The sequence below is a fragment of the Siphateles boraxobius genome, unplaced genomic scaffold, assembly GCF_051911475.1.
Source record: "Siphateles boraxobius isolate OS27281-9 unplaced genomic scaffold, OSU_SipBor_1 66, whole genome shotgun sequence".
In the NCBI taxonomy this organism is placed as follows: Eukaryota; Metazoa; Chordata; class Actinopteri; order Cypriniformes; family Leuciscidae; genus Siphateles; species Siphateles boraxobius.
Genome location: NW_027509193.1, coordinates 27,338,080 through 27,410,168, shown reverse-complemented (window position 1 = coordinate 27,410,168; position 72,089 = coordinate 27,338,080). Strand labels below are relative to the sequence as shown.

The 72,089-nt window shown below is 38.7% G+C and overlaps 3 protein-coding genes across 12 annotated transcripts in view; 1 reads left to right on the top strand and 2 right to left on the bottom strand.

Annotated features, from left to right (window-relative positions):
• mafk (v-maf avian musculoaponeurotic fibrosarcoma oncogene homolog K) overlaps window positions 1-9,739 on the top strand; it is a 15,039-nt gene extending 5,300 nt beyond the window's left edge. Inside the window, exons 1-3 of one of the 2 annotated variants that reach the window (XM_077213352.1) lie at window positions 7,029-7,385; window positions 7,559-7,633; window positions 8,695-9,739. In XM_077213352.1, the coding sequence (XP_077069467.1) occupies window positions 7,589-7,633; window positions 8,695-9,129 (480 nt within the window). In that variant the 5' untranslated portion in view covers window positions 7,029-7,385; window positions 7,559-7,588 and the 3' untranslated portion in view covers window positions 9,130-9,739. Of the gene's footprint in view, window positions 1-7,028; window positions 7,386-7,558; window positions 7,634-8,694 lie in introns of those variants that run through there. The other variant, XM_077213351.1, reaches the window with a different exon arrangement.
• A 13,485-nt stretch (window positions 9,740-23,224) lies between these two features.
• Window positions 23,225-48,060, bottom strand: tmem184a (transmembrane protein 184a). Of its 9 annotated transcripts, none has more exons than XR_013196833.1 (10): window positions 47,611-48,060; window positions 46,278-46,532; window positions 35,793-35,958; window positions 34,612-34,702; window positions 33,116-33,191; window positions 32,015-32,106; window positions 31,740-31,909; window positions 28,972-29,169; window positions 23,633-25,450; window positions 23,225-23,565 (listed from the first exon to the last, which is right to left on the bottom strand). XR_013196833.1 is itself a non-coding variant. In XM_077213349.1 (9 exons), exons 2-9 carry the CDS (start codon window positions 46,530-46,532, stop codon window positions 25,218-25,220), a joined length of 1,281 nt encoding a protein of 426 aa, XP_077069464.1. In that variant the 5' UTR covers window positions 47,611-48,060; the 3' UTR covers window positions 23,225-25,217. The 9 variants fall into 9 exon arrangements, 1 of the variants encoding a protein (XP_077069464.1); XR_013196831.1 differs by having other exon boundaries at window positions 23,637-25,450; XR_013196835.1 differs by having other exon boundaries at window positions 23,225-23,544; window positions 23,649-25,450.
• A 1,112-nt stretch (window positions 48,061-49,172) lies between these two features.
• psmg3 (proteasome (prosome, macropain) assembly chaperone 3) lies at window positions 49,173-50,434 on the bottom strand. Its single transcript, XM_077213348.1, has 3 exons — window positions 50,288-50,434; window positions 49,667-49,905; window positions 49,173-49,593 (listed from the first exon to the last, which is right to left on the bottom strand). The coding sequence occupies exons 2-3, from the start codon at window positions 49,880-49,882 to the stop codon at window positions 49,441-49,443; spliced, it is 369 nt and encodes a 122-aa protein (XP_077069463.1). The 5' UTR covers window positions 49,883-49,905; window positions 50,288-50,434; the 3' UTR covers window positions 49,173-49,440.
• Window positions 50,435-72,089: the final 21,655 nt, after the last annotated feature.

Below are 72,089 nucleotides of genomic sequence, written 5' to 3'. Positions count from 1 at the left end.
GACTCTAGAAATGCCATTTTAAAAGGTTAAAAGTAGTCATGTATATCGCTTACATCTAGAAAACATTAGTGTACCCATCTTAATCATTATTTTAAAAACAGTTAAAAAGTTTTTTAAGTCATTAGCGGTCTTTTCTGTGATATCATTTCCTATTTTGTTTCCACTGCATGTTTCTGCATATTGGTCCCACCACATGACTTTTATATGACGGACCAAGATTATTCAAGATTTTCATATATATACATGTATATTTAAATATCTTAACATTATTATACATATTGTATATAATAAATCATTATGCTTTGTAAGAAAAAAAAAAAGATCTTAATCCAAATTAAGATCTTCTTTTCAGTAATTTTATTCTTTCATTAGGCTTTTTCCCCATTTATATCAGGAATCCTGATTGTTTTTTCCCCACAATTATCTAAATACATTTTATTTCAGAAAGTAAATGGATTGTATGAATTTGAATTTCATGAATTTCATGTTTAATGTTTTTATTACTTTTTTAAGTTGTATGGAAGCAATGGCTGCCCACATTTTTTATTTATTGTTGAATAAATTAACAAACCCTGACAAAAAATAAATAAAATAGGGTCATGTTATTGATCCATGAATTACAGAATCAGACTTTATTGGCCTATGGGATGTCTGGACCACGAAGAAACACCCTGCCCTTTTCGTGGTGCCCTTTACCAGTTTCTGGTTCTTACAGGACTGGCCTCACCACCACACTGTGGTCAGGTCTGTGGAAGAGCTGTCTGGGACTTATTTCTCAAAAGCTTGAGTAACTGGATGTTCATATGTCTATGAAGTGTTGATGCCACGTTGTGCAATCCTCGAGCCTGTCCTAATTGCTGAAGACCATTAGTTAAGCATACTGGAGAACTGATGTTACGTCATATACGTGTTCGGATCAGTGTTGTCGGTTATAACCGATCATTAATTTGATTATGTCATGATTTTCCAATGAAGAATTGTGCTTCTTGTTCGATTTACTTATTAACCACGTTGCACTGGCTTCTCTGTTGTACATACTGGGGCGGGTTTGTCTTTGGTTAGTGCATACTTGACATTCCTTGGAATTCCTGTGTCCCCAGTTGGAAAGGAGCTTTGCGCTCACTACCTCTCCTCCCAATCCGCTGAAAGTTCCGGCGGTCCCGCCAACCTTTTCGAAGGTTCCACGCACTTTTCCTTCCACCCCTGTGAAACAACAGGATTTTCCAGGAAACGTCAGTTCAGGAGGGTGTGATTCCCTGCCGATCGTCCTCGCTCTTACCAGTAAACAGCATGACTAACGGCTCTGCTATGCTCTCCATTTCCTTTACATAATATCCCTGTGAACGCGCCGCTGCGCTGTGGAAACGAGTGGGCCGGGACCAAAGGAGTCAGAGCTCTCTACCAAAACAGAGACTCGGAGCAAAGCCTTCTCCGGCTCACTCGCGCAGGAACGTAGCAGCTGGCTATTCGCTGCTTAACTAGTGGAGCAATAATTCACAAAAAAAGGAAAAACAAACGGCAAGGACAAGCCAGGCCTCCATTTACCACGGGAACACAAGCACATGTCTTTGAAGTAGTGTTTGGTTTAGCCTAAGGCCTTGTCTCAATTCTTTACCTTTCATAAGTGTTCAAAACAAGAGAATCTCAGATTCTCATATGCGTTCACATGGCAACACTGGCGTCAAATTCCATATGAGGGGAGGTCCTTTGTGGGTTGTTTCTGAGAAAGTTCACAATCTCAAGACTCAAATATGCGGTTACCCAGCCATATTACTCAGGGAGCCTAGAAAGAACGTCATCGCTGTAACAGCCAAAGCATGCAATACTCTAGCAGATATTGTACATGCGGGCCAGAGGTTTAGTCAGTTATAATCCGCCTCGTTTGGTTTATTGGGATCAGATGTCATGTAAGCAATTCATTGAAACATAAGTTATGTGACGCAGAGGCCCATTGTAGTTCACATCATGGTTTGTAATTCATGGAAAATGATTGCGCTATTTGGCGGAGGTCCTTGACGCAGGCAATCCTTTCCATTGTCACGGAGAGTTGAGTTAACATTATATATAGTGGAGGAGGCTGACCCTTGAAGTTCGTCAGAAAGGTTGTTGATGGGCTTAATACTGTGACCAGCATCCACATGATGCCTGTGACATGTCTGAACAGCTTCAACTTGTGATTACTGAATAGTTTCAGTTCTGCTTGTGCTTGTATATTACATAGCGCAATGCACATCAGGCACGTCATTATGTGAGGCAAGCCAAGCCGTATTCATTTGATAAAACGTTATATGGGTGATGTGAAATAATAAGACAGCCTCTGTCAGAGATGTCTGCAGGTTTTCGCACAGTATTGTTATTGTTGATTCTTAGTTTGACTCACTAAAGGATGTGGATGTTGGGGCTTCCAGTTCTGTCCCTTACATCCATCTGATGAGGTAATCGTAGCTTTACCACCACACTGCAACAAGCTACTTTATAAATGCTATGCTTGCAGAAATATGGTAAACTTGCTCAAGTATTATTTAGTAGTCAATTTAGTCAAACATGACATGAATAGACCTTGTTTTACACAATTTTAGTGCACTGTCAGAACAAAAATATGTAAATGAAAAAAACTGACACAATTGGAGATCGTTCTATCTTATTTACCCCTAAAAAGTTAATAATACCTCATGGGTACATAGCACTCAAAGGTACAAATATAAAGGTGCTTTCCTGATAGTGTGTTTACTCATTTATTTATTTAGATTCGTTTTACTTTATTTTGTAGAGTTGCACTATTATGAATGCTCATGTTTTGGCGATGAGTGCTAAATATTGAAATATTGCACACAAAAAAACAACAGCAAAAAAACAAATGATATATTCTGAGTTGACAGTACTCAACGATTGTACAAGTTTCAAAATGAATCGCATGCATTTATATGACATTTCAATTTATTACAGTATTTCTGTGTCGTTGCAGTGAGTACACTAGCAAGTAAAACTAAATATAATGTGGAGTAAATCTGGTTATATTTAGATGACTGTAGTCATGTAGTAAGATCATTATGCATAGTATTAAGTATGCGGTTCTCTGAATGGAAAGTGGGGCCCCTTTGCTTTTCTCAATGTCAGTGTGTGAGAAAAGTTATTCGGTTATCTGCACTTCACACTCTTTTTGTGGCTTCCTTCACTGGGCTTTGTGCAACATGGATATTTTTTTCCCCACTGGCTTCAGAATGATAAGAAGACTAGTGTTCAGATGGACCATCAAATGTTCAGCATCAAAGGCGGTGTTCAGACCTGTAATTTATGTCCAGGAAACTATGAAAACCCGGCTCTGGCCTTGGGACATTAGGGCTTTTCCTCTCTGTGAGGGCTGAGCAGGAAAGAGGGGCCCCCTGTCAGTTCACCCCAGTTCTCAGCACAAATGGAAAGGGGGACCATGTGCTAAAGGAATTTTCTGGGAAATTTGTGTGTGTGTTTGAGAAAGACCTGAAAGGCTGGAGGCCCCATGAATAGAGAGAAGCATTTTAAAAAAAAGTGATTCCACGGTCCTCGTTGGAAAGAAAGGCAGGACCTCCCTTGTCAGAGACATTTTAAAATCAGCCATCCTGAGCCAACTTGCTGTCTAGGAAAGCTCTTCTTGTCAGAGCTGATCTTGTTTGTCACAGTTTTAGATGTGTACGCACGGGACAGTGTGGATTTAATATTCAATTAATTCTGATTCCATTCATACTTTAAAGGGTGCAATTGCAATTTCACTTTTTAAATATAAAAAAGGAATATTGCATAGTTTTCTTGTTGCCAGTTTGACTGGAGCAAAATGACTTGAGGGGCCCTTAATGTAGCCCTCACATCAAGGGCCAGATGGTATGAATCAAGCCTTGAGTTAATTTTTTTTTTCATGGTATTTGGTTTCAACTGCTCAGTTCATACCCAATCTATATACTTTTGTTCTGTCATAACGAAAAAATTTAAACTTGCAACTAATGCACGTCTGGTGTGGTTTACTAAGACCAAATCAAAAGAATGACTCAGAATATACCAAACATGCCAAAGGCAGTGAATCTGCTCACTGGTCAAAGATACTTATTGTAACAATTACTAAAGAATTAATGATTCACTTTTGGTTGAGGTATAGAGGGTTGAAGGCCAGATGACTGGACCGGAGAAATAAAGTGCGGAAGTGGGAACATGGGCAATCTGTGCTCCAAAGAAATGCATTCTGAATGGAATGCACGTTTTATCTTGGAATAATAGAGTAATAGCCCAAAGGAATAATCATTCTCATGAAAGTGTTGCAGGAGAAAGTTATAGCTTTAGGATTCCAAAAGTATTTCACTTCTTAATGATTTGTTTATAATATTTCCACTCAGAATTGTGTCACTGGCAACTGGAGTTTTGTGTCAGCATGCTGGGCTAAATATAACAAGCACAGTTAAATAAGGACATGAAACAGGCCAGGAAAGCCCAGTGTAACAGGATCCAGTCTTTCAGCCACAGTTCTAAACCTGATAAAGAACATTGTCTAAAAGCACAAATATAACATGTGACTGATGGCCTCCTGGAATGTTCCATTTACTGAAGAGCAAAGGACTGACTTAACTTGATTAAAACTCAACATTACAAAAAGGTTTCCATTCATGGTCTTTACCACTTTTTATATTTAAAAGGAATCATAATAATTGGACAGACAGACAGATGATGGATAGATAGATAGACAGACAGACAGACAGACCGACCGACCGACATACTGATAGATTGATAAATAGAGATGCATACACTGTAAAAAAAAAAATATATATATATATACAGGTGCTGGTCATATAATTAGAATATCATCAAAAAGTTGATTTATTTCAGTAATTCCATTCAAAAAGTGAAATTTGGATATAATATTCATTCATTACACACAGACTGATATATTTCAAATGTTTATTTCGTTTAATTGTGATGATTAAAACTGACAACTAATGAAAATCCCAAATTCAGTATCTCCGAAAATTAGAATATTATTTAAAGTAACACCAGGTAACTTTTCAACCTTCATAATATATTTCCAAGTCTCTTGTGATGGTACATCGACTTACAATATGTCGAATGACACGTCTGCCATAGCCTGACGGGGTCTGTAGCGCTTTTAATCATACTTTTAAACTTCAGGTTTCGGGTAGTAACCGGCTAACATAGAGAACTACAAAACTCGACTGCTTTACGGCATATACGTCACTTCCACCACCACCCCCACTTCCTTAAAATCGCAGGGCTGTCAAGTGTCACGCATTGAGCGTGACAGTCACTCATTTCGGTCTTTTGTCACGCTCTCCCGCCACACATTGTATTTCTCACGCCTGAAAACTATTTGTAATATATTTAATATGCCGCCCAAAACTCTGGCCGCGCCGCTATCACTGTGGAAGAGGCATGAATTCAAGCGCGTCTCCTCTGGTGTTGTTCGTCTGGTGTTGTTAGCCAATCAGAAAATAGCACTATTGTATCTGGGTAACATTTAACGCAACAACCAATGACACCCCGTAGTCTGGGGTGTTTTTTGTCTGCCTGACTATGTTACGGAAGCTATCTTATCCTCCGTTTATCTTCATGAATCAGGTAATGATTATTTGTCTTGCCTCAAGCTATAATGCAAATCGATTTGTAAAATTTGCAGATTTATTTATGGTAGCTTGATATTATAATATTGACGATATAGGTGATTATTATCTACCACTCAAACATTGCATTGAAGTATCATATAGATTCAGTAAAACGGTAACCAATAGACTAGGTTACTATAATGACACTGGCTTGTAAACGTGATCATCGCGATCATTTGTCGTTAGAAAAAAAATAAAACCCATGAAATTATATTCATATGACATGCTGAAATATATGCCACTGTACCTGGGATGAAGACATTTCACACGCGACGCAAGCAGAACACCTGCATGTGACCTCCTCCTACAGTGTTCAGGGCTATATTGGTTGTCAACAAATGCACGATGACAGAGTTTACGACAGTAGTAGAGGACAATACTGTTTCCCAACTGTAGGGGGACCCCGAGAGGAAAAGTTACCTGGTGTTACTTTAAGACCAAAAAAGGATTTTTAGAAATGTTGGCCCACTGAAAAGTATGAACATGAAAAGTATGAGCATGTAACAGCACTCAATACTTATTTGGGTCTCCTTTTGCCTGAATTACTGCAGCAATGCAGCGTGTGTATCTGTGTGTATTTCACTTTTTGAATGGAATTACTGAAATAAATCTTTTTGATGTTATTCTAATTATATGACCAGTATCTGTATATGGCCAGCAAGTTATAACAACATATTTTTACATTGCCTTAACTCATCAAAATAAGTTAAGCAATTTTCAACTTTTTTTATAACCGACCTTCTCATCTGAGCTTCTTCAGCACTCAAACACCGCTCGTCAATGTCAAAATACAGTATTTGAGAAGACCAATCACAGCAAGCCGGCTTTATGATCACTGAAGCACAAGCCGCGAAGGGGAGATTTACAGATTAAATTTAATTTAGCCTAATTGATATGAATGTTATAATGCTCTTCATATCTTATAATGATTTGTAATCATTTAGAACAGTATATGTGAAACATTTGTATCTACTGTATTATGTCATATAATTTTGCAAAAAAAGAGAAAGATTAGGGCTACAGATTAAAGGGACAGAGAGAAGAGGAAAGAAAGAAGGCTACTGTGCCCATAATGAGATTGCAAAAAGACAGTAGAAAATATAAGCTCAATTTAACAACACAAGCACCTATTAAATATATTGCCATTGTATAAATATATTTGTATAGGCTACCTCGAATGTGTTAGAATATTTCACCAGCAGCCGATCAGCACTGGGACTTTTCACTGTTTGTATTACTCGTCTGTGTTTGCGCAACTTGCATCATTAAGCCAGAAAGTGGTGACAAGTGACTGTCTTTATGAGTGAGCAATTGAAACCATTAATTGAACAGATTATTCCAAAAACATTGATTAATTTAAGAAAGAAAAAGTAGCCTAGCTGAAAGATCACTTTTGGGACCTCGGTATTTATGAAACCCTGCGTACGGCCCTGTCCATGGCATCAGTCTTGAACTGAGTCGCATTCTGACGCTGCTGAAATGGAACCTGTTGAGCGCGTGTCTCACGCGGGCTTTTTTTCTTTTTCTTTTCTAATTTGGTTGTGGTGGGTGTCTCGAGGCCGTGAGCTCGACTCACAGAGTGGCCTTTTTAAAAATAGCTCAGTGGCCAAAATAGTCTCGCATGAACGGCTAAGCAGAGAGATCAGACAAAGCCTCATGCTGAGAGCTGACCTGCTTCTATTATTGCACTCTTGCAACGCTCTAGTGAGCTACATCGTGAGAACGCGAGATCAGCAAGTAAACAGGGTAACCCTTGTCTGAATGATATTACAACACTGTTCTACTGACCTCTGCTGCTCGCTCCTGGTAACTTCATTTAACTCGGCAGTTAAATGACAGGTGCCCTGTGTTGTGACTGAAAAATAATATTCAACCTTTCATGTATTATATTTGTAATTTTTTTCGTGGTTTTCTTTTAGATTTTTGAGGAGTTCTGATTAGCTGCTTGTATGCAGGGCATGACGACTCATTTTACAGAGGGCAAAGCTTTAAAGGTAAGAACATTTCCCTGTGGTTCATAGGTTTAATGATATCTATAGGACATTATTTCAACTATTATTATCTGGATGGTTGTTATCTAAACATTTAAGATGTAAGAAATATTTCTTCTCATCATCCTTATATGGATGCCCCATGTATTGCACATCTGTCACACCATATTTTTCAGTAGTCACTTCAATAATCATATTTATTTCTAGTCACTATATCATTAACCGAATTGTGTGGAATTAATTTAATAAATGTTGAATGATGTAAAATATTTGCATGGTGATTTAAATTGCTTTAACAAAATAAATAATTATAGCGCAAACAAAAAACAATAATTATATATTGTTATATTTTTAATTGTGTACGTTATACGTTATATTTTTGTTTCTCTATATTGTTTATTGGTTCTGTGTGGGGGATTTCTGAAAATATACATATACAGTAAAAACGGTAATATTGTGAAGTATTATTACAATTTAAAATGACCGTTTTCGATTTGAATATGTTTTAAAATGTAATTTATTCCTGTGATGTCAAAGCTGAATTTTCAGCATCATAACTCCAGTCTTCAGTGTCACATGATCCTTCAGAAATCATTCTAATATGATTTACTGCTCAACACACAGACACAGACACAGACACAGACACACACACACAGACACACACACACACACACACACACACACACACACACACACACACACACACACACACACACACACACACACACACACACACACACACACATTTGGAAACTGTGGTGCGTTTTGTTTTCAGGATTCATTAATGAAGATAGTTCAAAAGAACAGGATTTATTTGAAATCTTTTGTAGCATTATACATGTCTTTACTGTCACTTTTGTTCAATTTAATGCATCCTTGATGAATACAAGTATTCATTTCTTAATTTAAAAGAAAAACAACTCTTACATTGCCCAACATTTTGAACAGTAGGCTAGTATATTTACCGATGCATTTTTTCTCTATTGACTTGCAAGATGAAAACTGACAGCAAAAAAGATTGACTTGGCTTAAACTTTCTGTTGTCTCTCCGTTCTGTGATCCAGGTAAAGAAGGAAGTGGGTGAGAATGCCCCGGTTCTCAGTGATGACGAGCTGGTGGGCATGTCGGTGCGGGAGCTCAACCAGCACCTGCGCGGGCTGACCAAGGAAGACATGATCCGGCTGAAGCAGCGGCGGCGCACGCTAAAGAACCGCGGCTATGCTGCCAGCTGCCGCATCAAGCGCGTCACACAGAAGGAGGAGCTTGAACGGCAAAAAACAGAGTTGCAACAAGAAGTGGACAAGCTGGCCCGTGAAAACGCCAGTATGCGACTGGAGCTGGACGCGCTTCGTGCTAAGTACGAAGCCCTGCAGTGCTTCGCCCGGACTGTCACCCGCGGGCCTCACGGTAAGGTGGCCACCACCAGCGTCATCACAATTGTCAAGTCAACCAATCACAGCCCCAGCTCCGCCCCCTTTTCGGCACCCTCGCAGTGCTGATTGACAGCTCCTGCCCAGCTCCTTTTGGTCCAATCCGGCTCTGAACCTTGACTGACCGGCCGGCCACCGATCGACCCACACTGAGAGGAAGCTCAGTGGTAAGACTGAGGGGAGGGTGGAGGCCTTAATCTGCGTGACTATAACAGGCTGCATCTATTTTCATATCTCTCTTTTACACACTCACTGAACACACATACATACAAAAACGTTTATTTTTTTGTCTGTGCACTGTGCTATAAACTCCGGCACCGGCAGGGCACACCGGCCGCTCTTTCCACTTCAACACAGGCTGAGATTTAGCAGAGATGAGCACTTGTTAAAGTGTGAGATAGTACTTGACTTAACCTGCATTGGCAGCACTGATGCCCGTGACTATTGCATATGCATCAGAAACTAAAATAAATATTTAGTATCATTATAAGATATATATTTTTTTCTTTTTAAGAAATTAATACTTTTATTCAGCAAGGATGCATTCAATTGATGGGAAGTAACAGTAAAGACGTCCATAATGTTACAAAATATTTTTATTTCAAATAAATGCCGTTCTTTTGAACTTTATATTCTAGATCCTGAAAAAAAATCAATTTCCACCAAAAAATAAAAAAAATTAAAATAGAATATATATATATATATATATATATATATATATATATATATATATATATATATATATATATAGAACCAGCACAACTGTTTCCAACATTGATAATAATAAGAAATTATTTCTTGACCAGGAAAATCAGCGCATTAGAATATTTTTTTAAAGCATCATGTGACACTGAAGAGTGGAGTAATTATGCTGAAAATTCAGCTATGACATCACAGGAATAAATTACATTTTACAGTATATTACAGTAGAAGACAGTTATTTTAAATGTTAAGAACATTTCGCAATATTACAGTTTTTACTGTATTTTTGATCAAATAAATGCAGCCTTGGTGAGCAGAAGAGACTTCTTCGAAAAACAAAAAAATCATACCGACCACAATTTTTTTGAGAAAGTTTATGTGATGTCATCTTGCATCATGAAATACATGGTCATAACCTCATAATACATTACTATGGAATGAAATCAGTCATGTGAAAGAGCAGTGTTTCTGATCCTGGAAAAAATTCAGGTGTGACCAGCACAGTCCTAAGCTTAGAATGATGTTATCGACATCAAGGGCAAATCCTTATCCTGAAGTGTTACATTACTGATAAACAGAGAACATTATCCTCTCCTAGTCAGCAGTTTAAACATACAAATCCCAAATGGGAAAACTGCACTTATTGTTACTGTTGAATTACAGTCTAATACTATGAAGCACTTGCAAAGCAGACTAACACATGTAAATATTCAAGACTGAAATTACAGATTAACTGAGTTTCTAGAAAAGGGCACTTCATGGTGGGTTTAAAAAATATAAATTATATTTGTTTTATGTTAGTTAGTATAATGTTGATTATCCGGCACATCTAAGTTGTCCGTTATCTCAAAGATACACCGTTTCCCCTGACCTGTCTCTATACGACACCATAAAATGGTAGGTAATCCATATTGGATATAGATAACAGGAGCTGTCTTGCAAAAAAAAAAAAAAAAGTTTAACAATAACCTGTATATTACAGAACTGAGTTAACATCAAATTTAAGCACCCAACTGTGTATATACAATTCCGTCCGCTCCGAAAGCATTCCTCACGAAAGGTGCCACTGCCGGTGTTGGTAACCCTGATGAAATGTATACAAAATGCAAATTATTTGTTATTTCGACGCAGACTCTTGGGTAAGGAGAATCCTGGTGTCCTTAAACCAGTTCAAAAGAAATTAACTTAGCATTCATATTCAGTAAAACTGATCTGTCGCAAATGTACGGCTGAAATCAGGATTGTCTCTTACCTAAGTGGCTATGACTGTTCTTGTGAGCCCTTCCACCACTGCAAGACGCATTAGTGGGATGTTGTGCTCTTAGCATTTTTTATATCTGTCTCTCTATGCCCAAACATGATCTAGATCTGATGTTTCCCATTTTCTCTCTAGTTTAAACTTTTCCAGGACACGAAATCCCTTCAGAGTGGTGTGATTGTCGTAATTGTCTTTCATTTCAGTGGTTTGTTTAACTGATTTTAGTTCAGACATCCACAATTTGCCTTGCAGAAAGCCATGCGTTAGCCTTAAACTCCTTAAGTTCCTTTTTCTGTACACAATGTCAGTTTATAAACTCAACACACTATTCGTTTTTATGGTGAATGGAATTTTTATTTTGAGAGTGCATATTTTAGGAACATGTAATTTCAGTATTCATCATTTATTTGCCATTGTTTGGTGATTTTGTCCTGTTTTAAATGTGACCACAGTTCCGGTTGGCAGGTCCTCTTTTCTGGCCGTATGGTTTTATTTTAATTTTAAATCGCCGTCTCTGCTTTTCCTTCAGGCCACAAATCCGTTTAGAGGCTAAAAAAAAAGCCCCGCCATTTTCCATTTGTCATGTTGTGGCCAACTTTTATTTACTCTAAGATGCCTAATACATTACATAATATTAGAACTTATCAGAATTCAGATCCCTTGATAGTAAATGTTACATGTCACTTCTTCTTCTTTATAGAATTAGACTATACAGTGACAGAGTATACCTTTTTGTTGTTGAGAAAAAGAGAACTTGACAAAACAGCTTTTTCTGTGCTTTACACTGACATCTGGTGGTGATCTGTATTTCCTTTTTTTCTTCTTCAAAAAAATGTGATTGAATGCTGATGACACCAAGATCTGCTCTTTCATTTCTTGGACTATTGAGGCATTGCTGTTTTGCTTTGTGTTCATTTTAACTGCCACCAAAGCCATAACCCATCTATGTGCTTTCTTTAAAAGACACTTCATATTCTTTGAACTTGTATTGTGAGTTAAACAAAACACCCTCCAGTAACCAGATCGTAATGCCCTAATTCAGACTAATAAGAACAGAACATGCTGTCAAAAAACTATTCTGTAATTGTACAGGGTTGCCAGTGTTTTTTTTGTCCGGTTAGCTAGCAAAATCAGTAGTGACGGAGGCATTACTGGTCATCTTGTGACTGAGGCCTGTAGACATTTCCCTGTTTTGAAGCAGTTCAGTGGAGTAAACGTTCCTCCTAACACAGTTAGATGGTGAAGATGGTCTTTAAACTAAGTGGGTACTTGTTTTTTATTCTATGTATGCTGTATGTGGCCTTTTGGGCTGAATAGGATAAATTATTCTATATTTTACATATATCTATTTTTCAAAGTATATAATGTGCTCAGTCAGTCCTTAAAGCTATTTACCATGAACGCACATAGGAATTTTAACCAGTGCTCTTTAAAACACACTTGCCTATAAGAATCTCATAGTAACTCCATGACATATAAAGTATGCTGCTCCAAATTATTACTTTATATTTGTCAATGTTAAGATGAAACTGTAAGGTATTAGGAGTAGTCCTGTTATTTGTAGTTAAAATTGTGCCTTTAATATTGAGCTTGTAATCATTTCAGTACTGTATGAATGGGTGTGGTTGTTTTGAAAAATCATATTTCCATATGGAACCACGTTGAACAGATTTGCCTGTTTTGATAGTTCTCGTGGACGTAACTGTTCTGCTATATATAAAATAGTGATTGTAAATACAGACACCATGAAAGGCAGCAAAAACTAGGCTTAGATTAATCATATTCATGATTCTCTTTAATCTGCTTGTATCACATTGATCTCTGATATTTATTTTGTTTGTTTTTTTTATTCTCATCATCTAAATTATTTTATTTACATCCATTTGTTTTCTTTTCAATTAACTACGCTCATGTACAAACGAAATCATTCTGGGTTGTTTTTTCCCATTCTGGCTAAATTTGAGGTGGTAAATTATTCCTGTACAAAGTCTGCAATGTTTGTTTTGTACTTTTAAATAAAGCTTTTCTCATGTAACCTTGTTTGAATCTGAAGTTTTGTTTGGTGTCACACCAAGAGAACAGATTTTGTCAACATAACCAACTGTACGGGAAGCTAAAATTTCAGGGAGATGACTAGGTCTAGATATCATACAATATACTATATACACATCACTTTCTTCATCCACAGTTAAAGGAGGCAACCATTGGCACAAGTCATATTCTCATAATGCTGCCTCTCCTGACCATTGTTTAACAAAGGACTTATATGGCTAATTTATAGACAAAACAGTTCAATTTATTTTGTCTACAAAGCGAATTGAACAACTCTGAATCACATAACATGGTTACATTTTGAAGTCCATTAGCTTGATGATTTTATTTTCAAAATGCAATCAATTGAACTACCAGGTTAACAAAGGGTAAATTAGGAAATACATCAAGGAAAAACTTTAACAATTCTGTATCCAGTCAAAACAAGGGATGCACTCAGAAACATCAAACAGGGATTAAAGTGAAAAAAATTCTTCTGACTGAAATTTTTTTCAGGCCAAGTCATATTCCTTTAACTTTATTTAAATAGTCGAGACCAATAGCGTTTTAAGGGGATAAGTTTTAAACCACTTTAATATTGCCTGTTTGCATATTTTAAAAGCTATTTTAATCTATGAAAAAAATTTAATTAGCTTGACAAATAATCAACCATCTACATAACTTTTCAGTGCATGTTTTTATTTATCTTATAAGACCAAACAATGCTAAACTATATTAATATATAGTTTGTTCCATGGCAAATCGTTTGGCTGAGGGCAAAGTGAAGTTAAATAACTTTATATATTTAGGCTATTTAACTTTAACTTTGTAGCCTATTAGAGAGCTGACTAATGTTTGACTGAATTGTTTGATTTATTTCTCATTGTATAGCTTCTTATAGCCTACCTATTAGGCTACTTACTTTTATACTGGATATTATTGATCATTAAAACTGACATTTAACAAAAAGAGACAGGGTTGTGTAATGTTATATATTCTAAACTAACTATATACATAAAGATAACCGGAGCAGCCAGAGCGTGCTGAGTGACGCGATCAAGAACGCACTGTTCCGTTTGCAGAATAACCGAACTCGCAGCAGGGGTTCAATCTTCAGCTGGCTGGCAGGAGACGCCACTGAGCCTGGCATGTCACGTGATCTGTCAGTGGCTGGCTGACAGCTGCCAGTCTGAGCATGGCAGGTCACGTGATCTGTCAGTGGCTGGCTGACAGCTGCCAGTCTGAGCATGGCAGGTCACGTGATCTGTCAGTGGCTGGCTGACAGCTGCCAGTCTGAGCATGGCAGGTCACGTGACCTGTCAGTGGCTGGCTAGTTGTCTGACAGTCTGCCTTTGGCAAGTTTCAGAAACCATTGATTTTTGACAGTTTTTGTGTTTTCCTTTCTAGCTCATTTATTATTCATCTGTTGATATGATTATGTTCTTTAGTATGATTGATGTTTTGGGGACTGTTATCCCAATATAACCAGTCAAATGGCCGTGATCAGACTGGCAGATTACAGACGCTTGCTGGAAGCTCGTCCAGTCAGTCGCGGCTGAACTGCGAGTATAACGCGTTGCCTGACACTCTCGCTACAAGGAAATAAAGTGTTTTCTTATTATGAATATAATGTCATGCCTTTATTATTGTGTATGATTGCCGTTTTGGGGACTGTTATCCCAATATAACCAGTCAAATGGCCGTGATCAGACTGGCAGCTTACAGACGCTGGCTGGACGCTGTATCCATCTATTCACAGAGTGTTCCCTAATAAACACTTTCATTAATTATATAGGCCTAATTATATTCAATAACTACAGGGTTGCCAACTCTCACGCATCTGGCGTGACACTCACGCATTCAGCCTCAATCTCACTGTCTCACGCTCAACAAAGAAATCTAACGCTAAATTAGACATTCTTCTGTGCTGTATTTTTTTTTCACTCATGTGCACTAATTTCCGAATTACTATAAGCAAATTCAGGCTACTGATTGGACCACTGCATTTTCTCACGCAGAGAAAAATCGCGGACAAAGAGGACACTGACACCGACAGACTTGACAGAGAAGGTTACTTTTGATATGGAACAAATTCTCAGCTGTCAGAGCAAAACTCAAAAGTTGCAATCTCTGTAACTATATTGTGAACTACATATATATATATATATATATATATATATATATATATATATATATATATATATATATATATATATATATTAATAATGAATTGAACTAAATATTTAGATAAACTTGTTTGTAACATCACGATCACGTGTGTGCCGGGATCTGACTGTTTGAATCGCCTACCCGACCCCACTAAACGGTGGGATCTTATGACGAAAGAAAGAATTGTGATGTGTATGGCATGTTGCCACTTCAGTAAACGGGATTAAAATAATTTAGCCTATAATTGACGTATGCTACGTAAACTATATCAGAATTTGACAGTTTCGAATAAACTACCCAGGGCAATAAAAATGGGATCTTACGAAGTGGGAGGTAAGTTTCGTCTTAATTGTAGCCTTGTATTTTGCCAGTTAAAAAATAATGTAAAAATAACCGAAAACCTTAATTATACATGATAACAATTATGGTGACTTTAGATTATGTAGCCTATTCATATTGATGATGTCGCTTGTTTCAGATTGTTATAAGTATATGGAATGTATTTGTTGTATATCCTTATTTACTTTTGTTCAGTAGGTCTCTGAATTTACACCTGATAATCCACAATAATGGCAGGCAAGTACATTTACATATTTTTTTCCTGACTGCAACCCATTTTTTTGGCCTATGAGCTAACCTCTGGGTTTCCGGGGTCGGGTTAGGTGCTTTAAAACATCTGCACAGTGTAATGTTTACATATTAACCTTAAGACAAAACATAACATTATAATGTAACTAAATGATGGTGGCAGTTAAAATTTATTTATAAATAAATTAAACTAATACACAAATAAAACAAGAAACCCATGGAATGCCCAAAGAGTCGTTTCAAATGTCATAAATGCGGAGCTGACTTTTCCAACACATCCAATCTGAAGAGGCATGAGAAAATACAACATGGCTTGGAGCAACCTATGCTTTGCATAGATAAAAAAAAATGCACTATACGTCACACCAAAGGAACTACATGGGCCAAGAGTGCCAGTCCATGTCAAGAAATCTCTACTCCTTGGACAAATTTACTGTGAGTCAGATATTTGCAGAGACATGGCAAAGATAGCAGCCCAGAGTGGACACCCTGGAACTGAATGCCACCACCTTCGAAGAACTATCTCCGCACAACGCTACATTCCTCCACAAACACTAAACTCTGCATCTTTGGAGCAAATGTTAGACAAAGGACTAATCTCAAAGTCAAGAGCCCAGGAATGTAAGGACTTACATTTGAAGGCCAGTGGAGAGGAGGTTGATTGTGTCTTCCCTATTTTTTGGGGGGAATATGGCCTGTCACAGACTTACATTTACTTTTCAGCATTTACTAACCTCAAAGACAACTGGTGTCAGCTTGGGCGAACAATTGTGACATTTGACACAATGTCTGGTAGATGGCACTGTCAAAGTAGGGACAGTAAACACAGACTAGGTTGTGTCCACAGACACGTATGCATGTGGTGGATATTCCAGGAGCGTCCATCATTACTGAGAGAACATTCAAATGCAACTCCTGAAGAAATAGAGGACCTTGAGGAGAAAGATCAAGAGAGGGATGATGAATCAAAACCATCAATTGAGACAGCATCAGCAGTGATTAAAATGACAGAGTACTTTTTGAGGTGCAAGAGAATTCCAGAAAATCTTCCACAAGACCTCATATTAACGGAAATGACGATACCTGAAAGCTTTGTGCCTAAAGAGACACAATGCCCTTACTGCCCCGGACCATGCTACCCTGACCTCAGTGAAGCAATCCTAAAGACAAAACATGCAACCATTTATGCTTTGTTTTCTGTGCACAGAGGTATGTGTCACACTTAATGAGTTGTAGTGGAAACATATTGTTGTTGTATATAATTATATATATTTTATTAATGTATATTTTGTTCAGGTGTTGCAGTGTACATTAAGGAATGCCCTGTTTGTGGAACCCCAGTCAGATTCCATGAATATGATTTTGGATTTCACAATTTCAATAACAAAGTGTTCCTCACAATCCCTTTGTGCTCACTTTTGACAAAAGGTCTTTCAGTAAGTCAAAAAAAACAACATGATTTAATATTTACCTGAACATTATCTTGCCCATTGGCCTAACTACAATGTAAATTTGTCTATACCTGCAACAGAACCACATTGCTGTCGGACGTTTTTTGCGTACATTGGGGGAACACAGCAAAGTGTACATTCCTCACAACACAATAAGGAAAGCTTTTTACCACTTCTCTGCTTTGAGGAACTACACCTACAATTACTTTTGTTACCGCTGTGGCCATCATCCTCCTATTTTGATTGCTGACGCCAACTGGAAAGTGGCCTTTGACTTACCAGGTAGGAATTCAGTGTACCCATTCATGGAAAAAATGCTTTACCCTCAACAGTTGGCAACAACAGTTTCCACTGTCTGCTCATAAAATACTTACTCATTCTGTATAGTGCATCTCATGAGACGACCAGACCTGACAAACACCACTTCACAGGACACACAGGTGAATGTTTCATCTAGATGGGAAAACCTTGAGAAAGAGATAATTGCAACAGGACTTTGTGATGGTAAGCTGTTTAATATACTTCTTAAACATTATTATGCCTACTTGCTTTAAATTTGATTTAAAATTACTCCCCTCCTTCCTTCCCTCCCTCCCATACGTCATTCATTCCTTCTCTCCCTACTTACTCACTCAGTCACTAACTCACCCCCTCACTCCCTCCCTTCCTCCGTCCCTCAGGGTCATGTCAAAACCCATTTGCTAGCTCCCTGACATATTCTGCCTTTACACCATGGATTGGTCAATACTCAAGAATATCTGATATCATACCCAAGACTGAGATTTTGAAAGGCCTCTCCCAGAAAGACCGATTGTGCACAAAGAGGACAGATGAGGAATTTGATGAGGACCGAATTTTGCAAGTATTAGAGCTCAAAGGGGTAATACAATTTGCTGTTTGCTGATGCTTATTCTATTAAAAAAACTAAAAAATATTTTATTTATAGGTTTAATGTATTACTTTCAGTAGAGATGACACTTTGGAGTCAATTTGTAATTTGGCCAAACTACTTAAAACATTTTTTGTTTAATAACCATATGCATGTTTTCCCTCATCACTATTAGCCTCGAAAAGAAGATCTTACAATGGCATGCAATGCTCTAGGCATTTCAGCAAGTGGATCACAGTCTGACCTCATTAATAGGCTTGAGGAACTTCTGTTGTATAAGGATATATATCCAAAAATGTTTGTGAAGCTTCACAAAGCAGGAGGTAAGATACAAATGTAGACAATTACAAGCATGGTACAGAATGGACAATACATTTTTTTATATATATCTGGACATTAAGAACACAAACATTAAGGGAAGCAGGAAGAAAAAAGTATATAAACGCAGCAGTTTAATAAAATAAAATAAAACTATCATACTAACATACAGCATACTTAAAGACCCACAGAAGACAATAGCACTATAATGTTACCTCCATCTATCATAACCATTTCCCCCTGATTGATAATGAATCATTGACATTATTGACTTCCAGTTAATGAAAAAAATATATTTTTATATTTTACATTTGACTGCCAAACTACATAACTCATTGTGAAAACATATTACATGAAATTAGCAATTGTTCTGCATTTGCCCCATTTTTTCCCCACAGGAGGGGTACTGCATCTTGGGGTGGTTTGCTATCAGTCACCCCTGTGGTGGCAGGAATCTGCTCGAGACCATGGAGATGGTCTCCTGAGTTTTAAATGTCCACCCACAGTCTTCATCTCAGATATAGCTGGACGTGTTGCCAGACATGTGAATAATAGGACTCATCAAAAGTTTTTTCAGCCACATGATGGCAAGCTATGTGCTCCAACATCAGAAAACATTTCTGCTGCATTGGGAAAAAAAAACGTACTGTGCAGAAAGAATGGGTGAATACCCTTCGAAGCTCTATGGGGCCAAATATACACAAAGACCAAACAAGTGACAGATTCACCTGCCCTCACCCTCTGACTGGAACTTGTGAACGGTACTCCCTCTATGACCGTTTTCATGAGAAAAACCAAAAAAGGCCTGAAGAGAGACTGAGGAGCATAAAACTGATGCCAGATCTTGCATCTATTGTTAATTTGTCTTCAGCAGAGCAAATTAACAAAGAGCTGTCAACCAGCAGGTATTTCCTCTGCCAACTGAAGGACATTCATTACATGTTCGCCTTGCGGCTGTGTTTCCATCTGCACAATCAGAGGATCAATAATAACTTCTTGCAGGACATTCAAAAAATGTCTCAAAAAGATGTGCACCTAGGGCTACATGGACACCTATAAATAGGTGTGGATGAGGAAACAGACAAAGGTAATATAGTTCATGAAATAAAAGTTCATGTATTATAAAATTTATTAACATACACTTTTCATTGTATCTCAATACAATGTCATATCATTGCAGAGATGTACCAAAGAACATGAGCAAAGTCATTAACTGACCCACAAGTTGATCCAGACAAAGTTGAGGAAGATATGGAGAGTTTCACTGTGTCATTGTTTCCTATAAGTGAACAAAATAAGGTACAGACTGGCTTTTTGTATGTTAAACTTCCAAGGAATAGTTTACAGTAACAAAAAACTACACCTGTAGTATTTTCTGCTTCATTTACATGCAATGAATGGGTTCTGTTTTTGAACTACAGGACAAGCTGAAACAACTTTACATTTCCTGGAGCAGAGAGAGACAAATAATTCACAGATTTTCAGCCTATGCAACACTGTATATTGTAGACTTAAGAAGTGTTTGCCCTTCTCTTTTAGAGGAAGACCCAAACAAGAACATGCCTTGGTTAAATGATAATGTAAGTGTTTACAATGTTCTTATGTTTGCTTTACAATTCTTTATTAGGAACTCAGTACATGACACTGCACACAGTCCATGTAATATAACTACACTCACATTCACAATGTACTCATCTAATGTGTTTGTATAGTAAAGTCTGTCATTTATTTAAAGGCAGTAAACTGTTTAAACTGTCGTCTTGCTCAAATTGCAGCAGAAATTCACAATGTAAGTAACTGACTATTCAATGGCCTTTGCAGATATGCAATTGTCTCATGAGATTTGTCATATTGCTCTATGAATGTTAATAACATAGTATAATTCATTTCAGTTCACTTCATGCGCAGGTTGTTGCCTTATACACAGATGTGTACATTTTGTGGTACAGAGAGTGGACAAAAAACAAAGCCATTTCAAGGTCACATGTGCAAGATCTTGAGGTATATACTTGAGTAATTGTATAACAATTGTGTGTTTTCACATATTGTGTGTTTTCACATATTGTGTGTGTGTGTGTGTGTCCACTGTAGAATGCTGAAAAAAATCCTGCTCCCAAGAATCGTTGGTGGTAATACTCGGTTGTGCTGTAACATTGAATTGATATGCTGACTGTAACTTTTTTTTTAATATGATGATTTTTTTTTTTCTTCCACAGGTTTTCGATGTCTCTGGAAAACAAGTGCGGTTTTATGATTCAATGGAGATCTACAATTCTATTGAAAAAAATGACATGGACATTCTGAGGTAATTCATTTCTCATCTGTAGTGTAGCATAAAAACGTTAACATTATATTAATAATATATAGAAGATGTGAAAGATGCATGACAGTTGAGCTCTGTTTTAATCTAAAATCTGTAAAGGGAGGCTTTCCAAAAACTTGGGTCACTGGATGGCTGGACTGTTTGCAATCCAGAACAGTGGATGCAGCAAGATGGTGTGAACTGTGGGGTATTTGTTTGCACTGTAAGGTTTCTCTCTCACTTCACTATTAAAATGTTTTCAAAATGTGCTATTTTGGCCTGTTAACCGCTTCATTATTTTTTCTTTTAAAGGCAGCTGAAATGGAAGCCAAAAACATGAAAATGTCTTCTGAAGTGCTGTAAACTTGTCAGCTTGTACACCTGCGCAAGGGCGTAGATTTGGTTTGAACATTGGGGGGGTTGAAGTTTGGGTATGCCTCCTGATATTGTGATCATTGTATAAATAATTGGGGGGTTGTAATGCATAGATTTAAATATTGGGGGGGTTATATCCCCCCCACAAATTACGCCCCTGCACCTGCGTGTTTACCATGCCACAAGCATGTTGAAAGATGTGACGACTGAAGTAAGACAAACAGGAATTAAGATTTTTAATAGAATTGGAGCAAAAAAAAAAAAAAAAAAATTAAAACTCATATGTAATACTGGACAGGACTTTCCGACTGCAATTGGAGAAAGAGAGGAAGGTGAAATAGAGACCAACACCTGCATGGCCCAAGACATAAAAGCATGTGTTTATCAAAACACAGGAAATAAGTAAGTAGTATACAACACAAATTGCGAGTTTTAGTGTAAATGAATATTGCTGCTTTGACTTTACAATAATGTATATGTTTTTAGAACCCTGCATCCACACATCAAACAGATGAAGTGGGACAGTGTGATCTGTGCAACAAATGGTTACACACTGATTGTGCTGGCATAGACCCTACAACAATTCGCAAAGACACGCCCTTCAGCTGTGGATGTGATCAACAACCATATTCTTTTCAAAGGTAAGCAACAGAACCATAATATAAAACAAAAGCTCACTGAACTGCTTTTAATGCGTATGTCTATTTTACAGCACCCTCACAGCTTTGAAACAGGGACTTTTGGTTGATACAGTTGTGGAGGATGAAGAAATTGTGGTAATTGTTCTGGAAATTTTAAATAAAATCACACATAGACATGTTTGTATGAAACATGTAATAATTAAATTTAGGATCAACATACGTAGCACATTGATCATTTATATTGGGGGCAGTTATGCCCCCAAACTGAAAAACCAATGTAACCTACGGATCTCCGTTTTTGATCAAGAACAGGTAAAATAATATTTATTTGGAATAAAAATATGTTTAAAATTAACTTGGTTCTTGCAACATGAGGTGACATCTTACCACAATTACTGATTTTTATAGATTCATACCGTTACAGATAATCAATATCTTGACATTCATTATAATCTGAAACAATTGGAATGTAATGAAATTATTCTTAGATGCTGATTTTTTTAAACAATGATAAGTGAAATATCCGCATTGTTGTTTGTCATAGACTGAGGGAATCATTGAGAAGGTGTACAGTGTTTTGTTATTGGAAAAAAACTGATTTATCTAGCCCTTCGTATGCTATGGAAGTCATGACACCTAAATGTGAGGTAAATCACGTTTTGTGAAGAACACAATAATAATTCAAGAGCTAATGATAGATATTTGAAATATAGTGTGTGAATTATGCAGTTACCAATTCTACATTTAATGCACAAATTCTAATGTGTGATAAGATTTTAATGACTGTTTTTTCCTTGATTATAGATAACCATTCTGATTCTCAAAAAAACAGAGGGGTTACACAGATTCCAAGTGGAAATGGCCTTTGCAACTGCACACTGTGTGTGTGTTGAATAATAGTTTAAGTGTGACAAGCAATGGCCTATATAGATTCCTGTTTTTTATTTGTAAATAGTTTTTTTTCCTTTGTTTTTATTTGTAAATTGTTTTTTTCTTGGGTTTTATTTGTAAATAGTCTTTGTAAATTTGAAAATAGTGATACAGTCTGTGCTAAGTGATTTTACCGTTAAAGTTGCCATTCTTTTATTGAATTATTAAAAAGCTTTCTTTTATCGAATTATTTAAAAGCATCTCTGTATTTTGTCCTGGTGTCAGAAAATGGTCAAAGCAATGACAAAGATTCATGTTATTGGGATTAATTCACGTTTTTATAGGCTACTCTGCATCTACATTATTACACAACTTTTTCACAAGGATTAAAATCGTCACAACTAAGGCAGTAGGCCTATCCGCAAATTAGATTTATTTCCTTAGAATGTGAGGCAGGCAACAGTAACTACAGTAAGCAACCAGTCATGATCAGGGCCATTTGATTGCTTTAATTGGGTTAAAATTCTCTAAAACACCAATCATAGACACGAATAAAGGTACGACATTATATTCATAATAAGAAAACAATTTATTTCCTTGCAGCGAGAGTGTCAGGCAACGCATTATACTCGCAGTATCAGCCGCGACTGACTGGATGAGCGTCCAGCAAGCGTCTGTAATCTGCCAGTCTGATCACGGCCATTTGACTGGTTACATTGGGATAACAGTCCCCAAAACATCAATCATAATAAAGAACATAATCATATCAACAGATGAATAATAAATGAGCTAGAGAGGAAAACACAAAAACTGTCAAAAATCAATGGTTTCTGAAACTTGCCAAAGGCAGACTGTCAGACAACTAGCCTGCCACTGACAGGTCATGTGACCTGCCATGCTCAGACTGGCAGCTGCCAGCCAGCCACTGACAGGTCACGTGACATGCCAGGCTCAGACTGGCAGCTGCCAGCCAGCCACTGACAGGTCACGTGACATGCCAGTGGCGGCTCCTGCCAGCCAGCTGAAGATTGAACCCCCACTCCGGACTCGCGTCCTCGGGAATTGTTCTCCCGAGTCGAACTTGGCAAGTCCGAAGTTTGCGTACTTGGTATTGAGAAACGGCCAATATTGACCCGCGTTCTGTTTTCTATCATGCACCGTGCACGTTTCCGATGATGTAATATGAACGCAAACGCACCAGGGTTGGATAGAATCAAGTTGAGTGTGAAACCAGACCAAAGCTGCGGGGGGCGCTGGGAACAATCGCACTCGGATTCGGACCGCAGCAAACCAGCTGTAGCCTGACATGCACTTATCCAAAAAGATTAATTGAGTGAACACGGAGCAGTTTTTCCCGTGAGTGGGAATTGAAAACCCGGACTGGATCATAAGCAAAGTGATTACAGAATGCTTAGAGTGGAGAGAGGAACGTGCTTTCGCTCCAATCCAGGCTTTATCACATCCCCCTCAGCAGGGTGAATACACCCCGTCTTTCCTTAATTTAAGACCTATTCAAACTAAAATTAAGACATTTATCACACTATTTGAGAAATGGAAGCCTATTTACGGCCTTAAATTATGAAAAGTGAATTTAGGACATTAAGGAACATAAGGACAGACGGGAACCCTGCAATTGACGGAAATCCGTCATAGACTCGCTGCAACCGGAAATCCGTCGTAGCGACGGAGAACTTTACTGACTTTGTGGTAACCAGTAGTTAATAAACATTAGATTAGGATCGTGCAAAGCTATTAAATACATTTCACCTTGGACTGTTAAAAAACGATTTAGGCAAACCATTAAAGAGGTCAACAAAACACCCTTGAAAGATTAAACAGTAGATAACTAAACACCATAATTTAACATCAACAAATGAATGGTAACACCTGTGCCACTTTACACTTAAGATGTCACAGGTTAAAGCTACCAAACAATAACTGAATACAGATTATTTGCAATTAAAATACGTGATGATGGCTGAGACTCGCCTTTTTGCATCAGATCTCACTGTTTTTGAAGGCTTGGTGTGAAAATTAATGAACCTCCAAATCAAAGCAGGGACAGCGCTCTGTCCGTGTGGCATGACTGATACAAAGGTTTCAAAGACCCGCAGGCAACAGTTTGAAGTGCGATCTCCAAAGCCAGGGCATCTTTGAGAGCCAGTTCAATTCGTCCTGAGACCCAGCAGAGAGCCGCTGAGCAAATACTTCAATCGACCAGATGCAAGAATGGCTCCCTAACATGTTAGTTCCTGATTCATTCCATCTCATGTTGATCAGCCATGCCTCAGAAAGGTTAGGAGGAGAGAAGGGAATCTTCTCTATAGGGCAGGATCATCCGCCACTACAGGATGAGCTCGGAACAACAATAAGGAAAACAAAACAACCCCTACATGACCCGGTCTACCTTCATTCCTTTTCAGGAAACTGTCCAGATCTCTTTTATGAGCTCTCTTTTTTAAAAATCACGAGCCGATTTACATGGTTAGTCTCCTCATTAAAGTTAGAAAGAGTCAAATTAGTTCCGGATTAAATAAACAGAAAGATCAGGACAGATGGGGCACTAGAACTCATCATCCGTGTCGATCAGCATCACTTTGTCAGATTTCTTAGCACTCTTGGAGGTACCGATCACTGGTTTGCCATTCATGTTGGGTTGCACCACTTCCTGGGTGGACTGCTGGGTGTACTGTTGGTAGGCCGGGGAGAAGTTGTGGATGGCGTCCTGGACCATGTCTCCAGGGTTAATGGTCTCCTTCAGGCCACTGGATATGCTGTGCATAGGTGCTACATTCTCTACAAAACAAAACAATAGATAAAAGCGTCAAATATCACGACATATTTTTGATGACATCCGAGACTTAAAATGAGCAAACCTGAAAGTTTTCGTTCTTTTAAAACTTAGGACATGAAACTGGAGGAAAATGTAACCAAAACACTCTACAAAGGAAATAAGAGGCAGTTTCGCACAGTCTCATCATTAAAACCCATTACATCACAACTATAGAAAAAGGCCAATATGTTGACCTCAATATAATCTAGAGGTCTTCACTCCCATAGGACTAATACATTATCCACAGGACCGGGATTGTGGCCTGGGACCAGTTGAATTGCTCAGTGTAGGAGGGAAGCTATTTATGTGCACACAGAAAGCAGGGGAAAGAAATTACTTGTGGGACTCCCGTGAAGCATAAATATCTACTTGGATGCATTTTGTTTTTAAGGTACAGAAAGTACTTATAAGAGGATGTTATGTATGTTATTCGTTTATTCAAAAATAAAAATGGCACAGGGTTGGATATTCTCACTGTTTTTCAACTGTAGGCAACAGCGAAGGAAGGCATCCTTTTGTCTGATAACACAAATGCAATAAGCTGAGGTCTGAAGTGTTGTCCGTGGGGGAGGAACTGGGAAAAAATGGCTTAAAATAGAGAGGAAATTAAATGTTGCATAGACCTCTACCTGCAGCCTTTTGCAGGAGGGAGCCGGACAAAACATGAAAGTTGTGGGTGGGTGCAGGACAAAATATACATATACAATTTATTTATTTTTTTGCAGGAGTGGGACAGAATCTTGTGGGAGCGGGACAAAAAAAAAAAAAAAAAAAAAAAAAAAAAAAAAAATTCTAACTAAAATCCACTAATCCATCCCACCCACTTTCAACAAAGACAATGTCTAATAAACAGTAAAAGACATTCCCAAATTAACTTAAAGCATAACGGTCATTTTTACATTTTTTAGGTACTTTGTTTGTCTGTATTACACAATCTGTTAACAGCCAGTGACATTTCGACACAATGCAATCTTGCTATTATCCTTTCTCTTGTGAGCACATCGCCACAGGCACCGCCAAGGTCCAACCCAGCAGTTCGCAAAATAGAAACCGGGATGAGACCACTAGCAATGCACTGCTCCCCTCCACAGATGCGTTTGCCAAATCACTCTTCTGCTTCATTTATCTATGACAGGCTGGAGAAGCCAGGAAAGAAATGCACAATCCCACAATTCCCAGATTTACCTCAGCTGTGGATGTATTAAATGAGGTTACAGAGTACAGCCTGATACACTGCAATATGATGAGTTCCAGCAAACTGCATCTCGCCTTGTGGATGATGGATGAGAGCTTGTACAAAGGTGACGGCAGGCTGCCACTAGAGGGGTGAAAGTTTCTGACCTCCTCTATAAGAAACACTTGAACTGTGCTTGTTGCTCTCCAGTGGCCAGCCGGAAAACTGTACAGTAAACGGAACGGATGGATGTTTTGGGACCTGGCCCCATGGAGGGTGAAAACTCGGGATTAGCAAACTGTCCTAAGCTTCTTCACAGGTGGTCCATCCTGGAAGGTTGCTCTACCTAACAGGCTTCATGACAGTCGTGACCTTTTTATTACCAGTGAAAGGTTATGAAACCAGCAGTGACTTCACCATTGTAGGAGAAAACCTACAAATGTGTTCAGAACTACCTTGTGTTTTTAACCATAGTTTAACACTGAGCCACAATGGTGAAGTAGAATTCTGCAATACGCCCACTGTGAAAGAAGACCTTGCGCTAAGAATATTAACATTCAAACTGACACAAGGCTTGAAACATGCATATCTGACTGACAGTCAAGTTATATTTCATGGAGGCCTTTTAGAGTCAGAACACGCATCTAATGCAGCTTTTAACATTCAGCAGCTGAACTGACATTACAGCTTAAATTGGTGGAAATTGAAACCAAACTATTCTTCACCACCTTGAAAAGCACAAGCGACAGAATATGACTAATCCGTTAAGCGTGGAGAGGCTTTTGTAGCTCTAAGGGTATGATCAGAATGATATATTACTAGCATACGGTTTTCTGCACAGTGCGTACGGTATACTGCCTGCTATTAGGTAAAAGTAAATAATTCAGCATCATCTGATTGACACTCCAATTTAGTAGAAGGCAGTATTGCACCTTAACGCTGATTGCCATCGTAAAAAACGGAATGACAACGACGCAGTGTAGCTTCTACGGACGCACAGAATCATGTCAGAAGAGATGACAGACTAAATCGAGCCACTCTCGAACTTAAGCTCTCCAATGTGGGAGTTTTTTGTATTTCGAAAGAAAGACAGGGACTGCGTCTGAAATCAAATACTCTCGAGTAGGTGTTTACCGGCGTGATTACTCCGATCTTCAACCAGATGGAACTGGATAATATTCTGATTGTTCCAATCCAATCTGACTTCTGGCCTATAATGCTGCCTGAATCATAATCATACACAGTTTGCTCGTTGGCCAGAGGAGAACTGGCCCCCTGACTGAGAAAGGAGAAAAAAAACCTCAGGAGAACCCAGGCTGTCACCTGATGGAGTTTTGGTTCCTTGCCACGGTCACCTTTTTTGCCTTTTTACACCTTTGTTGCCATTGGCTTTTGGCTTTCTTAGTTGGGGACATTAAATGTAACATTTAATTTTCAACAATAATATTGATCTGCCTGCATTGGAACTATTATATGAGAACTGAACTGAGATGGACGATGACATCACGGTTTTCTCCAGAATGGCTTTATATATAAATTAACAACTTTTTTACAACAAAAATGAAACATCACTGAATTTACTTAAGCTGGACTGTGATGCTATTTTCTTCTGGAAACAACCTTTGTAGCATTATATTCCTGTTATCTCTGTAAAGCTGCTTTGAAAGAATCTGTATTGTAAAAAGCGCTATATAAATAAATGTGACTTGACTTTAGTTTGAATAATTAAACTTGCATTCTGAGTGCGATTCATTGAGCAAAAAAAGAGAACAAAATACATTTAACGATGAATTTGACCGATAGCATTATTTTCTTAAAAATTGCTAGTTCTTGCGATAATATTGTTACTGTGAATTCTTTTTGCCATGATAATCATGTAGCCAAAACCTGATATTGTGACATCCCTACTGTGAACTTGACTGAGTAACAGAACTGTAATATTTGGCTAATCTATTCCTTGTCATTCGACCTCATTATGCTGCAAGTTAAATTCACAACAGAAAGTTTTACAGCAAGAAAAACAAATTTCACCCACTGAAGATTTCAATGAAATGGCATCATTCGACATGCCACAGGTCTGAGTTTCTCAGTACACAGTTTTTTTTGGATGATCTGTGTCTTGCTGGTATGAGTTGAGCTTTCCAACAGTCTTCTGAACTATGAGTCATAACCCTCCTGAGGAAGAAAACTTCAAGTTGCCTCATAAAGGCTTGCTGAGAACTGTTTCTAACATCATCTAAACTTTCCTTTAAAAAACAAGTTAAAAAGTTCTGCTTTGTTTTTCCAGTGTCAGATTTTCAAGCTTCTAACCTGGTGTTTCACTCTTCTTCTCGCGGTACACACTGGAGGTGAAGGCGTAGCGGAGGGCGATGGCGCCGAAGAACATTTCGATGCAGATGATGAAGTTCTGCCAACCAGCTGCCACCGTACCAGCACCGACCTCATGACCATCAATGACCAGAGCTTCTGGGATCACACCACAACGCTCCAGAATGGCCAATACCATACCTGAGAAAGACATTCAAAGAAAAAAATTTGCATAGGACAGTAGTTCTCGACCTTTTTGACTCCAATGGCCCCCACAAGCTGCGTTTCCATCAAAAAGTTGCATATTTAACTAAAATTGGAATATCGTAAAAACTGAAAAAAAAAAAATTAGCAGTGTTTCATCCCACGTGTCCAAGAGAACAAAAATGTAACTTCCTGGGAAATTGCCGCAAAATATCTGTAATGAAATTGGAATTCGCTGTAATCAGGGAAGCCACTGTGGCTCTTTTTTCCAACATCATACAACCCTGTCAGGTTATCTTACATTCGGATGCTGGTGTTTGGGAACACAATCACGTGATACGCTTCTGTGAGGGAATTAAACCAAATCATTCTGATGACTGGCTTTGGCTAAGGCATTTCAGAATGATCAAACCAGCATTTGAGAAGCTTTGCAAAGAAATTGGTCCGCTGGTTAGTCCATATATCCAATCACTTCCACTGTTGAGGCAGTCACGCAAGTTGCACATCCAGGGATTTATTCAGTAAATGTATTCATGTCATCTTATTGGATAAAACAAATTATCTGCCTCAATTGGGTGCATTCGTTTTTTTATGCACATTTTTATAATTTATGCGCATCTTGCCGTTTCCGTCCATTGATTTTTTTTATGCAATATCCTAAGATGCACATAAAAATAGATAAAAAGATAAAATAGATTAAAAAAATAGCTACTGTCCACAACAATATGCGAAGGCCCCCTGACTTTTCTAGTTGTTCATTATTTACCAGATAAGGATAAAGGATAAGGGTTTTTAAAAGTATTTTTTTACTCAAAATTTACCCGGTAAAATACTTTAGAGTTTGGCATCAATAGAAAAACATTAGGGCTGCAACTAACGATTATTTTGATAATCGATTAATCGGACGATTATTTTTTCGATTAATCGGATAGAAATTAAATTAGATTTTTTTTTTATTATAACTAAATAAAACCGTAAATCAGGGTATTTATGTGTAAAAGTGTACTTTAAAAAGTGCAAAAGCCACACATTGAGTTTTACTAATATCAATATTTGCATTGTTTTTAATGATAATTGCTGATGGCAAGTTGACAAACATGATTATTGTTAAAAAAAAATGATATCCAACATATTATGTTTCAACACAATTTTTGTTAAAACAAATTTACACAGACATGTTGTTCAGATGTGAATATCTGAACTAAAAAACTAACTAAAATCATCTAAAATATATAATTCATTTAATTTTTATTTAAAATTCATTATATATAAGGAATATAAGGATAAAGAATATAATATATATTATATATATAATATATAAAAGAATATAATATAAGGATAAATTGATTAAATAAATATAGAAAGACTGAAAACAATTGTGTGAATGTAGAGCCGCAGTAGATCGCGTTTGAAAAACAATTAAAACTTAGTAGACAAATGCTATAAAAAGAGAACGGAATGGAGGTAACGTTACCCAGCAAGCTAACAGGCTTGAGTAAAGGACAGGAGAAATTATGCATTAGTGCACAAGCATTCGCTGAAAACCACTGAGTACAGTGACTAAAAAACAATATTTTACTGCTGCTGTTATTAACTGCCTTTATATTTAGTGCTTCGCTTTGTAAAGACCGTTTTAATTTAACCTATTTCTGCGGTAGCGCTATTTTAATCCATCACTTACGTTGCGAGCGAACTGATTGCACAACCTGATGCTCGAGACAAAATACAGACATCCCGGAAGTCCCGGGAGTCTCCCGCATATTGATTGCGGCTCCCTGATGCACGGCGAATTAGTTCAAACTCCCGAAATCTAGAGCGCGCAAGCAAGAGTGCGCATGCGAGACAGAAGAGACTGCTCCAAACCGTGTAGCGGGCGCGCTCGGCAGAGCGCCTGAGGGAGAGAGACCTTGCGTGTGTGTGCGTACCAGTAAACGCTCCCCGTGACGTAAGCAGACCAACTAATCGATAATGACATTCGTTGACAACGATTTTCATAATCGATTATAATCGATTTTATCGATTAGTTGTTGCAGCTCATAAAAACATATTCATAAAATGTATAAACATGCTTTATTTATAGGATTATAAGATTTGAATTCAATACTTTTTTTCAGGACTAGAAATCACAATTTAATAATTCTTAAAAAATATTTTTTTTTTGAGTAAAAACAGGAAACATCTTGATTTTTTGTTGCTGTTTAAGCTCATTTTAATGCTCATTTAATCTTGACTTTTAAACTGAAGTCATCTTGAAGCCCCCTTAGAAGTTTGCTGAGGCCCCCTGGTTGAGAACAGCTGTTATCGAGCAAGTAGAAATCTAAAAATGCCTGTCATATTTGTTAAAGGTAGAGCAAGTAACTTCTGCTACACGTTTTATGCAAAAAAAAAAAAGATTAGTACATTGACAAACATGTTTGTTTCCATGTTGAGATCACATGACCAACAAAATGTTGACTATTAGTGACAAAATTGTTGTTCGTAGTAGTACTGTACTTGGCTACCAAAAGTGTCAATGACAGCTTGAGATGAATACTGAACATATATAATAAGAATGCAGAGTAACCCACCTTGCCAGAATGAGAGGAAGATGACGGATTTGATGGTGAGAAATTTGAGCACAGGCTCAAAAGGTCTTAGAAGGTCACTGGTGGCGAAGTAGAAGAGGAAGAGGGCATAGAGAGCCAAACTGACAGAGATGTTGTAGATGATGGTGATGTAAAGGTAACCTCCCGTTACACTATATGAAGAGAAACAACACAAGGAGTGAAGCGCAGCTCATTTAAAAAGGCAGATGTTGTGTTATTAAGGGATGCTGATACAAATAAATGACAGGGTGGCTCACTTAAAATCTCCATCGTGGTATTTGCCAAAAGCCTGCAAAAGGATGGTGATGACAGCCATGATGGGCTTGATGACACAGAACTGAAGTGTGGCCTAGATGATGACATTAGTAACAGAAGCCAATGAGTAATGGTGATGGTTTGGTTTTTACGCCTGTTCTATTTAGTCAACATGGCCCTTTAATATAGTTTGAGTGATAGAGAACTTCCAGTCCTCATTTTTTTCAAAGGCATGGTAATGTTACATGCTTATTTTTGACAGGCAGTGCTTATTTATTACATAATCAACACAAAGTTTGACATGACTGACAAATCCACTCATTGAGAGTGACGCAAAGGAGAATATCCCCCCAATCTCACTTCATGCAAGTCGGAATCGACTGCTTGAAACATCAACGTGGAATTCAAGTTTTAAAATCGAAGCTGTCTGTGTGAAAAGCCGTCTCAAAATAATCAAAGCACGCTCTGTCTCCGCTACAGTCTGGTATATCGCGAGGTGATGCTTTGAAAATCCCACATGTAGGCGTCCGGTCAGACAGATTTATGCGTTTTGAAATGTCACTTCCTATTAAAAAAAAAGTTCAATTAACATTCTTTTCAGAATGGGGGATGGGGGTCTCAAGTCCAATTCCCATCAGTATTATTCTCAAAGTACGAGCGAGTTCCCCAGCTGCCGCGCAGACAGCATCAGTCTGGCGGCAATAGGTTTTTTTTGTGTGCTTATTATCGAGCTACTTGCACCTGCTTCCTACCGTTTGCAACCCTACATTAACCACTGGAACTGCTCAGGAAAGACAATGTTACAAAGATAACAGCTGCTACTTTAGGACAATTCAGCTATAAAAGGTAGATAAAGGTTGTGGAGACAGAAGTCACAAATTCTGAGCCTCTTATTAACATTTACGCTATTATACACAACTGCAGGTCAAAACAGAATGGGATATGAGACATAAGTGGGGTCCAAAAGTATGAGACCACACTGAAAATCTAAGATGTAAAACCTGGAAATAAGCAAAATATTTCAGAATTTTTAAAAAGTACAAAAAAATGCTATGAAAAATGTTGAAGGAAAAGTTGGATTTTATAGAAAAACAAGAACAAACCTGCTTGCAGAATCTCAGGAAGCCAATGGAGTAACTAATTCCTCCTAAACAACATGTCCCGTATAGGCAACTGGACCTGTTTAAGGCAAATGAAGAGGAACATGTGAAAGGTAATGCTATTCTTAAGAGTAGTTTAATCTCTTAAGACACAGGCAGGCGAAAAATGATTTAGTTGCACAAAAAATAGAAAATGCTGTCAGAGCTTTAACTTACAGTAGAAGTTAACACACATGCTCTGACACACAGAGTCATGGTGGCCATGTGGGTGATGACAACCACATTTAACATGAAGATGGGGGTCACCATACTTCCAGAGGAGCTTCATGAGGTGTTTAATTACATCCAGTGCATTCTAATCAAATTCTGCCCACATCGTCCACCATGTTTGATTTTTGTTTTCTCCAAGCACTTTACAATGCATTGTGGGACTAGAATTTTGCCGACCCTTGAATTTGGCCAAAATTAGGTATTTTAGGAGGCAGCATAATTAAAGGGTTAGTTAACCCAAAAATGAAAATTCTGTCATCATTTACTCACCCTCATGTCCAAACCTGTAAGACATTTGTTCATTTTCAGAAGACAAATTAAGATAATTTTATAAAATCTGAGAGCTTTCTGTCCCTCCATTGACAGCTACGCAACTACCACTTTGACCTTAAAAAATTTGTAAAGAGATCGTAAAAATAATCCATTTGAATTGAGCGGTTTAGTAAACATTTTCTGAAGAGTCTTGATCGCTTTATATGATGAACAGATTGAATTTAGGCTTTTATTCACATAAATATTCATCAATGCACACATTAGTTGAGGTAAACGGAAGCTCAACCATGCTTGCTTGACTAACGAGAACCAATGAGGTTCATTCTTATGTTACGCAGCACTTTTGAGCTTCCGCAAAAACCAATGAGGTTCATTCTCGTGTTACGCAGCACGTTTGAACTTCAGAAAGAACCAATGAGGTTCATTCTCGTGTTACCCAGCATGTTAGAGCTTCAAGCAAGAACCAATGAGAACCAATTGGTTCTTCAGCACGAACCAATAAAACCAATTTGTTCTCCTGCGTCAGCCAAGTATGGTTGAGCTTCTGTTTATATTCACTGATCAATGTTTATTTGTGATAAAAGCCTAAATTTAATCTGTTCATCAAATAAAGCGATCGAGTCTCTTCAGAAAATTTTAACTAAACAGATAAATTCATATGGATTATTTTTACGATCTCTTTATAAACTTTCTGAAGCATCAAAGTGGTAGTTGCGTAGCTGTCAACGGAGGGACAGAGATCGCTCAGGTTTGATTAAAAAATATCTTCATTTGTTTCTCGAAGATGAACGTGAGTACTTGAGGGTGAGTAGATTATGAATTTTCATTTTTGGGTGAACTATCACTAAGCTAAGGCTTTAAGTCTTTGCAAAGGGAGCACAACTACCATGCCTTAAAATGCTGCTCTCTATGTTTATTCACCTAGCAATTTTTTATATAGATATATAGACACTCACTGAATGGGTTTTCCTCTTATTTCCGACATGATGGCACTTTCTCCCCCGAGGTACTCAAAAGACAGACTCAGGAAGTTGTATATCACAAATGCTTGAAAAAAAAGAAGAAAAAAAAATCATATATGAGAGCCTAACTTAAACAATTTGCAGTAAGAGCTTTAAATGATAAGGATATAGAACATGTTTGACATGACAGAACATCTCATCACACATAAAGATTGAGGAGTTGTTTGTTTCCAGGAAATCCATCTTAACCTAAGAGGTCTATTTAAAGACAGATTAGATGGGCAGATCTCATTGTCTCTCAGTGTGTACAAAAATTACTTGTGGTAAGATTTTGCTGATGGTCTATGACTAAGACTTAACATCTTTTAAATTACAATTATATTTATATTATAGTACCTATATTATATTAAAATAATGTAATACTTTATTCAGAAAGGATGCATTAAAGTGACAGTTAAGATATATACATTGTTACAAGAAGATTTCTATTCCAAATAAATGCTGTTCTTTGAAACTATTCATCAAAAAAATAAATAAATAAATAAAGGAAGAAAAAATGTATCATGGCTTCCACAAAATTATTAAGCACATGTTCACAACACTGATGAGAAATGTCTCAACAAATCAGCATATTAGAATGATTTCTGAAGATCATGTGAAACTAAAGACTGGAGTAATAGTTTATTTTTTATCAAATAAATGCAGCATTGACAAGCAAAAAGACTTCTTTAAAAAACATTAAAGAAATCTCACCTACCCCAATAAAGAATACAACAAATACTTTATGAGTATATGAAATAAAATGGTTTAAGTGAAATAAACCCCCACACTGGAATTTTCCCATGTAACTTAAACAGAAAAAAAAAACGGTTACAAATAGTCATTGTCTAGCCGCAGTGGGATAGGCCTGAAAAGATAAGAGACATTTGGCCTGCCTCCTTTCTGACTGTGCCATAACCAACAGGTTTGTTCAGTTACAATGAACATGTATCCATTTCCCCTCTATGAAACCTGCAACCCTATGTCTGTAAAGCAGGCTCTCCTCCCTCACTGCAGGCCAGACTTAAAAACAAAAGCACACGTCATTCCACCAGCACTATATTTGTGCTGAATAATATTACGCCTGTGAGGCAGAAGAGGATGTAAGGGCAGAGAGCAGCTCAGATTTACTGTACCTTCATAGCAGTCACGAACAGAGTCGAAATACACATAATACTGGACATTACTGATGAACAGCAGGCTGAGCCAGGAGTCGAAAGAATAGATGGGGACAATGAAGAGGATGCGGATGATGTAGCGCTGCTCGTTTGGCACCGTATACGACCTCAGGTGCAAGTATATCTATAAAGACAAAAAGTATGTTAAGAAAGACAAAAAAGTGCTTATGCTCGACTACAAAAATGAATAACAAGTCTGACTTCAATTGCAAAAAGAGTGAAATGTGCACTGGAGCAACTCGCTGCAGAGCAGATGGAAAAAAAGTGGCAAGCAAACAAGTGAGGTGTCGTTTCATCAGACACTGCTATAGTAACATGTATGGGGAAAGTGAGCTGGACAAACAGGAGCTTGTATGCGCTAGTACCAGTATTGTTGAATAACAGTATATATATATATATATATCTCTGTTTTAAATATTGCAGTTACCATACAACACATAAAAATATATTATTCTTTTCATTAGGTACATATCTTAAGGTGCTTCTACGAACCAGTGGTATTTTAGCATATTTGAGATACTATTATGTTTTTTTTCTTTATTCTGTTTTCATTTTAAAGTTTTAGTAATTTTGTTGTGCGTTTTTGTCACTTTATAAATATATATTTTAAATATCTTTAGTTTTTTATACAATTTTATTTTAGTTTTAGTTTTGTACATCAAGTTAAACTAAATGAGAACAATTCCTTGGCAATTAGCTGAAATAAAATAAGTTGAAGTTGCTTTATACATTTTATTTCAAGTAACAACATTTTTTTTATGGTTATAACAAGCTACAGTTAGTGCAAAATGCAGCCGCTAGAGTTCTTACTAGATCAAGAAAATATGATCATATAACACCTATTTTATCATCTCTACACTGGTTACCTATTAAGTTACGTATCAATTACAAAGTATTCCTACTGACCTATAAAGCCCTAAATGGTTTAGCTCCTGTGTATTTAACAGACCTTCTATCGCCATACAATCCATCGCGCTCTTTAAGATCACTAAATTCGAGGCTTCTGGTCATTCCTAGGATATCTAAGTCCACTAAAGGAGGGAGGGCGTTCTCGCATTTAGCTCCTAAACTCTGGAATAGCCTTCCTGATATTGTTCGAGACTCAGACTCGCTGTCCCAGTTTAAAACTAGATTAAAGACGCATCTCTTTAACCAAGCATTCACTTAATGCTTAACCTTTAATACTACTGCTGAATCAGTTTGAATGCATTAACATTATAGCTATGCTAATTATTTCCCATCTGCCTTTCTGCTGTTATCTCGGGACGCTAGTCCCGAGGTAAATAGCGTTCGTCAGCTCCAGTTTGTATCCAGCCTCTCACGGAGACTTCAGATGCCCCAACGCCTGTGAAGAGACGACTCGACGCCTGTGAAGAGACGACTCAAAGCCGGCGATATGTTATGTCATAAATTAATACTTGATTAACTAACTGTATTTTTCTATGTACATTTCCGAAATGCACTTTCTGTAAAGCTGCTTTGAGACAATGTGTATTGTGAAAAGCGCTATACAAATAAATTTGAATTGAATTGAATTATAGTTTTTGTTTGACTAATAACCCTGCAATGAACCATTTAGGGGTAAATAAAGTACTAAGTTGTCCTTTTAAAGTTACCACTAAAGGCACACTTTTTGGAAAAACATTTTTTTTGTGTGTAATATAGCAATGCAGTTTATTAGCTTAAAAGTATTCTCTTTTAAAGTTTCCAAGCTACACAGCAACTCAGCAAAGAACCAACCGATGTAGGGTAGTGGCCAAACGTGATGTCCGATCTTGACATTAAATTAACAAAATTAACATCTTCCCTTTTATTTTCTGTAACCATATTTTGTAGCTGTGCGTGGAGTCTATTTTTTAATTTGTCATAACGCCATTAAACGGGCCAAATTGTGTGGACATAGCCTAATTCTTGGACAGGCTTCCAAATAAATTATGAACAAGCAAAAACGAGAGAACCTGCATAGTACAATAAAACCTGTAGCTTGCATTTTTTTGCTTAATAATTTTGTCAGATAAATACCTTAACCAAGTTTAGCGTTTTGTTTTTCCTTCATATTTATTATGAGACAAAAATAAATAAAATAAATATATATACAGTATCTCACAAAAGTGAGTACACCCCTCACATTTCAGCAAACATTTTAGTATATCTTCTCAAGGGACAACACTATAGAAATGAAACTTGTATATATTTTAGAGTAGTCAATGTGCTGCTTGTAAACAGTATACATTTACTGTAACTCAACATACAGCCATTATTGTCAAAATAGCTGGCAACAAAAGTGAGTACAACCTAAGTGATAATAGCTTTACGTCGTTTAACCATGCAGAGCCACATGTCCTATTCATCATTTTCATGTATTTGTCTGCCTGACTCACAAGGGTCAATCAAAGAAGTTGAGTCCTCGTGCTGTGCGTCACGTGCAGAAGCTGGCTTCAAAAAACAGATGCATGAGTCCTACCAGCATTACTTTAGAGGTTGCAGAAGTGGAAGGTCAGCTTGTTAGTACTAAGACCATACGCCGCACACTGCAACAAGTTGGTTTGCATAACCATCGTCCCAGAAGGAAGCCTCTTCTGAAGCTGGTTCACAAGAAAGCCCACAAAAAGTTTGCTGAAAGCAACCTGTTCAAGAGCATGAATTACTGGAACCATGTCCTGTGGCCTGATGAGACTAAGATAAACTTGTGTAAGACTGGAAAAACTTGAAGGACTTTAAGAGAGGGCCACTCTCTGAGAAAACAAGGGAAATTAACATTTGAACTCCCCCTCATGCACTATTGAGACGAAGGTCTCACCTCCCTCATCCTAATCTACATTTCTCTCCCCCATTTTTCATTCTGGCAGAGGTCTCCCAAACTCAAACAAGATTCTAAATGGTTTAACGTGAATGATTATCATCAAGGTTTATACATGTTTGGTATTATTTGAAATGTCTCGGTGCGACTGGTACAAATGTCTCATTCCCAAAGAAGTAAATCAAAAGGTAATAAAGTTCTTAGGAAGTTTAGAAACAACTCAAAGACACACCCTCCATTGTGGAAGATAACAACTTCTGACCATTTCACTGAATGCTAATTTTCCACTGCTAGCAAATGGTGACTTACCACTGTGGATGATGTTTAGATTTGAAATGAGGTCTGGGTATATAATGAAATGCAGCGAGAGCTCGGGGGCTTTTCTATATTTGAGATCGGCCCGTGAGGCTGAGAGTTGCGAGACTCTCAGCCTCACGCATCTCTTGTCGGGTAAACTTTTTTCTCTTTGTTCTAGAGCATTTGATGTTTTGCATTTATTATCCTTGAATTGATTATGAAATTATAATGATACATTTACCTGACATATTAAATTGTGAAATTTGATTATTCTAATTGACTTTGACATTATTTTCATTCAAGAGTTTAAAAGAATAGTAAAACATTCGCTAACATTTAATGATGCACAGATATCATTAAAGCCTTTTCATTTATGGAGTCAGATGAAATAACGAGAAATTATGAGAAAATGTATTGCATTTAACCAAAAATACTTTGCTGCGAGAAAAGACAGTAACACGCAAGACCTTCACCGCTAATTCGAATACCGCCATTGGATCGAGTTAGACGGCCTTACACTTGTTTGGCTCAGATGGTGTCCAGCATGTGTGGCGATGCCCTGGTGAGGAGTACCGAGAAAATTGTGTCTGGCCTACAGTCAAGCATGGTGTTGGTAGCATCATAGTCTGGGGCTAAATGAGTGCTGCTGGTACTGGGGAGCTGCACTTCATTGAGGGAAACATGGATTCCAACATGTACTGTGACATTCTGAAGCAGAAGATGATGCCCTCCCTTCAGAAACTGGGCAGAACGGCATGATAACGACCCCAAACACACCGCCAAGATGACAACTGCCTAGCTGAGGAAGCTGAAGGTGGACTGGCCAAGTATTTCTCCAGACCTGAACACTTTTGAACACCTGTGGGGAGTCCCCAAGCAGAAGGTGGAGAAGCACCATGTGTCTAACAGCCAGCAGCTCCATGATGTCATTATGAAGGAGTGGAAGAGAATCCCAGCAACAACCTGTGCATCTCTGGTGAATCCCATGCCAGGAGGATTAAGGCACTGCTAGATAACAATGGGGCTCACACAAAATATTGACACTTTGGACACAGTTTTTACATGTTCACTTCGGGTGTACTCACTTTTGTTGCCAGCTATTTTGACAATAATGGCTGTATGTTGAGTTATTTTCAGAGGACAGTATACTGATATACAAGCAGCACATTGAGTACTCTAAAATATATATCCAAGTTTCATTTCTATAGTATTGTCCCTTGAGAAGATATGCTAAAATGTTTGCTGAAATGTGAGGGGTGTACTCACTTTTGTGAGATACTGTGTGTATATTATATGTATATATAGAGATGGTTTAATCGGACTTGTCGGGTCAAAAATACAAATATCTCCTCTGGACATCACTTTTGGCCACTACTGTAGAGTCACATGAGTGCATATATCGGTAATATAGTTTCAAAGTTCATAGTCTACATTTGAAAAAATACTATGGAGCTTGAGATGCCTGTGCATGTCCTTAAAGTCCCTTTTGAACTTCACAATATTACTAAGGGGGCTCAATATTCGCTGGGCTTTTAAAACTCTTGGATACTCAATCATTTGAAATCAGATTATTTGAGTCCTTCATTCCACGGGTGGAGGCTTGATGCATTTGTGGGCTCTCGGAAAAAGCAAGGGGAGTTGCTCTCTGAAATGATGTCCTCCATTTAACCTAGCCTGCAGGGGAAATAAGTTCACAGTCTCCCAGACTCCATAATGCGGAGCTGACAGTGAGAGAGAGCCGCGCTCACAGTAATGGCTCTGACCATTGACTGTCTGCTGGCTGACGCAGAATTGGAGCCAAAGCTAATTACAACTTGTCTGAAGCAGAGAGGAACTGCTGGTGGAGCTGTGAGGCCCCCAAAAACAAGAGCCGGTGTACCACCAACTTTAAGACCATAAAGCTTGTAAAAACTAGAGAGCTGAGAAAAGACAGACCCAAGAGTGCTGTTGGCACCTTGTCTGTGCCATATATAACAATTCACTTAAGAGGGACTGGCCCAGAAGGTGCTTATGTTCTAAATAGCTGGTTTTCAAAGACTCCTTTGATATCCCTGGCACTGATGGGAAAGTTTTGCAGGCAAATCAGAAACTTCAGAACAGTGTGTTTTAGGAACACAATCTCAATTTCTACCTTTAGTATGCAGAGCGCAAGGAAGGTTCCGCCGGGAGAATCTTTTGCAAGCCGAGAAAGGCTGTGAAATACTAAAACAATCCTGAGGGCTCCTTTAACCTCCTCAGGATTTACATATGTTGCTGTTTGCAAAGCTGCGGATGAGGAGTCGTTCAGCTGCTAGGCTGAGGGACAAAAACCAGACTGTTTGGACTTGATTATGACTTGAAGAGGAAAACCATTACACAGGGACTCCTTTTCAGTCTCTATATAGCATCCCGGCGTTGCTTGGACCCTTCAAAACTGTCAGCTTCTCAGAAGTGTTGGCTTTGGTATGGCACACAAGATGCTTTGGAGGCAATCAAATCAAAGTCCATCGGGGACACTGTGGGCGCTGCAATTCAGAGCTGAAGAAATACCTTTCCTGACCTCTGCTCGCCATCAGTACGATCCCAGTAGTTCAATTACATAACGGATGCTTGAGAAACATATTCTATATTAAAATTCTTCATGGGTCATATAGGCTGCAATGAAAAGGGATTCAAAACATACCAGCAAGAGCAAGGAAATTAGATTTCAACCTTTCCCGAAACCGAACAATGTCTGCAAATATAATTGGTAATTCGACACACAAGATGGGTATATTCCTACTGTGCCGGCACTTCACCTGACAATTACTTTTACACAAAACTCATCCACCTCCAACTGATTTCATCTTGCCATAGGCAGCATAGTAAATTAATTCATATGCGACAGAAATGGATATTCAGGTATGATGCGCTTTCAGCTGTAATGAACAGGAAAATATAAAGGACACTGAAATACCAAAGCAAATTAGAACTGATCAGCATGTTTATATGTACAAAGGAATGACCAAGCCTCAGCAAGAAGACTTATTGAGCCGTCTGGTATCTTAAAAAAATTGCTCTTATCACTCTTTTACTGATACAGCTGGTGTAAAGGTTAGTGAATGATTGTCTTTCATCAAACACAAAAGAACTTCCTCTATAAACAAAGGCTGGGCACACAAACATTGCTCTCACTGTAGTTTCTGCTTTAATACATGAACATATACTACCAGTCAAATGTTTGGATGCACCTACTCACTTTAAACCGACTGTTTAGATTTACATTTTACATTACATTTACATCCGACATTTTAGAAAAAAAGCTCTTTTAGAAATAAAACTATGAAAATCAAACAAATAACACGAAAATAGACATCCTTTGCCCACATTTTCTCTACCGACTTCATGTTATCCAACTTTTGAAACAGCTAATTTACATTTGTTTTTTGTTAAAAAAACACACAAAAAAACACATTAATTATACATGATATACAGTCGAGATATACAGTTGATATACACACACATGTATACAGGTCCTTCTCAAAAAATTAGCATATTGTGATAAAGTTCATTATTTTACATAATGTAATGATAAAAATTAAACTTTCATATATTTTAGATTCATTGCACACCAACTGAAATATTTCAGGTCTTTTATTGTTTTAATACTGATGATTTTGGCATACAGCTCATGAAAACCCAAAATTCCTATCTCAAAAAATTAGCATATTTCATCCGACCAATAAAAGAAGTGTTTTTAATACAAAAAAGGTCAACCTTCCAATAATTATGTTCAGTTATGCACTCAATACTTGGCCGGGAATCCTTTTGCAGAAATGACTGCTTCAATGCGGCGTGGCATGGAGGCAATCAGCCTGTGGCACTGTTGAGGTGTTATGGAGGCCCAGGATGCTTCGATAGCGGCCTTAAGCTCATCCAGAGTGTTGGGTCTTGCGTCTCTCAACTTTCTCTTCACAATATCCCACAGATTCTCTATGGGGTTCAGGTCAGGAGAGTTGGCAGGCCAATTGAGCACAGTAATACCATGGTCAGTAAACCATTTACCAGTGGTTTTGGCACTGTGAGCAGGTGGCAGGTCGTGCTGAAAAATGAAATCTTCATCTCCATAAAGCTTTTCAGCAGATGGAAGATTGAAGTGCTCCAAAATCTCCTGATAGCTAGCTGCATTGACCCTGCCGAGCGCTTCAGGCGCTTCTGCCGCTGTTTCTGGTTCAAAAGTGGCTTGACCTGGGGAATGCGGCACCTGTAGTCCATTTCCTGTACACGCCTGTGCACGGTGGCTCTGGATGTTTCTACTCCAGACTCAGTCCACTGCTTCCGCAGGTCCCCCAAGGTCTGGAATCGGTCCTTCTCCACAATCTTCCTCAGGGTCCGGTCACCTCTTCTCGTTGTGCAGCGTTTTTTGCCACACTTTTTCCTTCCCACAGACTTCCCACTGAGGTGCCTTGATACAGCACTCTGGGAACAGCCTATTTGTGCAGAAATTTCTTTCTGTGTCTTAGGCCCCGTCCACACTACTGCGTTTTCGTTTAAAAACGGAGACCTTTTGCTACGTTTGCACCTCCCGTCCACACTAAAACGGGAAAAACGAAGACCCAAAACGGAGAAGTTTAGAAACGCTGCAGCTCCGTTTTTCGTTTTGAATCTCCGGAGGGCGTTTTAGTGTAGACGGGACAAAACGGAGGAGTTTAGAAACGATGACGTAGAAGGTCACGCTCGGCTCTATGATTGGGTGTCATCACCCATGACGTATCCTTCCCTGATTCGTCAGCCACCCATCACATGTCCCGTCACCGGAAGAAAACAAACAAAAACATCCTGGACTACGTAGCTGATGTTAGTGAGTGCAACATGGATAACGAATTACAAGCGTTACTGACTTTGATGTCTTTGTTAGCAGCTGTTGTGCAAGCAAATTCTGCATTTTACAATGCTATAACTGCCTACATGCGCCGGAGGCAAACTATTATTCGAGCGATCTATGACAAACCCGTGTGCAGCGGCGGTCCATGAAAAGAAATCTCTGGTCTTCGACATTTTCTAATCTTTGCAGAGGTAGCTAACGTTACTTGCTTCCTCATCAAATCTGAGGAATAGTCCATCCGTTTCCTGTTTACACCGGCACGCGCATGCACAGTGTTGGAGAATGGTCACGTGATCCGAGTTTTCAGTCGTTTTAATGTGGACGGAGATCAATTCTAATACGCAGCTAAAACGCTGGTGTGGACGGAGATCGTTTTCGTTTTAATTCTCCGTTTTTAAACGAAAACGCAGTAGTGTGGACGGGGCCTTACCCTCTTGCTTGAGGGTGTCAATGATGGCCTTCTGGACAGCAGTCAGGTCGGCAGTCTTACCCATGATTGCGGTTTTGAGTAATGAAACAGGCTGGGAGTTTTTAAAAGCCTCAGGAATCTTTTGCAGGTGTTTAGAGTTAATTAGTTGATTCAGATGATTAGGTTAATAGCTCGTTTAGAGACCCTTTTCATGATATGCTAATTTTTTGAGATAGGAATTTTGGGTTTTCATAAGCTGTATGCCAAAATCATCAGTATTAAAACAATAAAAGACCTGAAATATTTCAGTTGGTGTGCAATGAATCTAAAATATATGAAAGTTTAATTTTTATCATTACATTATGGAACATAATGAACTTCATCACAATATGCTAATTTTTTTAGAAGGACCTGTATATATATATATATATATATATATATATATATATACACACACACATATACATACATACACACACAACTGTATATACACAATCATTCTCATATGCTTATTTTGTGCTCACCAAACATTCACACACACCACACACACACACGGTTGGTAAGTTTTTTAAAAGAAATTAATACTTATATTCAGCAAGGATTCATTAAATTGATCTAAGAGCCTGTAAAGACACTTATAATGTTATTGTTCATTCCAACTTCCTGTTCATCAAAAAAATACTAAAAAAAGCATCAGTTTTCACAAAACTATCAAGTATCAACTGTTTTAATCACTGATAATAATAATGATAATAATACTAAGAAGAAATGTTTGGTGAGCACAAAATCAGCAATATAAGAATGATTTCTGAAGAGAATGGCAGCTGAAAATTCAGCTTCGCTATCATAGGAATAAATTAGAAAATATTCAAAAATAAAACAGTTATTTTAAATTGTAATAATCTTTCACAACATTACTATTATTACTGTACTTTTGATTTAAAAAAAACTGCCTTGGAGAGCATTCTTTAAAAACATTCAAATATCTTACAAACCCCAAACCGTTGAATGGTACAGTACATTGGCTCAATTTATTTAACACTAATTTCAAGCAAAATATATATTTCTTAATCATGATCAAACAAGTCAGTTGACTGGAGTGCATCCAAATGTTTTACTGTTAGTGTATAACACAGAGCCAACAGATTTATATCTAAACTACAATGGCTATAAAAAAACACAAACGACCACTTGAAATACTGCCAGACACGCACACACACACACACGCACACACTTATAAAATTATCGTTCATTCCAACTTCCTGTTCATCAAAAAAAAAAACTAAAATAAGCATCAGTTTTCACAAAACTATCAAATATCAATGAGAAAGATCTTGTCAGAGACAATTTCCATTAAAAAAAGTTCCTGTTTCTAAAGTGCATATTGCAGATGGCACATGTAATTACTGGTTACGGTATCCTCGCATTAGATCACCAGAGTACACTATAGCCATATTTCTGTGTTTACACAGCAATCTTATCAGCTCTGGGAACAGGGACCACTCTGCTCTGTAGTTAAATGTGATTGGTCAAGGACGGCTAACAGTGCTCTAAACGGAACATTAGAGCAAAGAAAACATGGATGACTGTTCAGAACAATATTTATCTATTGATCTCTGATGATCGATAAGCAGTGGAGGCAGGGAGTGGAGGGTTAGTTATTGCCGTAGTTTTTAATGACTGTGTAACAGAGATTGACCTTCTAAAGTGACATAGTATTATCAAGATCTGCAGATGATAGTGAGGCTGAGGTCAGGTACGAGGGAGGAGACGGCGTGGAACAGCTTTTGTTTTCCCCGCCTAGGTTATTTGCTTTTATTTGCGTGTGCTCTGAATGAACCACTGCTATTAGTGTCTCCAGCTTTCCCTGGGCCACTCCATTTAATGCTGAGATTTGCTCCTCACCTCGTGGCCCGTACTGGCTATACCTCGTACTGGTTTAAAAGCAGCAGCAATGCCTTTCTGTTGCTAAATAAACAGCTCCATGTACTCTGAAATTGTGCTAGATGTGTGAGTGGCTGGCTTTAAAAGGATTTCTATGAATTACTTGTCTTCAAACACAAGAGGACATTTAGTTCCTGTAAATTAGCCTACCTGATGACAGGTGATGATGAGTGCGGACCAAACGAAAATGCCGGACAGGGCTTGAGCTGTGGGGGTGTTGAGGAAGAGCTTGTCGTCCCCCACTACTTCGGTTCCATTACTTGACCTGATTACGGTCATGTTAGACATGCCAGTTATATTTGACAGGATTGAGTAAGACGACAAAGGGACTGAACTATCCATGTTTTTATCTGAACCCACTGACATAGTGCTGAAAGTAGCTGTAGTAGTTCTGGACTCATTCATCTGTGGGGAAAAAAAGAAAAGAAAAAAAAATGATTCATTTTTTTAAAGATTTAATTAAAACTAATTGATATTACATTAGTTACAAATATGTTTTTTTTATCTTTCATTTAAACTTCCTCATAAACTACCGTTCAAAAGTTTGAGGTCAGTACGATTTTTTGTTTGTTTACTATTTTTGAATGAAGTCTCTTATGCTTGCTCAACAAGGCTGCATTTATTTGAAATACAAATACAGTAAAATACTTTTCACTATATTTTAAAATGTAATTTATTCCTGCGCTGTCAAAGCTAAAATCCATCTAATATGGTGATTTGCTGCTAACGAAAAATTTCTTATTAAAAAGGTTGAAAACCGTAGAAAAAAATAAAAAAATAAAAAATAATAATAATACAAATTATATATATATATATATATATATATATATATATATATATATATATATTGTGGTAACTGCGCCAAGTTCTTATTTCAGGTTTCAAAAGAAATAATTTCTTTGTAACAGAAGTATTTTTTTAACATCATAAATGTTTTTAGTGTCACCTTTAATTAATTAACTTCATCCTTGCAGAATAAAATAGCCTTCTTTTTTTAAATAGACATTGTACTGACTGCATTTAGCTTATTCTCTAAATGAAATATAACCCATCTACATTTATAGATTGAACTATTTATATTACAAAGACGTTATATGTAGGGTATATAGTTTATTTAACAAACATTTACCAGGGAAACCATGATTACTATATTCTTGCAAAATTAAACGGTGTTACCTTTGTAAGTAGACTAGCGTCACCAAAAAAACAAAGTTTTTTTTTAAAGAAGGCCTCATAGCCTATTGATTTATGACGTTTTCATGGTTACCAACAGCATTTACCATGATATTCTGTCGTAAAATATGGTTTACATGTTGATTTTTCTTTAAGTAAAAGGAGCGTCAGAGTTAATAATGTACAGCATATTTTGGGTAGCATTATTTAAACAAAGACATACGAGAAAGAAAAACTATCTATCAATCATTTAAATCAAACCTATTATTGTAACACAAGGCAAGACGAGTAATAGATATGAAACACTTACCTTGATACTGTCAACACCTGTGAGAAGTTCAGTGCGATCAAACTCAAATCACTTTATCATAAACGTCAATTAACTCTGAACATCGTAGTGGGACTAAAATAATAAATACATTGCCTAGATCAGTGACAGTGCTTACGGAAAGATCAATATGCGACATGTAGCCATAGATAGACACTAGACACGGCCCGCGCGACGACACCGATGAGTCAAGCGCGCACTTCCTCGTTTAACTATTGACAGGTCTGATGGAACTCATTCAGCTCGGTGAACAACAGCCGCGACGGGAATCTAATTGAGTGTGATACAAATCCCGAATCAAAGAAACGTATACGCGGCTACTTTCCTAAAACGTTTTCCCAATTCCACACCAACAAACTTGTTGTTCCGCCTCAGCAGGTGTACGTACTTCGCGACACAACAGCACACCCAGGTCATGTGACCTTGGCTTGCGACTTCTTTGGTCACGTGACATGACAGGCAGAGACGAGCACCTGGATCAAAGGTAGACTATTCTACTGCACACGTGCAATCTCAAATAATAAACTTAAATTTATTATAGAGGTCAATAAATAACCAAGTGCCTTAGAAAACATTAACTGTGAATACTGATAGAAATAATATAGGATTAATTCAGGTAAACTAGGGCACGTGGTATTTAAAAGGAGCCTCAGATCACCTTAACCCTCAAGTTAAGTGTAAATGTCAGCAATGTTTTTTTGTGTGGGGTCAAATTGCTCCCATACATCACTGATTGGGTAAAAAATGTGTGCAGGCATTCTTTAAACCCTGTAACACAAGATGTGCATGTTTATGGATTCTTCTAATAAATATAATTCACATTTTTCAGAGACATCATAGTTGCTTTGGGGTCAACTAGACACATAATATGAGGCTTGACACTGGATATAATAGTGATTAATTTATTTATTATTAATAATTTATTCTCCAACAGGAATAGTGTAAGTGTAGCATTCAGGAGGTAAAAATCCATTTCACTGTCGTTGGAGGAATTGTTTAACAAAAACTTAAAAACCTTTAAAAGCAGACCTACTGTGAGAAAAGAGGTTGTTAATCGATGGTGTATGCTTTTGTTAAAGCCATCAGCTTGCAATATTTCACCTTTTTTTATAATCATGTTTAACAACAAAAGTTTTGTAAAATACAAAGCGTTCACAATGCTTCATGGGATGGTAGTTCTTTCTCTTTAGTAGATTTAGATTGTAGTTATTTCTCTTTTCTTTACAAGTAAAGTCTTGTACCTCTATCTTTTTGTCTGATTTTCAAATACTTGTTTGATTCAAATCAGTGAATCACATCATAGCTGGTTGGTTTGGTTCATGGCCTTGAACAAATAATTTAAAAAAAAAGGAAAAAAGAATGGAACAAAAACAAACTTCAAGAACTAAGGCTGGTAAAAAAGTGGGAAGACACTGTTGCAGTCTTTAATGGTTTGGCAGACAGTTCATGTTAATTCATGTTCATGCTAATGGTGCAGGTGTTTAGCCAGGTCTCTTTTCAAAGGCCTTGGGATTGATGCGAGACATTTAAACACCACCAAAATATTCACTTAGAAAATAAAACTTTTAATCTTTGACAGCTGAAAGACATCCATAATACAGAAGCAAAAAGTAATTATCTTAAACAGTACTCTGTTTTAACTTTAAAAAATTCAAGCATTTTAAGCTTTGTGCAGTAGCAACAAATTGTGACTAAGATTGTCTGCACATGTATGTCTAAATTCACAGAAGACAAGCCATGTGTTTTTTTGTTGTTGAAATTCCAGATACTTAATTTGTCCTTATCTAGTGTGTTTGCCGTCTAGCATCCTTTTCACCAAACTTGACAGCCTTTGATCATATCTTTAACAGTTTTCATAGTTTCAGCACTGTTGTCTTTAAGTGAAAGGCCCAACAGAACCGGTCGGTTGCCTGATTCCTGTGAGACAAAGGTTGTGACATTCTTGGCGTAGACGTGTGTAAGAGGCTGCAAAAGAGATGAAAAGCTCATGGTGAAACACAAAGATGATTTTATTGATGAAACATACTTTAAAACATACCTCATCTTTTCCCAGCAGTACTCTAGTTGTGAACATGGGTACACTGATGTCACCAGACCTTGTGTCAGGTGTTATCGACACAAGCGTACCAATTTTACCATACTGTGTCAGAACTATAAAAATGTAGTTGCTGAATTCCGTGCATACAACTTGAGTTGGTATTCCGTTTATTGATTTTTCCATTTGTCTTGATCGGATGACGGGTTGAGGAGCCATTATTTACTTAGTTAACGTTACACCTGAAAATAAATAAGTTTAGTTAGAAACATCCGGCCAAATAATAGTGACAAAACTCTCACAACTAAAAAAGTTAAAAAACGAGAAAGACATAGGATTGGTTATTTAAGTTTTAAGCAAATAGAAAAGAAGAAGCATGCTTCGATTACTCATTCATCTCTGTACAGGAGAAGCAGGAAGCTACAGCGACATTAGGCCGCATGATATCGCTGCCATCTAGCTTGTCAAAGGCGGTCAAACGACACAGGAAACACCGAGGCTTCAGAGTCTCAAGCGGAGCACTAGATATAACAACCGTGTGATGTCTGCAATAGCCGCGTGGTATTCAAAGATACAATGCAAACTGTTAAAACAAATAGCGCAGAAGTAACAAAGCTTTCTCACCGCTAGTTTAAAGTAGTAATTTATCCTCTTAGGTCGAATGTGAATCCGTTTGCTTACATCCCTCAGCGAAGACGGAAAAGTGGATGCGCTGCTTCTACGCAATGTCAAGGGAAGGGAAAGATGAGCTGTGGACTGTGGAGGAGATTGTCTGTTGAATTTATTTTGCGTGACAGTTTTGTCACTCTTGTATAACATTGTATATAATTACGATTTTGTAACATCAAATAGCAGGCTAGGTACTAATTTATTACTTGTATTATTATGACATCAAACATTATAAAAAAAATGATGTAGGCTATATACCGTGTAGCCTTTTAAAAAAAAGATAATTAATACACTTTATTCAGCAACGCAATAAATTTATCAAAAGTGTATAAAGATATTTGTAATGTTACAAAATATTTATATTACAAATAAATGCTTTTCTTTTGAACTTTCATTACACAGAATTAAACAGCACTTGTTTTCAACATGGATAATTATACAAAAAATGTTTCTTGAGCAGTATATCGGCATATTAGAATTATTTCTAAAGCATCATGAGACACTGAACTGATGTTGAAAATTGGGCTTTGCCATGAATAATTAACATCTGTTTTTATTGTATTTTTGATCGAACAAATGCAGTCATGGTGAGCATTAGAAACTTTCAAACATTTAAAAAAAAAATCTTACCGACCACACTTTATGTATGCCTAGCTAAAAAAATTAGTAGAAAACTAAATGTAGTCAACTAAATTTGCATTAGTTTTTGAAAAGGCACTGACAATTTTACCTTAGCTACACATAACTGAGTCTAATCATAAATCACATTCTTCAAATCAGTGATTCTTGAGAAATGGGACAACATTTTCTCTATTGAATGATTCTAGTTTTATAGTTAGATTTAGAGTAATGTTTACTTCAGTTTGTGTAATGGCTACATTTCATATGTCGCTTGGGTGCTTCGTAAACATTACACCACTGCTCATTTTGCCTATAGTTCAAACATGGCAATTCAAAGGAGTCATGCTTGTTTCAAGTCTAAATATTTCGATTACAAAGCTTTGATGAGTTTTTTTTTTTTTTTTTTTAATAGACAAACAGACAGATGCGTAAATCTATTTCACAATGTTCTGTATTGTCCTCTGGCTGCCTCGCCCCTGTCAGTGGATCTAGTGTGATTGTGTCATACTTTTGCTGAGTCTAGTCAATTTGACAGTGTGTGCCATGTTCACTGAGGCTGCTCTTTGTGTTCCAGACTGTAGCTACTCTGCCAGACTTATCCTGAAGCCTTTGAGCTTTACATCTGCCTGAAAGAAGTTGCCATCTTTGCACTTTCGTCACAAAGTTGACTAGAAGTGCCAAGGTGCTCTCTCTCTCTCTCTCTCTCTCTCTCTCTCTCTCTCTCTCTCTCTCTCTCTCTCTCTCTCTCTCTCTCTCTCTCTCTCTCTCTCTCTCTCTTGCAGACCATCTGGATAGAGCAGGTGAATGGAGGATTAGTTCTGTGAAATGTCATTTCAAATGTCACTAATTCACATCAACATACTTGCTTGTTTTAGAATGAAATCTACAATGCAGTGTCAGCCTGTCATGACTGTTGTGTTGTTCTTGTTGTTTTCAGTTTGTTTTTCATTCTATTTTCGGTCATTTATTGAAACCAGAACCTAGACTAAAGCCAGGTGTGCACTGTATGATTTTACGGTCATTTGTGATTGTTGTTTGTCAGACTGTATAAAATTATCCCAGTGAGATCTGCACGATAACCACAACATATCTTAAGCCCTATTCGGACGGGATTAGTTTAGGCCTAACATGTAGAGGTGGGGTAAAGTCATTATTACCAGAGCTTCTCAGTGATTTTAGCCACGTCCGAATGTGGCATCTCAATAATCATTACGGACAATGTCGGTAAAGATTCCAGTGACATTTACCTTCTCTCTCAGGTAAAATGACCTCAGGTAATGCTAATCCCGTGCGAATAGACCCGCTGTAAATATGTACGTAATTATGCAGTCATTTCCTGTTTAAAAGTAGTTTTCCGCAGTTTTTCAACTATGGAGCACAGACTGTAAAAAATATGGAGGCGCTTGAAAAAGCATAAAGTTCCGTTCTAGACGCTGGGACAAGTCTGTGGCAAAACTCAAGTGTTTTCCACATACCATTCAGATCAAAAAGAAGGTAGAAAGTACTTGTTAGAGGCATGAAACTTCTTTTAGCATGGGGTAAGTGCCTATTACCATTACCAACATGATCCAATCTGAATTTGATTAATACATTGTTCGACCGGACCTAACTATTTTATATGTGTTTGCGCACATGATATCAGGAAGCAATGTAATTCGCTCATGACAACAGTAAGGTGACGGCGGTGCGTAGATCGAGTTAACCCTCCCACTTCTGCGGGTTTTACTGAGATTTCTTATCCCGTGCGAATTGGACATCATTGTTACAAGAGGTCCTGTGGTAAAATTACATTACTCCATCTACCCTTGTAAAACTAATCCCGTCCGAATAGGGCTTTAGTGAGATTATCAAATCAAAGGTTGCAATTTAATACTAATAATAAAAAAAAAAAACTTTTTAGTCTGATGTGCTGCGTTTCAGAGTGAAGCGTAGTCTTGTAAGTTGTGTATATAGCTGTAAATACGTTTATTTTCATTTATGTGAATGATAATGTTCGTGTCTTTGCGTCATTCGCCCACAGTAGGCTACTCCCCAGCGACCAAAACTATAGGAGTGTGTTTAAATTGTATTATGTACGTCTTCCTCATACCTCTATGCCACCAGGGGACGTAACAGTAGCACCATGTTATAATCTGGTGTTTTCAGCATCTCAAAGCAACTTGGTTTACAGTAAATACTCTGATCTCTGCATGCTGCAGGGCTAGCATGCATTGGGGAATGCAACATGCGCTGGGGTTTACTTAATACATTACATATAATGCATAATTTGCAACATCACATAAACTTCTAAGTTTACAGCATTTCACCAATAATGGTAGTATTGTAATGTAAACTTAGATTATCAAATAGTTCTGTGTTACGGTCCTTAGGCCGTGTGTGTGTGTGCCTGCCCAGGTGTACTGCTGCTTCTATGTCTCCTGCAGGTCCTGTGTGCACACACCTGTCCCCAGTTGGCAATCAGCGGGAGATGGTACAAAAAGCAGAGAACGGGCAGACTGTTGGTGAAGTATGATTCCATGTGGAGAAGGTTTAATGATTAAAATGCAGAGAATGGGTATTGGTGGAAGACTTTACAACTGTGTTCTAGATTTTATAACTAATCGGACATTCCGTGTTAAAGTTGGAGATGTTATTTCAGAAGTATTTAATATATAAATTTAATATTATAAATGGTATTCCTCAAGGCAGTGCTATTAGCCCTATCCTGTTTAATATTATGAGAAATTATATTTTTATGAACGGTGGTAAAGACATTGGATCGTCACTATATGCAGATGATGGGGCTATATGGAAAAGGGGGGGAAATATTAAACACGTGACAAATAGTATACAGAATGCTATACTGAATATTGAAAGATGGTCGTATGAATGGGGATTTAAAATGTCAATTGAAAAGTCATGCTTCATGCTTTTTACTAGAAACAAAAGGGCAGATATGGTACAACTGAAATTATATGGTCAAAGCATGGAAAGGGTAACAAAGTTCAAATACTTGGGGTTATGGTTTGATGAGAAATGTATATGGAGGAATCATATTAATCAGATTGAAACTAAATGTAAAAAGATAATAAATCTAATGAGATCAATTACTGGATATGAAGCAGACAAACAATCACTTATGGATATTTATAGGGCATTAATACGGTCGTGTATAGATTATGGGTGTATGGTATATGGAGCAGCAGCTAAAAGTATTTTGGAAAAACTTGATAAAATTCAGTTCAGAGCCGTAAGAATCAGTACTGGTGCAGTTAAAACAACACCTACTAATGCGTTGCTGGTAGAAGCTGACGAATTACCTCTTTATTTAAGACGTTCAAAGTTATCATTAGCATATTGGGTAAAGCTAAAAGGATCTGGAGAGGAACAACCCACTGTAAAGGTGCTAAGTGATTGTTGGGAGTAAACACAACAAACAAAATGTAAAGGTTTTTGTTGGAATATTTCTACAGTAGCTGAGGAATATGGACTAAACAGGGTAGAGTATGGACCAAACACTGTATGGGGTAATGTTCCTCCATGGATATTCCTAGTGCCCAAGGTTGACTCTCATCTTATAGAACTGAAGAGAGCATGGGCTGAAAGGAATGCGGATAATATTGGATGTTTGGTTCATAATTGTGTGGAAATTAATTATTATAATTACATGACAATATTTACTGCACTGATGGATCTAAAGACCCAAGGAGTGAGCATGTAGGAGTAGGAGTATATATACCGGAGTTTAATGTAGTAATATGCAAAATAATTAACGATGGAGTATCTGTATTTACAGCTGAAATTATTGCTATAATCCAAGAATTTTTTTAATGGATAGAATAGGTGAGGCCGGAGAGAGTTGTAATTTGTTCAGACTCTGCTGCAGCTCTTAGTAGCTTAAACTCAAAAGAAACCTCTAGAGATGATTTATTGTTGGAAATATTTACAACACTGTTGAGAATACAAAGAGTTGGAACTGAAGAACATACAGTTTTGTTGGGTTCCTGCTCATAGTGGTGTAGAGGGAAATGAGAAGGCAGATGAGATTGCAAAGAGAGCATTGAATTTAAACCAGAATGAAATTATGAAAGTTCCAATCATTAATTAAAAAGGTAGTGAGGGATTTGTGACAGAAGAAGTGGGACTAAGATAACAAAGGAAGACACTATTATAATATACAAAAATCAATCACGGTGAAAACATATAAAGGTATATGTATTTATGTGTGTATGTGTTTAACAATTATTATTAATATAATAAAAATTTTTTTAGACCTGAAGTATGTAAAGCCCTGATATTACACACTCCTGTACAGTAGGTGGCGGTATGCACCTATACATGTTGGTTTGCGATCCGCCATTAAACTGAAAGAAGAAGAAGACTGTTGGTGAAGATCGTGGAGAGCAGACATACAGGTATATAGACAGGCGGCTTACCAGAGCTGGGTGACACTGTAGTGGTGTTCGTGGAGTCCCTGCAATAGCGTGTATCAAGTCTGAACCTCGTGCTGGGGTTTATTCTCTCGGTGGAGGGAGGGTCGTAAATACTATGGTATTATTTTCCCCTTTGTGGTTTACTTTCTGTTCTCCCGTGAGCTACCTTTTAAATTGTTGGTGTGTGATCTCATTATGTTACCCTAACTCGGCGCTTCCTCTTTGTTTTGGGAAGTTGTTTTCTGTTGTACCTTTTTGAGACTACCTTGGTTAATTAATATTGTAAATAAATGCCAGACCTGCTGATAAACCTGTCTCCTTTGTTCCTTCAATCTGAAATGGTATTATTATTGTCACCAACCTCCTCCTCCCCTGGACTTTCTACTGGAGGTTCGTAATAATATGGGGGCTCATCCGGGATCTGTTTTCCCAAACATTTCAGGTTGCATGGAAGAAAGCTGTAAGCATTTATCGTTTCTATTGGTGTTGAAAACTGTTTTCATTGACTGTTGCGTGTGGGTGTTTTGTTTTTATTGACTGTCGCGAGTGGGTTTTCACTATCCAGTCTTTCCATTCCCCAGCTAGTTAGAAGTGCATAGCCAGGCTGTTCTGCAGTCTTTCCATCGGGCACTTGGTTGTTATTTTTCCTGTATTATTTTCGGCCTGGCCGCTGAAGTTCCCCTTTAAAGTCGCCTCGAGCCCGGTAAGACCCAGAAGACAGCTTAGGCTAAGCTTTGGGTAGGCAGGTCCTGGGGAATGGTTATTCTTTTGAGGAATCTGGTGTGTGACTATTCTATTGTGTAACCTACGCAATCTTCTTGTTGCGTGTCTTCGTACACTTTTTGTTTGTTACGCTGTTGTTTGGTGTTAGGGCTTCCGTTTGTGTTAGCCAGGTAGCTATTGTGGTGAGGATGGCTTTGTTTAGTTTAGAAGAGTTTGTAGCAAACCCTACGCTAGAGCAGCTAGATGGATGTAAGAAAGCTGACCGTTTGCTATCGCTTAACATTATGGTTTTTCTGCATCTAGTTCTCTGGTTAAAGCAGAGTTGCGGGCAGCCTTGACTGCGGGTTAGTGCAGAGTGGTGTTTTGAGTTCGAAACAATACGATTCTGTGGTAGAGGAAGTGGCCACGCCACCCGATGTAGCAGATACACCTGGTGTGAAGCAGCTCACCCTGCCGAGGTATTATCCATTGTCCGTGGAGTCCCCTCCTACTTTTGGAAAGGACGCATGGCTGAAGGTTCGTTTGGCTCGGCTCCATTTGGAGAGGGAGGAGCACGAACGCGAACACCAGTTCAGGAGGGAGTTAGAGTTTAAAAAGCTAGAAGCTGAGTCAACCAGGGTGTTGGAGTTAAAGAAGTTGGAGGCTGAAACAACCATAAGAATGCGTGAGTTGGAGTTGCGGTCAGCGCAGTTTCCAGCCGCTGCTGCCCCTACAGTGTCACCAGGATCTAATGCTATTAATAACTTTGATGTAAGTAAACATTACATTTTTACATTTTACATTTATTCATTTAGCTGACGCTTTTATCCAAAGCGACTTACAATTGCTATATATGTCAGAGGTCGCACGCCTCTGGAGCAACTAGGGGTTAAGTGTCTTGCTCAGGGAAACATTGGTGTCTCACAGTGGGTTCGAACCCGGGTCTCTCACACCAAAGGCATGTGTCGTATCCATTGTGCCATCACCAAACATATTTCACTGGTCCCTGTATTCCGTGAAACCGACATTGAGAGCTGTTTCACTGCATTTGAGCGCATTGCTGCTACTCTGAGGTGGCCAAAAGATGTGTGGGCCATCCTGTTACAGTGTAAATTGTCAGGGAAAGCTCAGGAGGCCTGCTCATCATTGTTTGTGCAAGACAGCCTCTCCTATGAAAAAGTTAAGAGCACCATCATGCGGGTTTATGAGCTAGTGCCAGAGGCGTACAGGCAACGCTTCAGGGCTCTCAGAAAAGGGGTAGGCCAGACTTCCATTGATTTTGCCAGAGAACAAGGGATTTTGTTTGATCGGTTGTGTGCTGCATGTTAGGGGTTGAACAACTTCAGATTTTTTGAAGTCGACTGGTATGACATCAAAGTTGACGTCGACTAGTCGCTGACGTCATTCGTAAAAACACAAGAGATGGGACTGCTTTGCAACATGCCACAATTTGCAATTTTTTAGCAGACAATTGTACAGATGCTGACAGACAGCTTATGGGGCTGTTTACACCGGGACACTTCATGCGTTTTCTCAGATCAAAACTATTCCATTTACACCTGGTCACATAAATGTGTTTTCGCAAAACGGATATAAATCCGATCTTCAAACAACGTGCTATGTGAAGATTTAACAGAGTTCCCGTCACCGAAAGCAACAGATATGAGCTGCATTTTAGTGATCATCAGCTAAAATCAAAATCAAAGACCGCAATAAGAGAGAGTGGCAACAGCACTGGTAAGATCATTACTTTTAACGAAGATGATTGTCTGTTAAGCGTCTGCGACTTACTTTCACTTTGATTTGCGATAGTTTGCACGTTGGCTCGACGAATAGATGCTCGAGCTGCTCATTTGCGGTTATGCGTGTTGCCATAGCTTCGTCATATAATGAATATAACATGACATATAGCCTATAACACGCTCTCACACGTTTATTTTTTAGCATTGTTGGGAGGAGTCCAATTTACCAATGTGGTTTCTTTCAACAACCAGATGCATTTACACTTGTCCAGTTTCTCCTGGAATGCGGGCGGCCCGGATCTCCTGAAGCGGTTTGAGCAATCGGATTTAAATCCGTCTCGAATGCGTTTCGGAGGGCATTTACACCTGGTCTTTTGATGATCGGACAGCTATCAGACCACAGAAACACATGAAGTGGCCTGATCATCATTTAGGATGAAAAGAAAAAAAGCGAAGGAAAAAAAAGCTATAAATTAACATCTGCGCGTTAGTGATGCGCAGATCCAAGTAATACAAAATAATATTCCAATTAATTGCGGGTGAATTAGAGATAAACCATTAATATGTTTAAATAAACATATGAAAAAAATAATGTTTTAATGATTTTAATAAAGAGACTGAGCTCTAATTTCCCGGTAAAACAATGAGCGTGCGTCATGCTTTTACTTTCGTTTTCAACAATATCTAGTGTTAAGTTAGTAAGGTATTTCCACACACTTTATGTACCAATGCTGCTTTCTTGCTACAATGACCCTCTGGGCTCTTCATCTGTTGTCGTCTGCAACTCGGCCATGTTGTTAGTATCAAAATTAGCGCAATCATAGTGTCACATGTTCAACGCGACTAGTCGACGCAAGCTTAAAGCGTCACGGCATTGCATTAAGGTTAAGGTTAACTAGTCGACTTATCAACTAGTCGGTTCAACCCCTACTGCATGTAAAGCCGATGATTTCTCCTCAGTTCGCGAGTTGATGCTGTTGGGAGCGTTTAAGAACTGTGTGTCTGAAAAGATTGTTGTTTATCTCAACGAACAGAAAGTGACCATGCTGCAGCAGGCTGCCACACTTGTTGATGAGTCTGCTTTGACACACAAGAACACGTCTGTCAGACATTACTCGTCCTCTAATGATGATACTGTAAAGAAGCCTAGTAACACTCAGAGTATTGGTGTTAGCTCAGGGGCACAGGTGGACAAGCGTTGTTGTTTTTTTTGTCACAAACCTGATCATCTTATTGCAGATTGTGCTCTGTATAAACAAAAGCCCCAGTCTCTAGTGGCCAAACCACCCAAAGGAGTTGGGTTATTTAAGACTGTATCTCCCTGTGGTAGTCAGCTGGCTTTAAAAGAACCTGATGAATGCTTCAGGCCATTTATTTCAAAGGGACTGGTATCCCTCACAGGTAAACCTGAGGATCATCGTCCAGTCACAGTGCTGAGAGACACAGGTGGCTCAAGCTCATTCATCCTGGCTAGCGTACTACCATTGACCCCTCACTCTGCCTGTGATGTGAGCACTGTAGTTCGAGGTATCGGGATGAGCTTTGTACCTGCTCCTTTACATTCCATTCATATGCAGTCCAAGCTAGCATCTGTTTTTTCCCCTGTTGGTGTTCGGTTTCGTTTTCCTATTGATGGTGTAGACTTTATTATGGGAAATGACATTTCTGACGGAAAGGTTTATCCGGACCCAGAGGTGGTGGATACTCCTATCTCTGAAACTGAACCTGATGAGTTGGTTCAGAAGCACCCTGAAGTTTTTTCGGTCAGTGTATTGACTAGGGCGCATGCTCGTAAGCAGGCCCAAGGGGTGAATCTCTCGGATTCACTGTTCTCCTCTGTGTTTAGGGAGGACCAGTTGCCCTCTAGTGGAGAGGCAGAGAACGGTCTCGAGAAGGGTCCTGTAAATGTTGCCCCCTCTGTCACTGTTCCTGAGGGAACATTGCCGTTAACCCGCAAAGTTCTTATCGATGCTCAAAAGAGTGATCCCACCCTGGCTAAATGTTTTGCTGCAGCTGGGTGTGATGCTAGTGGGTGGTGATTGAGGATGGGGTGTTGATGCGTAAGTGGGTTCCTCGTGGTGGGACGGCAGATGATCTGACTGGGGGTTGTGACATTGTTTACCAGGTTGTAGTTCCGGTGGGATGGCGCCAGTACGTGCTATTGCAAAACTTGCAGTACATACCAAATCATTGGTAAACCAAACCAGGTCGTGCCTTCTGCCCCGCTGCATCAAGTTCCTGCGGTTGGTAAACCATTCGAGCATGTTATTGTGGATTGTGTTGGTCTCCTGCCTAGGACTAAGTCAGGGAACCGTTTTTTGTTAACTGTGATGTGCGTGTCCACCCGTTTTCCTGAGGCTGTGTCATTAAGGAGGATCCCCACCCCCACCATCACGAAAGCTCTAATTAAATTCTTTACTACTTTTGGCCTGCCAAAAGTTGTAAAAACCGACCAAGTTACCAATTTCCTGTCCAAGACTTTCCGTCAGACATTGCAAGTGCTGGGAATTTCACATTCCGAGTGCTAGTGCTTATCACCCTGAGTCACAAGGTGCGCTTGAACGTTGGCACCAGACGCTTAAGTCCACGGTAAAGAAATTCTGCTATGACACAGGAAGAGACTGGGATGAAGGTGTGCCGTACGTGGTCTCTGCTGTTTACAATGCAAAGCAAGAGTCTCTGGGGTTCAGTCCGGCTGAACTCGTGTTTGGTCATAGCGTGCGAGGACCACTTAAAGTGTTGGAGGAGCAGTTGGTGTCTGACTTCTTGCCGAAGGTTAATGTATTGGATTTTGTGTCCCAGAACAGGGGGCGGTTGCACCGTGCCACCTCCCTGGCAAAGAGGGCTCTGGCTCTGTCACAAGAAGGCATGAAGCAGCGGTTCGACAGAAAAACGGCGCTGCCCTCACTGCCCATTTTTCAGGACCCTATGTGGTGGACAGCAAAGTGTCGGAGACTGATTACATCATTCACACACCTGACCGTGGGAGAAATAAACACCTGTGTCACGTTAATATGTTGAAGCCCTATCATTCCAGAGAAGCGGCTCAGGAGAAGCAGGAAGAAACTCCGGAGACTGCTGCTCCAGGCAACCCCTCTGCTTCCTTGGTTTGTAACGGGGCTGAACCTGACGATGGTTTAAGAGGGCTCGGTGAAGGTCACCAGGGTGGTAGGTTGCTCAAATCGGAGCTCTTGTCTGACCTAAAGGCACATTTGTCATACCTCTCCCCAGATCAGCGTGATGATTTAATGATGTTAATAACTTCTCATCTCTCTCTGTTTAGCGGTGTGCCGTCCCAGACCACTGTACTGCGCCACGATATCGACATTGGGACCGCTGCCCCCATAAAGCAGCATGCATATCGTTGTCCGCTGGCTAAGAGAGAGATGATGAAAGAGGAAGTCAACTATTTAGTACGAAATGGGTTAGCCAGGCCCAGCTGTAGCCCGTGGAGTTCCCCATTTTTACTTACTCCTCAGTCGAACGATACGTTTCTGCACAGACTTTCGTAAGGTAAACGCAGTGACAGTCCCAGACTCGTTCCCTTTGCCCAGGATGGAGGACTGCATTGATGGTATTGGTCCCGCGGAGTACATCACTAAGTTAGACCTGCTGAAGGGGTACTGGGAGGTGCCATTAACCCCTTGTGCATCTGATATCTCTGCGTTTGTTACCCCAGATCACTTCATGCAGTACACGGTTATGGCCTTCGAGATGAGAAATGCGCCTGCCACACTCCAGTACATAATGCATATAGTATTAGGGACTCTCCCAAACTGCAATGTCTACCTAGATGATGTGGCAGTGTATGCAGACAACTGGACTAGTCACATGTCGATTTTGGCCAAGGTTTTTCAGAGGTAAGCGGCAGCATCACGGACACTGAACTTAGCTAAGTGCGAGTTTGGAAAGGCCACTGAGATGTACTTGGGTAAGTAGGTAGGCCATGGCCAGGTCTGTCCTGTTGACGCCAAGGTTACGGCGGTGTTAGCCTATCCAGCCCCCACGACCAGACATGAGCTTCGTCGTTTCCTTGGTATGGCTGGATATTACAGGTGTTTCTGCAAAAACTTCTCGGTAGTCGTCGCCCCCCAACTAGTTTGTGTAGTCCCACTACCCCGTTTGTGTGGACGGACGAGTGTCAACATGCTTTTGAAGCAGTGAAATCTCTCCTCTAATATGCCCCTGTCCTGGCCACGCCAAACCTCTCTCTACCCTTTAAGCTCGAGGTTGACGCGAGTGCCACAGGCGCTGGTGCTGTGCTGATGCAGGATGGAGAAGGAGATATGTGTCATCCGGTTAGCTACTGTGATAATGTGATGGCTGTAACCACTAGTACTTACGGTAGTACTGTTTGGTAGGGTGAGTACGGTAGTTTCCAGTCCCATGTCCCCTTTATGAATGGAGTAGGGTTAGTTCAGTTGTAATTGCGGCGCGCACGCTGAATAGACAACGGCAGATTAGGTTGCCGCGATTTTATTTCTTCAAGGTAAATCAAACTTTCATTGGTTATGTTTGATGTATTTGTTTTTAAATGTGTAATATTTTGTATAATCATATGTATCAAAATATTTTGTGCAGACTTTAAGGGTTTGTGCCTAGATTGCAAAATAGTTGTAAGCTGTGGCAAGGTACGACAACGCCAGATAGGTGGCAGCGATTTTCTTTCTTTTGAGGTAAATCAAACTTTCATCGGCTATGTTTGATATAATTCTCACACATTGAAAACAATTACGTGTATCAAAATATCTGGTGCAGGTTGTATTGATGGTTTGTGCCTGGTTTGGAAAACAGTTGTTGTAAGCTGTTGCCAGGTACGTGATATATATTTGAGGTGTATGTTTGTTTTAACTAATGCGTGTTGTTTGTGAATATTATAGCACAAATAATAAGGGTGTTTTTCTGGCTCTGTTTTAGGAGCTGACTTTGGTCACTGTAAAGCTGGCCTTTGTCACTGTTTTGAATTATTATTTAAGATTGAGTCACATTATTAAACGTCTTCACCACTGATACCCTTAGGTGCATGACCCCTTACAATCAACTTGCTATCCTCTAAAGCCTATTTATGTGATTTTTTTGGTGTGATTTTCTGAGTTATCAATAAATTGAATTGAAAAGACAATTGGGTTGGAAAATCTTAATGCGCACCATTGATAGGCTTTACACTACTTCTCTGTCAAGTTTAAAAAACATCAGCTGAACTACTCCACCATAGAGAAAGAGTCCCTCGCATTGCTGCTTGCTTTGCAGCATTTTGAAGTCTATGTTGGTTATAACCCCTTTCCAGTTGTTGTATTCACAGATCATAACCCTCTGGTTTTCCTGTTCCAAATGTATAACCACAATCAATGCCTGATGAGGTGGGCTCTGTTGGTGCAGGGTTGCAACCTGGAGATCCGTCATAAGAAGGGAGCTGACAACATGATAGCCGAAGCATTGTCTCGCGGGTGTTTTGTCTCAAGTGGTAGTGAATTGTAACCTTTAACTTAGGGGGCTTTTACACTGGGTTTGTTTGCTGCGGCCCGAGCCCGGGCGCGATTGTTCCCGGCGCCCCCGCAGCGTTGGTCTGGTTTCACACTCAACTTGATTCTATCGAACTCTCGTGCGTTTGCATGCATCTTACGTCATTGCAAACGTGCATGACGCGGGTCAATATATTGTGTTTTTTATTAATTTGGTGCTATTATGCATAGCTGAGTAAACAACGCAGGTTAAAGTAACACCAGGTAACTTTTGCTCTCGGGGTCCCCCTACAGTTGGGAAACAGTATTGTCCTCTACTACTGTCGTAAACTCTATCATCGTGCATTTGTTGACAACCATGATAGCCCTGAACACTGTAGGAGGAGGTCACATGCAGGTGTTCTGCTTGCGTCGCGTGTGAAATGTCTTCATCCCAGGTACAGTGGCATATATTTCTGCATGTCATATGAATATAATTTCATTGGTTTTATTTTTTTTCTAACGACAAATGATCGCGATGATCACGTTTACAAGCCAGTTTCATTATTGTAGCCTAGTCTATTGGTTACCCTTTTACTGAATCTATATGATACTTCAATGCAATGTTTGAGTGGTAGATAATAACCATATATCGTCAATATTATAATATCAAGCTACCATAAATACATCTGCAAATTTTACAAATCGATTTGCATTATAGCTTGAGGCAAGACAAATAATCATTACCTGATTCATGAAGATAAACGGAGGACAAGATAGCTTCCGTAACATAGTCAGGCAGGCAAAAAACACCCCAGACTACGGGGTGTCATTGGTTGTTGCGTTAAATGTTACCCAGATACAACAGTGCTATTTTCTGATTGGCTAACAACACCAGACGAACAAGACCAGAGGAGATGCGCTTGAATTCATGCCTGTTCCACAGTGAGAGCGGCGCGGCCAGAGGTTTGGGCGCTGCGGCATAGTAAATATATTACAAATAGTTTTTTAGCGTGAGAAATACAATGTGTGGCGGGAGAGCGTGACAAAAGACCGAAATGAGTGACTGTCACGCTCAATGCGTGACACTTGACAGCCCTGCGATTTTAAGGAAGTGGGGGTGGTGGTGGAAGTGACGTATATGCCGTAAAGCAGTCGAGTTTTGTAGTTCTCTTTGTTTGCCGGTTACTACCCGAAACACGAAGTTTAAAAGTACGATTAAAAACGCTACAGACACCGTCAGGCTATTGCAGACATGTCATTCAACCTATTGTAAGTCAATGTACCATCACAAGAGACTTGGAAATATATTATGAAGGTTGAAAAGTTACCTGGTGTTACTTTAACGGTGTGTGTGTGTGTGTGTCGCATAAGATGTCTTTCCGCTGGTTGCAACTGGACTCTTTTGAGGAGACAGTGGATTTCCATTAATTTGTTGCCCTGATTGCACGCACTATGCGCGGATACACTGCAGACTCACTCTTACTTGTATCCAGGGTAAATCTTCATCCCTTACGTGTGTTTTATTTAACTTAATACATCATAATCGGCTAAAACGCATGCGCAGGATACTTTACTTCCTGAACAAGTGCGCACCCGAGTCCGTGTTGCTTTCACATACACGCGAACCGCAGCGCGGTTCGGGAGCAACCGAACTCAGACCACCTCCTCCAGGTAGTCTCGGGTTAGGTACCCCAGTGCGCACCCGGGTCCCATGACAGTGTTCACATTAGCGCTATTTCATGGGAACCGTGCCCCGTTCCGAACTAAACTGCCAGTGTGAAAGCCCCCTTAGTCAAACCCCTAGTTTGATTATATGGGGGGAGTGTTACGGCCAGTGTGTGTCTGCCCAGGTGTACTGCTGCTTCTCTGTCTTCTGCAGGTCATGTGTGCACACCTGTCTCCAGCTGGCAATTAGCTAGTGTGCACACCTATTTAAATTAAAAATTAAATAAAAATTAAATTAAAACACCTGTCTCCAGTTGGTAATCAGCGGGAGCTGGTACAAAGAGCAGAGAACGGGCAGACTGTTGGTGAAGAGCGTGGCGGCTTACCAGAGCTGGGTGACACTATAGTGGCATTCATGGAGTCCCTGGAATAGCGTGTATCAAGTCTGAACCTCGTGCTGGGGTTTATTCTCTCGGTGGAGGGAGGGTGGTAAATACTATGGTATTATTTTCCCCTTTGTGGTTTACTTTCTGTTCTCCCGTGAGCTACCTTTTAAATTGTTGGTGTGTGATCTCATCTGTTACCCTAACTGGGCGATTCCTCGTTGTTTTCTGTTGTACCTTTTTGAGACTACCTTTGTTAATTAATATTGTAAATAAACACCACACTTGCTGATAAACCTGTCTCCTTTGTTCCTTCAACCTGAAATGGCATTATTATTGTCACCAACCTCCTCCTCCCCTGGACTTTCCACTGGAGGTTCGTAACATTCTAGAATGAACTCTGAATGGTGCTGGCTGATAGGTCTTTAACTTATTAGAAATCATGTCGTATACATAGCACAAGCTGATTGGTTGCCGTTTAATCAGTGGCAAATTAGCTTCCTGCTCAAACATTCAAATACTTGGCATTGTTTGCTGTTACTGTCTGCAGCGCACTTTCAGAAACTACCTCCCCAGCGCCACCTGTATAGATCTGCTACGGGGGTTAATTCCTGTATGTTAGTCTCGGTACTTGCTCTGCAGTAGCAGATCTATTCGGCCAAGACCAAATAAATTTACATAGCCATATCCATTACCATGTCAATCTCTATTACCATACCAATCTCACAAGAGTTGTCATGACAGAATTATTATAATCACATATTCATTTTACAGTACAATTGTTATTTACAACAGCAATATATTGCCATTTTATAAATGGTCAAAACATTTAATTATAAAGCTATAATTTACAGCCTCATTAATTTTATATGGTTCCTAAAACACCAGTATAAATGTAATTTGAACTGATACACAATCACAACTAAAAAGATGTTTGAGTCCACTTTAAATTCCAACCACAAAGTTAAAATAAAACACTAAAAAAAGATTACACATTTTATCGGTTTAGACCATCAGTTGTTCTGTCATAATATCACAAAATGTCTTGTGAGATGATGGGTTCATGATCTTTTGCCATCATGTAAAGTGAAACTTGTTTGCCAAAACAAATCTCAAATGTGCCATTTTCCTCTAAGGCAGCATAATCACTCTCAGCTATAGCATTAGGTAAAATGGGCATGCATGTTATAAACATGCTGTGAAGTGATTTGCTGTTCAAAGTGCTATAAAGAGGCACCAATCAGAAGCTTTATGGGTTTTGTGCTCCAGAGGCTGAGGAAGGAGCAAACGAAATGCCTATCATGGTCGATAAAAGGAAGGAACAAGCACATTCATTGTTCATGAACACCTCCCACAGAAGAGGACTATCATTTTAATATCTCTTTTATGTTCTGCTGGAAATATGCATGTCGTTTGGGTTCTTTCTGTTCTCGCAGCAGGAAGATAAGTCTGATTGGCTGGTGGGATTTAATTAGAGGTACATTTTATCCTTGTGTAAGCCTCACATTTTGCCACATACCTACACTCTTTTGTTCAGACTCCCTTTCATTGAAGTTCTGAATAAGAACAGGATTATACAGACATGATGGACATCCAATTTTCAGGTTGGTAGATGTGACTTAAAACGTGATAATTAAGATTTTTGTTTCATTTATGTTGTGAGTAATAATTTACATTGATTTGTTAGAATTGAGACATGGGAAACATTAAACACCAAATGTTGTCTGTACTCCCTACAGTTATTGAATTTAAAGGATAACTAAACCAATTTTTTTTAGTTAATGATCTGTAAGAATGGGGCTTTATTAGTACTGTTCATTGATTCGAGTAACTTTTTTGACATTTGTGTATAAAGTGTTTTAATTCTACAATATATGGTGTAAAAACGTTTGAGTGCTGCCCTCTTCAGGTTGAACGGTGGCTAATGCAGTTGAATTTTCCTACTGGATGTTTGGGGTGGTTCGAGACACAGCGGTTGATGGTGACATAGGCAAGTTCCATACAGACAGATGCGTCTCAGGTGCACGCCCCCCTCTGCTGGGCTCTGCCCAATTTTCCCGCATTTTTCAAATATTGCCAGTGGGTGGAGTCAGGCTCTGACCAGGGGTTTAGTTACCCTTTAAAGGAATAGTTCAGCCGAAAATTTAAATTACATGATGTTGCTGGATACAACTTTTTGGTGAGTAAAATAATGACTGATTTTTTATTTATTTTTGATTGAAACATCCCTTTCATTGAATCAAAGAAAACTGATGTAGATAAAGAAGCTGCATCTGGATGTATGTTTTGGACATCTTGATATGTCTTTCATATGTGTGGAGTGCAGCTTCCTGTCAGAATGTGTGTTGTCAGATTCAAAGAGTCTGAGTTAAGGCTCGAGGCGCAGCACAGACCCACATATCCCTGAAAGAGTGCACTCACCAGGGGTTAATGAGAGCTGCCATGGGTCGGTTACCTCACAGAATACTTTCTGCTCCATTGATATGACAACCCACCCCTGGCAACAGTCATCTGTGTCTATCCTGCACACCCACAGACACGCATACAACACAGTTGCGGGATGGGGAATTTACATGGAAAAGCCAACACATTCACAATCAATTTTACTTTGTGATTAATTGTTTTATTTATTTTGAGTTAAACATAAGGGTAAAAAAATATAGGGTTGGACTCAAGCTGCAAACTCCCTGTCTCTCTCTTGAAACCAACACGGAAGTGAATTAAACTGCGACTGGCCGCTTGAGGCGGGCAGCAAAAGTGAGTCAAATCTGTATTTCCCCCATGTTAAAATGCCCAACTTTACAGCAGAAAAAAATGTTTACAGCCTGGTGTCTAAAGTTGTTTTGGTCTATACAGCTAATTTTGCCCTTCATGACAACTGTGAGGTGGATGATTTTTTTTATAACTCATCCGTTTAATTTATATTAAGCCTTAAAATGCTGCATAATCAAGGGCGTCCACTTGAGTGACAGGTGGATTGCGCTGCTGTTTAGCCGTTTGTCTGCTCTCTGTTAGCCATCACGTCACCTCAACTAATTCCAGCTGCTGAACTTGCCATCTCTGCCATGTTTATACTTTTTTTGGGATTATTTCATAAAATTTAATACTAGCTTTATACCTTCGCCCACGCCGTTGGATTCCGTCGTTGTCGAGTATCGAACAACCAGCGCTGTTTTTCAGTTGTTTTCCTCTGTGAACATGCACTCATGCATGTCTGACAATTTTGTTGCTTTTTGGAGTTCAGATTTAAAAACGTCTAAGATATAAAGACCACACTCGTTCTGCGGTGCCGTTGATCTTACGGAACAGATAGACTATGCTTATTTAACTTTTTAGTGTTAAATAAAAAGTACCGTGAGATGAAATCCTGCAGGTGTCAGTGCTTTCTCTCCGTCCCTTAAATGAGCGCGGATTTCTAGTGCATTACTTGAACTTCTCAAGTAATATCTATCAGAATTTAAAATGGACTGAATAAAGCTCTCTACGAACTTGACGTGCGATGCCGCTCTGACTGACATGTATGAGCATGAATCACTGTCACACACACGCTCAGAGCAAATATTCTATACCGCATGATAATACATTTTTATCTTGCAGAATAATAATGCATCACAATACACATAGTCTCACGTTTAGTTATGTCTTTTAACTATTATAGTATTTCGAAGGGCAAAAACATGAACTTTAACTATTGGCTTTAGGCCTACTTCTTCAAGTCAGCTGTCACTTTCGCGCGACGCGCGAGGCCAGTAGCGCATTAGCTCCTTAGCCTCGAGCAAACTCGATCACGTCGAGCTAGGCGGGCGTAGTTTCAGCATCCAGGCACCTCAACTCCACCCAGAACCCGCCTTTTTGCCCATTTTCGTTTATCCGGGAGTGACGCGCGGTGACGCACTGCCAAGATGGCGACGGCCGACTCCGCCCACTTTAGGCTTCAAAAACGCTCTTCAGAAACCTACGGGTGATGTCATGGACACTACGTCCATATTTTTTAACAGTCTATGGTTGGACTAGGAATTGAGAGAAAGTTTTAATCTAGTGGTAGAATCCTATCTAAGCCACTTCTTTTTTACTAAATACTGGCACTAAATGATTTCGGTGATATTTCATGTACATCTTAATTTCTTTCGCCAGTGTGGATGAATGCTATAAAATACAAAGTGAGGTTTTTTTTGCACTGTTGGCACAAGTCGGAACACTGTTGCCGGTTTTCGGCCAATTGAGTATGTTGAATTTGCGATTGAGCTCGTTGATAAGAGAGATCATTCTGATTGGCAGTTCAGCTTAGTGAACCAGCACGCGGTAAGAAGAATGGAAGTGATGAAAGACAGTCCTAGCTCTTCCAGTTTCTCTTGCAAAATATCAAATACAGACTTCTGCCACCTGCTGGTATGGAGAGTTAAACCAAATATAGTTTTAGAGTTTTTAGCAAAAATTAATTTCTGTAATTTGATTTTGATTATGAAGACAAATTATAATTATTTTTGTTCCTGTCTCTCTCTGGAATAACATGCACAGAATCATTCACAATAAGGGCAGGAATGTGCATTAAAAAAAAAGTAAATAGATTTGATTTTGATTTCCTGTTGACTTTAAATATCCAACAATCATCAGTTACTTCCTTCCTCCTCCTTTCAGTGTTATCGCAAATAGCCTTATGCATATTCATTGGCATCTACGTCATATGAAATACATCATCAGCACTCTTTGAGAGAGGTTGAATGCACCAGTTCAGCCATGGCATCGGCGTCTCAGTCGCTTAGAGTCTGATTCATGTTGATCTGTAAGGCTAGATTCATGATGTGAGTGGAAGTCAACAATACATGTAATGAAAATTGCTCTTCTACCATCTGGAGCCTTATGTCAGGGGCTCATTCATGAAATAAGTGTACCAATGAAGACACCACACACCACACACACACACACACACACACACACACACACACACACACACACACACACACACACACACACACACACACACACACACACACACACACACACACACAGCATATGTTCCCCAAGTGACCACTAGAGTGCTGTGCAACATTACAGATAGCATTCCCACAATGTTTGGAGAGTTAAACACACTGACTGTATTAGAATTGTGGCATTTTAAAAGCAGGCTTCACATTATGGATTTTCCATAATGCTCATAGAGTCTTGAGTATTGAATCACTCTTAAATTAATGCCTGCCATTTAAAGAAGTGTTTTTTTGTTGTTGCCCACATCATATTTTCTGTTATTTTTAACTACAGTATAAACATGAACATGCTTTGAATAATTGTTCCAGGAATGCTTTTTGTTGTTTTTATTGTTTTAGTGCCGTTGTTTTGGAAACATTTAAAGTACCCGTAGTCTCTTTATAGAAAAATTCCATGGGCAAACTAATAGTTCTTGAAACTAATTGAGATTCATATCAACACAAAAGCAGAACAATTTTGTTATATAGCCTAAGCTACATGGCTAATTTATAATTAAAGACTGTTAAAAAGATCCAGTTCAAATGAGACCAGACCATCTTAAAATGCAAGTTATAGCAAAGCCTAGGGTATTAAACAAACATATTTAAAAGAAAGAAGAAAAGAATATTCAAAATGAGCAAAAGCAAGGCAGTTCAGCTTTGAATTAAAATTCTTACAAATAAACTGTAAATATAAATTGAGAAAATTTCCATATGGAAAAGCTAAAAGAACAGAATTTTAATTGCCAACAGGGTTTAACCTAACCGAACAGGGGGAACCTAATTTTTTCCCGTTTACACGCAATTTATATGTAATAAATTACATATATTTTAAAATATACTGAAATAGAAAATATTTGTAATGATTTTTCCTAATATTACTGTAACGCTCAGTTTGTTTTGTTTCGCTTTCATGAACGTTTTAAGGGTACGTTTACATGACAACAGTGTACTAAAAATCAAAAAGTTTTTTTTTTCTTATTTCCATAGTCAAAACGATCCCAGTTCACACGGATCCGCGAAAACGAGCCCAGGCCAGTAGTTGGCAATGCCACTTTGTAAAGAAACACTACGCTCCTACTAAACACGTACACATGCTCATGACGTCACCGTTTTTACAAATACGCGCTTTATTTTAGTTTACATGGAGACGATGACGGTACCGTTCACAAAAACTTTGCACTTTGAATCATGATTTCAAAAGTTTGCATTTTCAGGCCCCCAAAATGTAAATAAAGGTACAAAACGCATACAATGTTTTCCTTTTTTAGTAGAAAATGGTGTTGTGTAAATGGCCCCTTTTGTAGGCTATATCTGTGTTTCCTTTTTGTTTCCATGGTTCCTTATCATGTTTTCATTTGTTGTCATGGCAAATCATTGCTTAATTGATTTGATTCACCTGCTCCTTGTTTAGCTATTGGGTTTCTGTGTATGTATTGCTCTTAATCTTAGACATTCTTGGTCCATTGTATAGTCGGTTGTTTGCTTCTGTTTTTATCCTGCGTGTTTGTTGTGAATAAATGTACCTGTTGTGAACAGATACTGCTTCAACTACTCTCTTGCTGCAACAACTGTGACAAATACTGTTTTTACTGGGGGTTTTTTATTGTATTTTTTTAATCCAAAATGCAGCCTTGGTGAGCATAAGATACTTCTTTGATAAAGAAATCTTAATTATTTCAACCTTTAAATGTTTGTGTCTGTTCGTTCAATCATGTTTTTTATGTTTTATTTTGTATTTCTTCATTGCCTTGGCAGTCAATACAGTGCAGGTGAAACACTGCATCACTGATCTTTAACCCTCTCATCTAATTCAGTGACACT

Coding starts and splice junctions, on each gene's coding strand:
- tmem184a (XM_077213349.1), bottom strand. CDS start 46,532: ATGAATGAGTCCAGAACTACTACAGCTACTTTCAGCACTATGTCAGTG. Junction 33,192..34,611: donor ATAAGAGGAAAACCCATTCA/GTGAGTGTCTAT, acceptor TGCCTTAAACAG/GTCCAGTTGCCTATACGGGA. Junction 31,910..32,014: donor TACCACGATGGAGATTTTAA/GTGAGCCACCCT, acceptor CTCTTCATATAG/TGTAACGGGAGGTTACCTTT.
- psmg3 (XM_077213348.1), bottom strand. CDS start 49,882: ATGGCTCCTCAACCCGTCATCCGATCAAGACAAATGGAAAAATCAATA. Junction 49,594..49,666: donor TACTGCTGGGAAAAGATGAG/GTATGTTTTAAA, acceptor TCTCTTTTGCAG/CCTCTTACACACGTCTACGC.